General features: G+C 42.8%; 1 protein-coding gene across 1 annotated transcript; it reads left to right on the top strand.

Moving 5' to 3' along the window:
- Positions 1 to 23698: 23698 nt before the first annotated feature.
- GATA6 (GATA binding protein 6) lies at positions 23699 to 47690 on the top strand. Its single transcript, XM_065399037.1, has 6 exons — positions 23699 to 24596; positions 30091 to 30257; positions 34105 to 34230; positions 35345 to 35432; positions 35521 to 35627; positions 47523 to 47690. The coding sequence occupies exons 1-6, from the start codon at positions 23699 to 23701 to the stop codon at positions 47688 to 47690; spliced, it is 1554 nt and encodes a 517-aa protein (XP_065255109.1).
- Positions 47691 to 72089: the final 24399 nt, after the last annotated feature.

Genomic DNA, 72089 nt, shown 5'->3' with positions numbered 1-72089 from the left:
TTGCTCTAATGACTCTTAATTATTTATCCACAGTGGAACAGCTGCCACAGCAGAGACTGAGGGAGCCCCAAATCTGAATATCCTGTATCACAGTGGTTAGTGCATGCTCCTGAAAGGTAGGAGACCCCTGTTCAAATCCACCCTCTCCTTCAGCGGGGGGGGGGGGGGGAAGAGGACTGAAACTTGGTCTCCCACATGCCAGGCGAATGCGCTCACCACTGAGGTGAAAGTTATAAGGGTGACCATTTTCAATGGGACACGATCTGAGCACACCTACCAGATATGACCTTGCAGGTGAACAGGTGTTCTCTTGCCCCAGGTTGTGAATCGCTCCAGGGATCAGGAAGGAAAGAGGACACCTAAATGAAGCAGCAGTGTGCAGACCTGGAGGCAGGAACTTAGATCCCTAGGAAACTTTTATCCTGACGATGTAGGCACCAAGTGAGTTTAGGTGCCTATGGGGCTTGGTGGGAGTTTTGTGAATTGCAGTGGAGCCTAACTCTGGGTTTTCAGTGCTTAAGTTCCTTTGTGAATCCACCATGAGTTCCAAGCAAGTAATTGAGCTCTCTTTAAATGAACAGCAGCTAGGATATATTGATTCAGTTTCATAGATGATATAACTGTCTCATGAACTCCAGGCAATTGACCTCGTCTCTGTATTGTTTTTGCAGCGTATTGTTTTTATTGAATAATATGGGCACAAATCCAGTTTATATTGCAGTCAACAATAATTTATACTATTTTACAGCTTGATGAACCACAAATGAATAACTGAAATCAACAGAAGTAATTAAGCCATTGCTGTTTCTAAGTACTGTAGATATTGTGCATTTAGATGGTAAGTGTATTTTTAATTATTAACACGTTTCCAGAAACATATCTTTCACATTTTTACTACCATGTAACTATATAACTACCAACTTGCTTGACTTGTAATGTTTTCGTGAATCTGAGTCTGACACTGATGTGTTATAAAGCAAAGGCTAAGGTATTTTATCACAGCAATTCAATTACTGCAAATCTTGCAGCCCTTTCTCCAGCAAAACTCCCACTGGAATTTGATACCCAGTCGTCAGAACTTCGTGTGCCACACACGGTAGTATTTTGTTTTCCAAATAGCACAGAACTTATAATAACGTAGTCCATTGTACAGTAAGATTGTAGCATTCGGATTTTAAAATACTGGGAACCATAATTAATGTTACATGATCAAAAGAGTATATGTTGCTGTCTGCAATAATTTCCTTTTAGCAGTAAGATAATTCTACCTTAAGTACTAATGTATGAAGACCCCTTTATACTTTACCTGTGATTTAGCTAGTTGTATGTATTAACCCTTAAATCCAATTAAAGACAGTTGGTGTAGCATACATACTCTTATTTAATGTTGAGCTAAGCTTTTATAGAGCCAAAGCTGCTCACTTTGGTGAGTCATCCCACTGAAGTCAATGGGCCTATTTGTATAAGTAAAGTGAACAAGATTTCTGGCCCATTATTATTTAGCTCTGTACACTCTGATTCTTTGTCTTCTATAGATTCACACCCAATGTATTTTCTCTTACACAGCATCTAAGATTTGCTATTGTTGAATCATTGTTTCCGACATTTTTAGAAAACTTCTAGTGCAGCAATCACAGCTCATGACTAATTGCTTATTCACCATAAGCTTTTTGTTACAGTAAACACTTGCGTATGATATGTCAGTTTTTGGAAACCCAGGAGGTTCACAGGAGCAAACAAAGTATGTTTTTCCCGCTCTTTGAAAGCAATTACTCCTGCACGGTGAAAATGAATTGGTTTTGAAAACGCCTCTTAGGGTACGTCCACACTGCAATTAAACATGCGCAGCTGGCCCGTGTCAGCTGACTTGGGCTCATGGGGCTTGGGCTGTGGAGCTGCAAAACTGCCATGTAGATGTTCAGGCTTGGGTTGGACCCCAAGCTCTGGGACCCCTTGAGGGGGGAAGGGCTCCAGAGGCCAGGCTCCAGCCCAAGCCCAAACACTTACACCGCAATTTTACAATCAGTAGCCCAATCCCCATGAGCTCAAGTCAGCTGATGTGGGCCAGCTGTGGGTGTTTATGTACAGTGTAGACGTCTCCTAAAGGAAGAGTCATTCAGTAATTCTGTGAAAGGTATCAAAAGTAAAGATTTCAAATACTTTTTTCCAGTTTAAAAACTTAGCATAGGCCATAGACAAGAATTATGAGAGTGACAGTAATATATTAAGGGCAATTAGAGTGAAAATCAGAACAGAGCTGAAGTTCCCTTTTTGGACTCAGAGGATATGTCTACATTGCAGTGAAAAACCTGCAGCTGCCCGTATCAGCTGATTCAGGCTTGTGCAGCTCAGGCTAAGAGGCTGTTTAATTGCAGTGTCGACCTTCAGGCTCAGGCTGGAACCTGGGATCTAACAATCTGCAAGGTGGGAGGGTCCCACAGCTTGGGCTACAGCCCAAGCCCGAACATCTACACCACAGTTAAACAGCCCCTTAGCCCAAGCCCCCCAAACCCAAGTCTGCTGGGACAGGCCATTCACCGATGTCTTCTAATTGCAATGTAGACTTACCCACAATCACAATTAAAAGCCAATGCTTATTCCCACCTGACCCACATCAAGTATCTGGGGAATGGAATTATTTTATCATGATCTCTTACTTACTTACTTACACATATACACACACACACACTATTTTGTGTATATGTTACATACAAAAACTTCTTTAAAAGAACATTAAGACTGCAAAATTAACCACTCAAAAGTTAGGAAATGTCAGAATTAAAGTTGTCCATGAAACCTTAATTTAGCCCCCTTGTGTGTGTGCTTTATGGTACACTCTTTAATTACATGATCACAAACTATCGTTTGCACAGGACTCCTGCCTCATTCTTCAGTTCCCTAGTTTTTAAAAAAAGCAAACTGAAAAAACAGAAATTCCATCATGTAGAATCATATGGACTCCCACATAGTTCAACAGGGTTAGAAACTTTAAATCCAAAGGACAGACCTCTGTCATTTGAGCTAACTGATAGCAGAAGTAGGTTGTCATCCTCAACATGAGCGAGCCTCTTGAAGGAGATGAGGCACACACTTTGACAGTGGGTTTCACAACTATTTGATGACAGCAGAGGAATGTTGAGACTCAAAAATCCTGGGTTCTATTCCAGATTCTGGGGGGAGTTGTACATTAGTGGTTACAGATCCTCCTGCCCCTGTCTCCACCCGTCTCCCCAATCCTGACCTCTTCTGTCCTTGGCCCCTCCAGCCTGTCCTCATCCCAATCCAGTCTAAGATCCCCATCCCAGGCCCACACCCCCACACACATTGGACTAGCTCCTCAACCCTATACATTCATGTCAGGTTGTTTCCTCCTTGCTGTCTGGGCACCAGCAGGAGGAGCATTGGGAGCACAGGAGAGACCATTTCCCTGCCCTCAGTTCCTGTGTGCAGCAGCACAGTGACGTGTGGCTGCTGGGAGGAGCAATTTCAGGGAAAGTCCAGATCAGCCCCAGCATCCCCAGAATGGAAAATGCTCAGTACAGAAAGGATGTTTGGAGAATTTACCTGCGAAACGCTAATAATGCACCTTGACCACTTTACCTGCATGCTGCCCAGTAATCCACCCCTGTCCTGGCTACCAGCATTCCAAAGCTGTGAGCTGCAAACATCCATTGCTTAAAAAAAAAAAAAAAAATCTACCTGCCAGACAAATGTTTTCTCCTTTCTCACCCAAATGTGGAATTTCACTCACCTAAAACTACATTGTTCTGAGGCCCAATATTCACTCCTGAACTAGCTAAAAACTTGATATCTCAGGATTACAAATAGGAGCTTTTTACCATTAGCAAAGAACATTTCTAGTTTACATGCAACCACTGGCTAGTAGCCCTAGAAAATCCCAGGACACTTGACTTTAAAATGGCATCTTTATGAAGGGAAAATATTTTTTATATAATATTTAGAGCGTTTTAAAATGTCCTAATTATATATTTTTTCTACCCTCGAAGACAACCCTTCTGCATTCAGTTTTCCATTTAATATGGGGTAAAAATAGGATATTTGATATTATTTCAGGGTGGTAATACCTGAAAGAATTATCAAGATAAGACTGTTCGGGGAGAATAAACTAAGTGACAACTAGTTCTGGTTTCTGACTGGAAGGCCAACAAATAATGCAGTGTTTGCAGCCTAAATATTGCAGAAGAAGTATAGGGGAAAACACAAGGAACTGCATTATTGTTTGTGGATTTAGAGACGGTTTATGACAAAGTTTCTAGAGAAATAATACGGTGGTACTTACGATTGTGCAATCAGTCTGAACATGCATCTCTGGCAATCAGACATGCAGGAGGGTATCACAACAGTAGTGAGAAACTACTGCAGCTACAGTGAGTCATTCATTGTGAAGGTAGGTCTAGACCAGAGGTTCTCAACCCGCAGCCTGTGGGCTGCATGCGGCCCAATTAGCACACAGCTGGGCTGCAGCTGTGTGCTAAAAAAAAATTCAAAATGTGCCACTCTGCTCTGGCAGGGGGCAGGACTGGCTGAGGGGGAGACAGCGTCTTGCAGCCTGCACTAGCGCTCCCACCAGCAGGGGGCTGGTGAGTACCGCAGGGGGCAGGAGAGTGGGTCTGTGGATAGGTTTGTGGGGGGTGGACTCTGGATGGTGAAGGGCACTGGGAACTAGTGGTTTGCCAGGGTGCTGCAGCAGCCCCAGGTTTTAAGTGGGGCTTCACTCCTGGCCTGCCTTCTTGGGTCCTGGCTGCTAGCCCGCACCGGGCGCTCCACTTTTGGCCTGGTACCGGGGGTCTGGCTGCCCATCCATGTGCTGCAGCACTCAGGTCCTGGCTGCCCAGCCCCGCGCAGAGGAGTCTGGATCCCGCTGCTGCCCTGCCCCGCACAGCAGGGTCCAGGTCCGCCTTCTGCCTGTCCCTGCACACCGGGGTCCTGTGGTCCGGCCGCCTGCTGTCTGGCCTGTGCCCAGGGCTCCGCTCCTGGCCCCGCTCTGGATGGGGGCGCTGGGCACAGGGGACTGTGGGCGGTTTTTTGGGGGGCACTGTGGTTTTCAACCTGCAGCCCATGTAACACATTGTGCGCTGCATATGTGGCCCACAATGATAAACAGGGTGAGAACCACTGGTCTATGCCAAGGATCAGTTCAAACTTATTCCTATTTGTGATTGTAATGGGCACCTGGACACAAGCGATTAAGGGAGAGGCTCCATAGAAGCATGCTTTTCACTGCTGACATGATATTGTGCTGCACAGATAAATACAAACTGGAAAGGGATCTAGAACGTTGGAGGGCTGCATTAGAAGAAAACGGTTTACAAAACAGTCTACAAATGATGGAATACATATAGTGCTTCATAGAGGGGGATAATGAGATGCCAGTAAAACTAGACAGCATAGAGTTAAAGTCTGTGCAACAATTCAAATACCTGAGTTCAACAATGAGCTATGATGGGAATGTGGATATTAGGAGCTGCATGAAGTGCACTGGGTGCAAATGAAGGGAGTTGATGGGAATTCTCTGCTATAAGAATATGCCAAGGAAACTAAATAGAAAAGTGTATATGCCCATGATTAGGCCAGCTACGATGTACGGGTTAGAATGCTCACCTTGGAGAAAGAGCGAACAATTACTTGACACCGCCAAAATGAGAATGCTCAGGTGGACGCTGGGTGAGACGAGAGCTGTTAGGGTATGCAATAAAATTGTATGAGCCATGATGCAGATGGCTTCCATCATGGAAAACCTGAGGGAGCATTGACTGAGATGGCTGGATCATGTGAGATGATGAGATGCAGAATAGGTTGGCCAAAGAGTACAGGGAGTGGTTTGAGATGTTACAAGAGGCTATGAAGAAGGTTTGCTTCAGCTTGGAAGATGTGCTTGCCCAGAATGCTTGGATTTGAAGAACAAGGGCTGCTGACACCAATTGACAAGATAAGGCAAAGGCAAAGATGAAGAAGAGCAGAATATCTGACAGTTGGTGTATGTGTGTGTGGCAGGTGGGATACGGCATAAAGCTTTTATTGACACTTGTTGAGCAGTGGTGGATTAGGCACTGGGCCCATGGGGCCTGGGGCCCCAGTCAACTGGGGGGCCCCTGGCTTCCACTGCCCGGTGAGTGGGGGAGGGGAAGCTCTCCCAGTGACCCCCAATGCCATCCCAGGCAAAAGCTGTGGGGTGGGGGAAGCCCCCCCCCATCCCTGGCAGAAGCCGCGGGATGGCAGGGGAAGCCCCTGCACCCAGCCCTACTCTCCAGCAGAAGCACTGGGTGGGCAGGGTGGGAGAAGCCCCAGCACCCTGACCCTGGTCCCCTGCAGAAGCACTGGGAGTGGCGGGAGAAGCCCCAGCACCTGAACCCCCACTGCAGCTCTGGAACTGGAGGAGCTCTCACTCTCTGCTGCGGCCTTGGGGCCATGGTGCAGGGACAGAGCTTCCCCAGTCTTGGGGGGGGGGGGGAGCAGAAAGGAGCAAACGGGTTGGGGGGGGTGGAATGTGGGAGACCCTGCATGGAACAGGGGCGGGGCCCCAGGGAAGGGGCAGAAAGGGGAGGGGCTGTGGGCAGGACCGCAGGTGGAAGGGGCAGAATGAGGGCAGGATCACAGACGGAAGGGCTGGGGTGGGGCCCCCCACTTTCTCTGGCCCAGGGCCTCAGGAAACCTTAATTCCGCCTCTGTTGTTGAGATAACTGGCATCATTTACTGTACTTCATCCCTTGTGAGAATACAGCCATTGGAAAGGCCTGACAATAAAATCTTCATAGCACATCGCACAATCATGTATACTCTCTTTAGACACATACATAGAGAGAGAATATAACTGTTTGCAGATTTTCTTTTCTTCCCTGTTCAGTCTCATCCTTGGTGCGGCACTGTATGTCAGAAAGGAAAATGTCCAATCAGGGAAGTTGGCTGGATTCAGTGTTAAGACTCAGTGTTCTGACTGAGGATGCACCATGGATACATCTGCTGAATCATTGCTAGGATTTCAGGTTTTCTGCTCGAGAGCACCATCAGGCCAAGCTGAGTACAGCTGAATTTTCAGTTCCTAATGCACTCAGGCCCAGACCCACAAAGAGTCTTAGGTGTTGTGATGCTGAGCATTGCAACACCTAACTTTTAGCTGCCTAGAAAATCACAGGAAAAATGCTGCTATCCACGAAGCCTGAGTTAGGCACTTAGGTTCCCTATATGATGAATGGGGAAAGAGATGCCTTAGAATCCCATCCATAGAAGCCAGCACACTGGGCGGTGAGTTTCCTAAGCTAGCCAAATGGAAATGATGAGAAAGATGTTTTCTAAGTCCCAGCCCTCTCTTGGAGATGGGCACCTAAGTCCAGGTTGCTGGGCGGTGCCTCTCTCTGCTTGTGTTCTATAACTGATAGCCCCTTTCCTGGAGTCAGGCAGCTTAAGACCCTAAATTGTTTCTTGTGAGAATGAGTAGTGTGCCTGCCTCATTTCACAAACAGCAGGAGGAGTAGGAAGCAGAGCCCACCTTGTAACTTTTAGCTTAATGGTTAGAGTGCTTGCCTAGGCTGTGGGAGACCCAGGTCTAATTCCCCTCTCTGCCTGATGGAGAGAAAGGATTATGAAGAGGGGCCTCCCACACTTCTCAGGAGAGTGCTCTGACCACTGAGCTATGAGATGATGTGCAGCTCCCTCAATCTCGCTTGTGGAAGCTGTTCGATGTGTAAATAATGAAAGAGTCATTGGAGCAGGGGGACTGGACACTGGGTCGCCAATGTGGATGCCCTCACCACCACGCTACAGTCATTCCCTTTCGTGCTCTCTCCCTGTGGTCCAGTGATTCTTTGAGTACTTATCCAAAGTGGAACAGCTTCAGCAGAGAGACTGAAGGAGCCCCACAACAGATTATCCCATAGCTCCATGGTTAGAGCACTCCTCTCAAAGGTGTGTGTGACTCCTCCAGAAATCTTTTTCCTCCCCTCAAGCAGAGCAGGGAATTGAACCTGGGGCTCCCATATCTCAGCTGAGTGCTCTAACCACTGGGCTAAAAGCAATAAAGTGGGCACCCACTGCTCCTCTGCTAGCCAGGAATGGGACCTAATCTCGTAAGTGGCCTCTGAGCACACCTACCAAATCAGATCCCTCTCCCCTCCAGATAGACATTTACCCACCTGTCTTCCCCCAGATGCCTAGATTGAGGCAGCAGTGCATGTGCCCAGAGTCAGAAACTTAGGGAACATCTAACCTGAAAACTTAGGCTCTGAGAGAGTTTAGGTCACTACAGGGTTAGGTAGGAGTTTTATGGATCACAGTGGAATCTAAAACTTGGACTTAGGCACCTAAACCTCAGCCTTGTCTACACTAAAAGGAAAAGTCGATCTAAGCTATGCAATTTGACTTATGTGAGTAGTGTAACTCAAATTGACGTAGCTTAGATCTATTTACCGCGGAGTCCACACTACGTGACTCTTCTCGATCAGGTGGAGGAGTCGACAGGAGAGCGATTGGTGGTCGATTTAGCGGGTCTTCACTAGACCCGCTAAATCGACCACCGATGCATCCATTGCCACAGCGTAGATCCTCCAGTAAGTGTAGACAAGCCCTTAGGCACCTAAGTCTGGCATTTAGGAGTCTAAGGCTTTGTCTTCACTACCCGCCGATCCGGCGGGTAGCAATCGGTCTATCGGGGATCGACTTACCGCGTCTAGTGAAGACGCGATAAAATCGATCCCTGATCGCTCTGCCGTCGACTCCGGAAATCCACCACGGCAAGAGGCGGCAGCGGAGTCGGCGGCAGCGCGGCAGCGGTCGACTTTCCCCCGTCCTCACAGCCAGGTAAGCCGACCTAAAATACGCAACTTCAGCTACGGTATTCACGTAGCTGAAGTTGCGTATCTTAGGTCGGACCCCCGCTGTAGTGTAGACCTAGCCTAAGTACCTGTGTGGATCTGGACCTGAGAGATAATGACTTCTTCTCACTACTAACGTCACAACTGCTTCACTATCAAGACTTATCATTCTTATAGGTATTTTCCATTATAGTCGGAGGGCCTAATTCTTCTCACTCATATAGGTGTAAGTCAGGACTGATTCCACTGAAGTCAGTGGAGTTACATTAGCATAGATCCATTACTTCTCCTCAAGGGCTGATCTACAGAGTTGTTATACCAATCTAACTAAATATACCAGTGCAAGATTAACTTTGTTAAACCAGTATGTATGTGGCTACATGAAAGGATTAACGAAATGTAGTTTTAACCTGAGTTTAATTTAGTTAAATTAATATTTAATGTATTAAATCAGTAAGAAAAATATGTACGAGATGTCATCCTTGGATATTCATGGAGTATGGAGGCAATTTTCTGAAATTAGACTAGCATATAGTTTCTTGATCATTATTTTAAAATATCTGCACAACTCCTGGTTTCTTGTATTCACAGCATATGTACAATTGGCTGGTTTGTCACCATCATTCTTTCTGGAAATAATTGTCCTTGAACGTGTCTGCCTGAAGTCTGGCTTACCCGTCTGTTTGTTTAAAAACCTAGTGCAGAGAAAAGTGTTGCATAAATCTATTTATTCGAACAATACTAAAAATAATATATGATGAAGTTATTTCCATCTCTCTTGCTATTTATAGGTTAGATCCTGATATTTAGATGCTGGCATAATGCCTATTAAGGTTAATAGGAGTTTTGCCAGAATAAGAAGTGCTTAAAGATAAAAATTCAACATATTCTGATAAATCTGAATATAGCAGTGTCTTCTATTTCAGTCTAGTCTATATCATTTTAATTGAAATAATTATTATCCCAGATATTCAATTGCATATGACAGCTCTTAACATGTTAGTAACATGAGAATAATACGCTGTTAATTATAACCATCTTTTATCTTCAAGGCCTTCCATAGGCTCTTTTCTTCTTCTTATTCAAAATGCTGGTGTTCCTTATTAATAAAAAGGCAATTCATTATTACTAGTGATAGGGCAGCATAATAACACCTGCCAGAAGAGATCAATATAAAGGATGGAAACTATTTGTATTACAAACTGTTTGGTGCTTGCAGCTTGATTAAATTAAAAGGATAAAAATTGGCACGGATTGAATGAATTAAATGGACATTACTGTATTCATGTACGAATCTGCCTATAATACATATGTTTGCATGCACACAAACATATGTACTACTTAACTACAATACAAAGCTATGTAAATGAAACCACTAACACTGAGAGGAAGTTAACAGTTGCTTTCTGAGGCGATTCAGAAAAGAGGTGATTCGGCTGTGAGATCTTATCTGTGAATAACTGTCTGGATGTGGATGTTAATTGCTTGGATGGAAACTACCTTTTCAGACTCTCTCAGGGCTTTGAGTTTATCTCTGCTAACTCCTCCTTGCAGAGTCCATGAGGATTCAATCAGACTTGTTGCTGCTTGGGATGCAGTGAGGCTCAGACCCTGTAAATCTAGGAGAGCAGAAGCATTTGGGGTCTTGAACTTTATCAGGTTTGAATGTGTGATTGTGAAAGTAAAGAGCAGAAAAACGACAGCACTCAGTAAATCAAATCAAAAGAAAATCAGTGCTGTCAAAAGCAGGAGAAAAACAGACTCAGGCAAAAGCACAGTTTACAAAGCAAAGGCGTGAGACTTATTTTTAATCTCTCTCAGGATCCCTGTGCCTCCTAGAAAGCAGCCTCTCTGCACCCTTTTTGTTGCCACTCGGATTCCTGCAACTTGCTAAATGGCCTGTATTTCTGGAGTTGGGAAAAAATAAAAGAATATAGGCTTGGTTTGCCTTGCCACTCCACTCTATCAGGTGTATGCCAATTCAGTGGCATCATGCCAGCACAATAACTGGTGTAACAGAGCAGTGACTCAGGTCCCAAGTTTTTAACCACTTTGGTGCCCAGATCCTCAACTACTGGAAACCCACGAGACTCCACTGATTACAGTTTTCTATGTATATTTCTTTACCAGTGTCCTGCTCCCAGTTGGTCTTAACCTTTTTTCATTCAGGGATAGTAGCAATATAAGAATTTTATCAAGATCAGATAGAGAGGTCCCATTAGAAATATATCAAATTGAATAAACTAAATTGTGTTAATTTTTGTATCATCTTTAATAAAAAAATGTTTTAACTGTGTATGCATGCAAATAAATAGAGCTGGTCAAACTATTTGCTATGAATAATTATTCATTACAAATTGAGTCCCTTGTTTTGTTAGTGAATCATTAGTGAATCAATCCTGATTTTCCTCAAATGTATTCATTACTCATAAGTATTTATTGAATAGTCTGGGTGAATTGTTTTCAGTCCATAGTAGTTAGAAAACTGATACTAACTCATGTGGCTTGGTGGCTCAGCGAAGTCACACGGTATTGTTTTTGCTCTCTGAATGGATGACTGGAACAGGAGGATAGTGTACAACAAATAACACACTTCTGGTATTAATTTATGATTAAGTTAATCAGGTTCAAGATTTGCAAACATTTTGATGAATACCCAGCAGTTGTACAAATACCCATGAATAACTAATAATATTGCCCACTTGATTTTATTTTTATTTACTTGTGTGTATTACAGAAATACCCACACACCCCAATCAGAATCAAGGCCCTGCTCTGGGTGCTATACAAAAACATAGGAAGCCACAGTCTGTGCCATTAAGAGTTTGCACTATCAGAATCATAGTGATCTGAACTCAGCACTCTTATTCACAAACATTTCTATATCATTGTATTTGACTATTGCTACAAATGAGGAAGATTTTGTAAGTGTGTTGCTAAAACAAGTGAAATATGTTAACTGGACCTAGTACATCAATTAAACACAAAATCCCAATGTTTTTCTAGTATTACAGTTTAAATCAGTGATACAAATTAAATCTGGATTTCCCTGGGTTGGGCTCATAAGATAGGGTAACCAGATGGCACATTCAGTATTTCCTGGGCTAATTTCCAGGTCTTTACAGGAACACAGAAGTATTTTATTAATGATGAACTTGTATTGTAGGGAAGGAAAGAGAAGAAAGTTTCACTAGCCAATTCAAGAAGGATACAGCTGAATTTGTTTTAAAATTGAAGCCAATCCGGTGAGATGAACCACATTTTTCATAGTCTAATGTCCAGGAAGTCAAACCAGAGTATATACAATTGAAATTGCAGCCTTTGTAGGGATATCATATTTTTTTCTCAGCCCATATTCATGTCATAAAGGCTTGATTTAATCTTCTTAATATATTTAATATATAACAGTAGTTGAAGCATATGCATTGAATATATATTCAGATAAATTATAGGCATGTAATTAGAGCTTTGTTGTGAGATATTAATTAGTCTGACAATCAGATTCCCAGCCATGGTTGCCTGTGCATAATATCTGGATTTTTTTTACATATAAGAGTTACTTTTTTCATGGCAATGAGAGGTAAGAGTTATTAAGAGGGCCATACAATTTATTCTGAACTGTTAAATCTGGAGTCTCTAATCTGTGATTTGAGTATTTTGATTTTCCATGCCAGACTCAAAATGTCTTTCACTTACAGACCTGGTCAAAACTCAGAATTTCCATTGTGTAGGAAATTCCCATATTTTTAAATTTCATGTCATCCTAAATTGGAACAAAAAGTCAAAATGTCCCAATTTCCTGCGAAACAAAATTTGCAAATTTTTTTGTTTCTGTTCAATTAAAATGTTTTGTTTTAATAAAAATCTAAACATTTATTTTTGATTTTGACTTTTTAATTGTATAGTATATTTGATAATATAAAATACATTTATAATTGATAAGTTGTTTTGAAATGAAACATTGAAGTGTTTTATTCTGAAAATGTTGAAATAATGTTTCAGCTTCAAAATGCTTCCTCTCCCACAAAAGCATAATTTTGTGGAAATCGTTATGTCCCTGCTGGATCTTTAGATTTTGACTAATTGGCATTTTCCAATGGAAAAAAACATTACACTGGAAAATGTTCAACCGGCTATACTAATTTATTATTTTTTCCTAGCAGAGAAATAGGAAATAAAAGCCCCTGTAATGATTCTTTAGCAGTTTCTACACAGAAATTATTTTTTCTTAGTGAGGTGCAATAATTACAGTAAATTGTTTCCACTTGTCCTGAAAATATTCCTTTTTAGAAGTGTTTTAAAAAAAAAGGGGGGGGGGGGGAAATGATGTCTGCATGACCTTTTTGCTTGGAGAAAACTGTTAGTTTGGCAATAAGGATAATTAAGGTGTGATTGGCATTTACTGTGTATTTGGTATCTGCTTCTATTACAAGAATAATAATCAGAGGTGTAAAGAACCTGTTCTAGAGAATGATTTGTGAGAATGGGGGAAGAATATAATCTCACTTTACTGGATGTAACACACTTTATAAGCTGATCATTTTGATAAGGATTGCAATGGGCTGTAATAGCTTTAGTATTTTATGTGTCTTCGATATCACTACTGGGGCTTTTATCTAGTAATGTGATTAAGACTGAATTAAAATCTTCTCCACTAATAATTAATAAACAAGTTGTATGGGGAACTAAAAGAAATAAAATCCCTGTGGGATAAATCAGATGGTGAGGGCAAGTCATCATTTTCTGTTTTAATTGAAAATAATACTACTGTGGAACTGTCTAATTGTGAAGTCATTTATTTCATAGAAGACTTTTTCCTCTAATTTGAAGTTCATTGTAACTAGATTAGTGGTTTGTATATTGCAATGCAGTGAACCAGTTTTGGATATTCATTCTACTTCATTGCTAATGGAGTTTCATTATATTTAAGGTCACTATGGGGCTGATCCTGCAGCATTGGAGTCAATGGGAGTTTTGCCATTGACTTCCGTGGGTGTAGGATTGGGCCCTATGAGATGGTTCTTCTCTGTTTCACAAAGAGAAACACACCACTGGACTGTACCAAAGTGAACTACTGGCCAGTGTTCCAATGACTTGGAATCAATGGAAGTTTTGGATGCTCAAGGAAGAATGAAAGAAAGGATTGTCCAGTGGGTAGAGTGATAGCCTTTGGCTGGGGAGACCAACATACAATTCCCTGCTCTGTCTGTCACAGACTTCCTGTGTAAACTTGGGCAAATCACTTAGTCTCTGTGCTTCAGTTCCCCATTTTAAAAATGGGGATAATAGAGAAGTGCTATCTCCTTGGGGTGTTGTGAGAATAAATACATTAAAGATCATGAGGTACCCAGATACTAACTACCAAATGGTTGCCTTAGATAGAAGAAATTCAGAATTAGGCCTTGAAGGAGCTAAGCATATTTTTACCCCACCAAGAGCCGAGTGCCAGAATTTTCCCCTTCTACATATAAAATTTGTGGAAGGTAGCAGATAGATGCAAGTAGAAAGTCCATAAACACAAAGAAGTAAATATGAAATTTAAAAAAAACCAAAGCTCCTACCACCGAAATACAAACAAAATAGTGTGTGTTAACTATTCACAGAGACAAAACCAGAAGTAATAACAATCCACCACACATTATTAATAGAGATCACAGGACAATAGACTTTCTAGTTTCAAGGCATGCTGCTATTAGACTCAGTAAAAAAAAATAATACATAGTTTATCTTGCTTCCTGGGACTATCTTACTTTTTCACTTGAACAAGAAAATATCATGCAAAAATGAAATGAGGCTAAATTAAAATCACAGAAGAATGAAAAGTTAATTTAAGGGTCTTTCAAACATTTAGATCTGTTCTGTAATGTTCATTCCACTTCTACCACATACAGTGCTCTGTTCCTCATCTCTGACAACCTACCTTACAGAAGCTGCTTCTAGCCCTGCAGATAACCAAGGGGTGTATCAGACCATCAGTATTAATATTTATACAGAAGTCACTGAAGTCACTGATGGCACAACTGGACCATATGGGAGTGGGATGAAAATCATAAAAGGCAGGGGAGGGGGATGAGCTGTGTCTGTACAGGTCTCCAATGGTTGTGTAGCCTTAATCTCCCCCCCCCCCCCCGCAACCTTGGGAGATATTTCTTTCTGAGTTGATGATACAATAAGCCATGTCTCTGCAGAAACATAAAGAGCAGGACATTAGTCCCCTCCCTCCATTAGAGCCTGCTCTTAACTATATTTAAGTCAATGGCAAAATTCTAATTGATTTCAGTGCTAGTAGGATCAGGCATTAGCATTTTGCATTAGCACTAGCCTTAGCTAAATTGCAATAGTCCCCTTTTTTAACTGAAATTGCCACTGGAAAAAGGTTTAGCAGCGAGCAAAAGATTCCCATTTTATCTTCATCCCAATAAGGGGAGAAAAATTGTGTTCAGAAGGTTTTGGAATGAGGGATCAGGAAGCCATGGCTGAGCATGTTGCATTGAGGGAGAGGTGTACTGCTGGGACTTGATTTGAACCTTGCTAATCCCGGCTGGCTCCAAGGGGCTGAAAGATTATATTTAGGTGTATTTCACTCTGCAGAGCAGTGGGGTGCCTGTGGCAATGAGGCTGAGGCTCCTACCAGGGTCTTTGGGAAGATTTACCAACACTTCCCTGTAAATTAGATTTGTATGTTAGGGCTCATCAGGGCTCATCATTTCCTGTGCATTATGGCCCTGATTCAGGAAAGTACTTTTAGCACATCTTAAACTTTAAACAGGTGTCTCTTCACTTCAGTGGATCTATTCATCTGCACATGCTTCAGTGCTTTGCTGAATCCGGGCCTATGCGCATCCCTAAAGTGTTGCTCTGTAATGAGCAAAGATGTTTTTGTTGCTGTGTGATGTGTGTAGTATGAGCTCCCCAAGTGGAGAAGAAGTGTGCAAGGGCCACATGGTTGGGAACGTGTGCCTTAGATAGAAGAAATTCAGGATTACATCTCAAAGGAGCTAACCATATAAAAATAAAGGCTTACAAAATAAGCCTGCTGGAATATAAGAGAAATCTATGGGCAAAGGGAGGACAACGCTGAGGGAGACTCCAGGGAAAGCAGATCTGCAAGTGAGTGCTCTGTCCTGAGAGCCAAGAGAGAGCCAGTGAAGAGACCAGGCTGGGAGTGTATAGGAAGAGGCTGTGGGACAGGAAGACAGGGAAATTTAGGGTTTCTTAGGCTGGGAGCCCATAGTAGAGGGTGGGTGTGTTCCTCCTGTCCTGCCACCCCATGAGGAAGTATGGAAGGGGTAGATTAAAGTAGGGGGAAAGGCTGAAGACAAGGTGAAAAGGGCAGATCTTCAGAGGGAGGGCTGTATCTAGTGGAAGAGTCTCGGTGGAAGATTTGGTTTTAGGTTTACATTGGACTTTTTGTTGAACTCCGGAAGTGGTGGACTTTGGGACTTAGCCGGAGAACTAAGTCACTACAGAGACCTGACAGGGTTGGGAGCTGGTGAATAACTGACATTAAAGGGAAGCTTAGGCAGGGGTAGGGTCTCATGCCAGATTTGGGGGAGACCCTGTTACAGTCTTATTGAGATCAATATGACAGCCTGTGGAGTAAAGTACAAGGATGCCAGAATCAGGTCTCACATTTCATAAGGCACCTATGACTGTGGTTTCTAAGTGCTGGAGGAATGAAAGCTGCAGGCAAACTGAACATAACCCCTTTATTTGCATTGACTTCCATGGGGGAAGGACTAGTCCCTTACGTGTTCCAAAATGTGGAGAGGTTATGCTTTTGTTGCAATTTTATCCTCCAGAAAGGCAAAGCTGTACCAACATTTCATACAACTGATTTGAGAAAACAAGTCTGGATTATAGTTTCTATCTTGAAAAAAATAAACTCTGTGTCATAAAATAAAAAAAACCCACTGCTTTGGAAACTGACATAGGCAATCATTTTGACAGGAGATATTGAAATAGGGCAACGCTTACGTAGTAATGCTAACATCATAATAACTTTTAAAAAGTTGTGCCCAGAAGAGGAAAAACTGGGGAGGAAAACTACCAAACTAAGACAATGATTTTTAAAGCTGTGTGACTGTGCTGCAATCACTGTTGGATCAATCAAGGGCTGGCCTTGCATTCCTTGGGCTTGATTCAGCACTTCTAACACTCCTGATTTAGCAAAAGTCCCTTGATTTCAGTGTGATTGGTGGCTGTGTGAGAGCTGCTAGAAATAACCTCTAGATGCAACTTTCACCATTTTAATGGACTGTTTTATTTGAAGTCCCAGCTCCTGGAGCCAGGTGATAATATGCGAATCTCAACTTAAAAAAAAAAAAAGTTTCTTGCTCTCGTGGTTATGAAGAAAAGCTTGAAAAGTGACCAGCAGGCAGCGGAGAGGCTCAGAAACCAGAAGGCAAAGAAAAAGAACCCACCATTTATTACTGAAAAAAATCTTATTTAAAAAAAAAAAAAAAAAAAAAGCTCCAGAATTCTCTTTCCCATAGAAACACCTCCAGCCTTTAAAAGACAAGTGAGCCCGGAGTTTCCATGAAGAGAAAAAACTCTCTGGCCTAACACAGCCGGTTTGGTTTCTGTAAGCCGATGGATTGTTTGTGTAGCTCGGGCTGAAAAGTCTCCGTGGAAATCACCCAAAAGCACAGCCCTGGCGAGTCAGGCCCCCGGCTGCTGTGGGGAACCACCGCCTGCCCACGGTGACTCGCCGACGAGCACAATGGGAACCCGTTGAGCAGCTCGCTTAAGGGCAGCGTTTGATCTGGATTTCATGGCTGGAGCCAAAACGTCCAACAACAACCCCAGGCACCGAAAGAACGGAGCCCAGCTTGCAACCAAACCCGCTCTCCTTTCAACCCTCCCCCTGAAGCGTGGCTAGTCATCCCAGGGGCTTTTCCCCCGACCTGATACCATGTTCTCCTTGCTCAAGGTGGTGGTGACACACCCGCGGGTTCCTCACCCTCTGCAGTAAATATCCAAAAGCCCTCGCGTCCGATCCTGAGCTCTGCCGCCCCGCCTCCGCACCTCTGCAACAACCCGCTGCACATTTTGAAAACATGTCGGAAAATAAAAGCGGGGGGAGGTCAACCCCTGGGATATAGACTGAGAAACGTTTGTCTTTCCAGGTACTCATGAGGGGAGGTAGAAATCATAAGAACAGAAGGCGACCAGGGTCAAATCCTACTTAGCACCTGCTCCTCTGAAGTCCAGCCGAGCAAAACTTGGTTCCTAGCTTATTCCGTCTAACTGACTGTAACCGAGTTAAATGTTGCACTGTAGGAAGAACAACAGCGATAGTTGTTGTTTTTAAAAGGATTTTTACCTTCTTGCGGTATGTTGTGTGTGTGTCTGCCTAGCTTAGAGTTTAAACTATATTAGGTTTTAACTTTACGTATTAAATAGAAGGATTTTTAAAGGGAAGGAGAACTCGAAGTAGCCTACCAAATAGGCTGAAAATCCACTGCGTTTTCGTGTCGCCCCCAATCAATCGGTCTGGTGTAATGTCACAGTTGTTTGAGAGTGGAAATACTTCCTATCATTGGCTGGCCTTGATAACATTATATTTTAAAGGAGCTTGGATAAGAGACATGGGGGGGAATTGCACAGCAGGTAGCCTTTAATAATTCCTCTGCTTATCAGCCTGGCCTAAATTTACCAGCAAGTTTTAAAGTACATTAAGTTACATAAACATGGCACGGGAAAGAATGCATTTCATCCTTTGATAGCGACCAAAGTGACCTTTACTGTATCTCACCTAGAGCCCGATTTAATTAATGCACATTCCGACACTCAACAACATTGGGAGAACCTGTGCTTGCTCGCTTTAAACGTGGGCTTTGTGTTAATGGGCAGTACAGTAAATTGGCTATGTCTGCTTATTTCATAAAACAAATGGTAACGGAATCCCTCTGCTTAGCCATAAAAGTTACATGGGAGGACGTTCAGAACGCATTTCCGGTGATTGGGGATATTTAGTATCAAGGCAAATTTCCAAAGGGTTACAGATGATCTGTGCTGAACAGAAGCGCCAACATTTATAACACTAAATCCAGTGTTTGCGAGAAACAAGTCGAAAGTTGGCAATAAAGGTTCACAATTGGCTATGAAAACAAGCTTGTGAAGCTCTGCAAAGAATAGCTGCATAAGTTAAAGGGAGCTGTAGTCAAGGAAGAGGGCATACATTTCTCACACACTAATATATTTGTTATATTCTTCAGAGCTGTATTTTTAGTACTCTCGCTCTTTTTTTTTTAATTTTATTTTTAAAGCCACTTGTGTAACCCACAGCTTTGTCAAATGAGACTACAGGGGGTTTGAACTTGTGTATTATTGTTCACTAATGCTCTTTTCCGGGGCTTTCACAACCTGCAAACTGAAGCGAATTATAACCTAAGAAAACAATCTCTCCCCCTCTCCCTAAATTAACAGTAGTTAATGAGTGAATTAAAATTGAGATGGATGTAATCCAGCCAAAATAAAGCACGCGCTTCCACAGAGAGCGCCGCAGAAGAGAGAAGCCAGCCTCCGCCTGCAGTGTTGTGTTAAAGAAACCCACACAACGAGAGACTCTTTCCTTCATCGGCCACAGAGCCTTTCTTGAGCATTATGATTTGATTGATCGAAATAAGCCGGAACAATCTAATGGCCGGTATATTGGAATGGCTAAACAGTGATGGCTATTCTATATGTCTATTTCAGCAACTATTCCCCTTCTCAACCATCCCAAGATTATTAGCAGGGGCTGCTCCCCGCCCAGCCTCATTTCAATCCAGTTATTCATTCCGTCAGATGGAGGTAAAACATGCAGAAGAGGACCAGAGCTGAACACAGCTAGGAACGGTTTAAAGCCCCGGAGAAAACTTGCTATTTTCGCTGCTGGGTGAAAGTCCGTCAGAAGTGGGGTGCGGGGGAGGGGAGTGGCAATTAGAAATGAGCAATTTAAACCAACCTGCGGTTAGTGGTTTTGGAACAAAACTGAAACGAAAAGGGGAGGGGGTGGGATAATTTCCACGTTGCCTCTGACACAGTGCACAGGAGTTTCTTATCGGAGTCTAATGGAGAAAATAAAATGAAATTTGTAGCCTGGCTGTAAAGTAAACAGACAGCTAATCAGTGATGAAAAAGTTTTGAAGTCTGGAGGGTAAATTGCAGGTCACCTTTGAGCCACTAGAGCCAGATCTCTGCCAGGCTAAAGTGTCTCTGCCCATACCTCCCCTCTTCTCTCCAGCCGGAGTAGGAGAGAGATCATGGAGAAACACGCAATATTACAACTCCTTAGTGACTCTTGCGTGCTGAGGAAGGCATTTTCTTGCCTTCGAATATTTCTTGCCTCACGAGTGGCGTGAGGATATAAAGTAGCACTATTTAGCCGGCACAACACCCATTTAAGCAAGAAACTTGTTATAAAATTGGTGAGGGATAGATCCGTGACGCATTCATCGAAATTTCACCTCAGTGAAAATCCAGTATCATCACATTATATCAATTTAGATGCCTCTCCATAAACCGATGTAATACTTTCTGGTTTACTTTATCAAGGATCTGCTGGAGAATGTGAACGAAAAGTAATGTTTAAAGCCGATTGCTTCCACCCACTTTAGCAGAAACATTTACTGCTAATAACCACCATGGAACGAAATTACCTTTGTTACATATCATTAAACCTTATGATAGTCTGCTTGGGTCTCTCACTTTAGCAAATCTAAACATTACTAATCTAAAGTCACTCTTTATGCATCCGAAGAAGTGGGTTGTAGCCCACGAAAGCTTATGCTCTAATAAATTTGTTAGTCTCTAAGGTGCCACAAGTACTCCTGTTATTTAAACATTACTGAGACGTATTCTGGGTTACTGAAGTAAAGTCAATTGGAAGATCTGCAGTTGCATTCAAGAAAATGGACCGGTTTCCAGACCTCTCTGCCTACTAAATTGTTTAACTTGCATCTCAAATTAGGGGGGAAACTCCTAATCATTTAAATCTGACACTTGGACATGATGAGGCAAACATGAGCTGAAAGGAATCTCCCGCAATTCGGCAGAGAAATTGTTTCTCCGAAAACAGGCTCTTTTTCTCCACAAGAAATCCTCCTTCCATATACACAACAAAATAAAGCAACGCAGTGAAACTCAAAGCACTGAACGCGCGCTCCCAGCAAACTATTACACCCAATATTTTATCTCCAATCATGCAAACTGTTCGCTTCCCACTCACCTTGCCCGGGAAAAAAACCCTCTACCCAAGATAAACACTCTCTATCAGCAGGTTTTTTAATTGTGTCTGTCGGAACGAATAGTTTCTGATGGCTACAGGGAGGGAGACATGCTTCATCTAGCCCCCTGCTACAGATGACTCTCTTTCTGTACAAACTGATGATGACAGATATCCAGCTGATAACCTCTGGGGAACGAAGTTATTTTAATTTCCAGTCACTTTCCTGCTAAGTACCGTATCAGTTTGTACACAGCTGAGATAAGAGAAAGAATAAGAAAGAAAGAGACTAAAAACGTAGCCATAATGGCTGGAGTGGACGGAGCGGGTTCTCATAGCCTGCCTTTGACTTTACCTGAGTCCTACAACAAATCGAGGATCGCTTTGATTTTACCAGAAAAACCCTGGGGACCTTTAGATGGCGATTCACCTGATTTCTGAATGTGAATGTGAGGCAAACAACGTGTGGCTCATACAAAAAGATACACGGGCCGATTCGGTATGACCTAGGTGAAGTTCAGCCTATAGAAAGAAATAACATCATGGCCCTTGACTCTTTAAAAGTAATTTTCCGCAACCTGCGGGAAAAAAATGACGGGAAGGGAAACTCATCGGTGAAATGAGCTTTTAGTGAAAACAAAGCCTGACCTCCCCACTTGGTAAGGCAACTCCCATCTTTTCTGTATATTTATACCTCCCTACTGTATGTTCCACTCTATGCATCAGATGAAGTGGGTTTTAGCCCACAAAAGCTTATGCCCAAATAAATTTGTTAGTCTCTAAGGTGCCACAAGGACTCCTCTTGTTTTTGCTGGTACAGACTAACAGGGATACCTCTCCGAAACCTTCTCTCTTTCTGTTCAGAGAGAAGAGAGCGATGGATGGATACTTAGCTAGACAGAATAATCTTGGGGGGAAATATAATTGGGCAAAGAGGTTCGATGGTGCCCCAGCTTGCATTCTAGCAGCATGCAATTTTTGGATTAGTCACTGATCCCCTTTTGTAAGCATTTGCCTAACACTGATATCTTTGAAAAGTGGTTTCTGATCTCTATCTCCCCCCGCATTCAGCGCGCATCACATTGTGCCTGGTCTGCCTCTCACGACAGCGCTGGGAGCAGCGGTGCGTCTGTCCTGTGACTAGCGCCGGGACTGGCACCCCTCCGGAGCGCAGTGTTTGTTTAGGGCTCACTGAATCCAATCAGGACTTGCTGGCTGCAGTTTTCCGGCAGGGCTGTGAGAGGCGCCTCCTCTCTCCTTTTTATAACATGAGCCGCTCGCAGTAGCCGCTGGACTCGAGTTTGCCGCTCTCCTCTCCCCTCGCTCACTGGATTAAAGCCTGCTGAGACCAAAGCAAGGAAGCCAATGCGAAGCAATCACGAGAGGTTTGCTTACTGATTTTGTTTCTTCTTGCTCTTGATTTAAAACACGATCCGGGCTCGCTGAGGGTTCTGCTGGTGCCCGAGGAGTTGCTCTGGACAGACTTCTGCTCGCTTTGCCTGGAAGCCTTATCTACCCGCCCCTTATCTCCTAGTTATCTTGCAAAGGGAGAGACGTATTTTGTGCCTGTCTGCAAGGGGGGTTTGTGTGTTGGGATTGCTATTCATGTGGTTATCTTAAGAGCCCCGAGGTGGTTTGGGAAGCTCAGAGAAGGAAACTTGCGCGTCCACTTTTGTTGCTTGAGCGGCTGACACTTCCCCCTTCTCCAAACTCTCTCTTTCGCTTTCTACCCCTCTCCTCCGAGGACTTGGGGCTGGGCTGGGGGTGTGTGTGGCCTGTTTAATACTGGCTGCTCCCGCTCGCGGTGTGATCTCCGCCGGGGGCCCCAGGTTGTCTGACGTGCCGCAGTTTGCGTTTGTTGATTGTGGATTGGTGCCATTTCCAAGGTGTGCTATTGTGGGGTTGGACTTGCAACTGCAGAGGCCCCGAGTAAGTGGCGCAGGCTGGCACCAGCTTCCTCCGAAAGGTACATGCCCCTCGCCCTTAGTAGATCGCCTCTCCTGGGTGGGCTTTGCACACACCCCCCTCCCCCCCCGTCCCTTTTGCGACCTTTTGTCTGAAACAAACAAAACTGAGGGAAAGACACGGATTGATGCAACGCCGCGTGTCTGTTTCCCAAGAGCTAGAGAGAACCTGACCCGTGCCATTGCTAATTGCTTTCCTCGTGGGAGGAATTCAGATGACTCATGCATCGGAAAATAAGGAAGGGGCGCGTGGGTAGCCCACAATAAACAGCGCTCTCCCCATCCCCTTTCCCTCTCGTTTTCGATCTGCAACCCAAGATAAGGTGGGAAAGCTCAGCCTGGTGCCCTGCTCCCTGCCTACTCTACCTATTGCTGGGGGCAGCTGAGCTCGGGCCGCTAGCGCGCCCTGCTAGGAGGCTGCGAGGATGGGGTGGGACTTGGGGTTGGGGGCTGCGGGGTGTTAATGACCTTTGCTGGCTGATCTTTATTCTGCCCGGGAGCCAGACAACGGGGCAAGGCGACAGGAGCGATTAGAGGGTCCCCTCGGCTCCCAGCTAGCGGGTCTCACAAAGAGGGAGACGCTGAGGTCTGTTTGCTAACTGGATTTTTTCTTCTCTTTTGTGCCCCCCCCCCCCCCACGCGCCTTCCCCTCCCTATTCCCCCCTCCCTTCCCCAGAGGCTAGACGGGGACCTGGATGGCCCTGACTGACGGCGGCTGGTGTGTGGTGAAGCGGTGCGGCGCGGACGCTGGCGACTCCTCCTGCCCCTTCCCCGCCAGGGAGCCGGGCCCCTCTCCTCCTTCGCCGGCGTCTTCCTCCTGCTGCTCCCCGGGCGAGCGCGGCTCTTCCAAGACTCCGCAGCACGAGCCCGAAGGGACCCGGCCTCCTCCTCCCGCCGCCGCCGAGGGCAGGTCCCTGCTCGCCCCCTACGTGCACTTCGGAGCCCCCCACGCGCCCAGCCTGCCCAGCTGGGAGGACATCCTGCTCTTCACGGATTTAGACCAGACCAACAAGCTGCTCTGGTCCAGCCGCGGCTCCAAGCTGAGCCCCTTCGGCGCCGAACAGCCCGAGGAGATGTACCAGACCCTGGCGATCTCGGCCAGCCAAGGGCCGCCGGCCCCTTACGATGGATCTGCCGGCAGCTTCATGCACTCCACGGCCAGCTCCCCGGTCTACGTGCCCACCACCCGCGTGGGCTCCATGCTGCCCAGCCTCCCCTACCTCCAGGGCAGCGGGGCCGCCCAGCCCAGCCACCCGGGCAGCAGCCACTCGGTGTGGCCCCAGCCGGCCTCGGAGAGCCCCTCGTACAGCAACGGCAGCGGCTCGCATCCCTCGGGCCGCTTCCCTTACTCCCCCAGCCCGCCCATGGCCAACGGGGCCTCCCGAGAGCCAGGGGGCTACAGTAACAGCCTCAATGCCAGGGACCAGTACAGCCCGCTGGGCAGGCCTCTGAACGGATCTTACCCCGGCCACTACCCCTCCTATGTGGGACCCCAGCTCACCCCCGCCTGGCCCACGGGACCTTTTGAGAACTCCATGCTGCACTGTCTGCAAAGCCGGGCCACCCCGCTCCCGGTGCGGGCTCCCAGCGCAGGTAAGAGCTCCCAGTCCCCGCCATGGGCTTGGATCTGTGTGAAGGGCCGGACAGGCTCTGGAGGGATACAGCAGGAACGCAATGACCCTGGGGGGAGGGGGGGAATTCCCTGCAAGGGAAGGGGAGCTGGGGCGGCATTTTGTGTGTGTGGCCAGCCTGTGTTTTCTGCTGCAAGGCTGGAACTGTGGTTGTGGAGAGGGGAGGAAGTGACAGGGAAGCAGATGGCACTGAAGTAGAATTATTAGTCCCTATTTGTGTATCCTTTGAGGAGGAGGATTGGAAGAGGTCGGTGTCTTTGGAGAACATTTTAAGATCCTGGGGTGTGGGGTTTGTTGTTGTTGTTGTTGTTTTTAAGGGGAGGATAAAGTTGCTAGTAGAAGCCGTTTCATTAGCATAAACACATTCTTTGAATGAATATGCATAAAGTTTGGTCAATAGGAATCCTGAAAGGCCGCTAAACTTCAGCTGTCTTTTGGAATAAGTTTTCTCTCCTGAGTTGTGTGCAGGGACAGTGGTTTGGAAGGGATCAGTGGAAGTATTTTGAGACCCCTATTCTTTTGGTGTTTTTGAATGGTGTTTCAGAGTAGCAGCCGTGTTAGTCTGTATCCGCAAAAAGAACAGGAGTACTTGTGGCACCTTAGAGACTAACATTTATCATATCTATATACAACTACATAAAAACACACCCACTCAGTTAATCGGCGTTTTAAGCCTGGTCTTTTTTTTTTAAAGAAAAGAAAAGAGTTGGTTAATGTAAGTCGCTTCCAGATGTCTCTTTATTGTATATTCGTGCTTCCCCGCATTAACATAATTCGATTAAGAAATAGTGAAAAATGCAGTGTAAATTACACCTTCTATTCGAAATAAACGATTCAGGCTCATTACAGAGACTTGCTCAATGGATGTTTGTGATTTCCAAAGGCAAATCCAAAACCAGTTAGTGTTAGCCATTTTAAAATTAAAATCAATAGGAATTTCTGTTTTAAAACCGCTGGCACAGTCAGGTTCCCAGTGGCGGAATTTACTGATGTCAGCGTCTTTTTAGCAAAAGAAATTATGTGTGTCATTACATTAACTGTAGGGTTGAAGATTGAGTTACTTTGCGATGATTTTTGGTTATTGCAATCTCTTTATAGATTTTGCGCTTGCTTTTGCCTATCACACTACTAGTAAATCTTGTATGCACATGGATTCAGTATCATTTTCCTTCTAAACAACAGACGGTACCACCTAAAAATCTTTTCATCGTTCGATAAACAACCCTTCTCCAGTCCTCCAGTGCAACATATTTGATTTAGGCATTTTAAGTCCCACTCTCGTGTTTACTAACGTGACACAGAGAATGAAGATGATTAATTTTTTAGAGATAGCAGCGAAAGAGCAAAGCAAAGCAGAAAACCCTCTTCTCGTGCAACACGAACGTTGAGTGTCAGGTCTTTAAAAGTTAAAGTGGAAAACACGGAGATAACCGGCCTGGATCAAATCTGCAAGGAAGCAACCATATCATCTGCCTAAGGAGAGGGCTATGGGAATGGAAATTCTCATAGACGAATGAAGGCGGAGGGAAAAAGGCTCATGGATAGGTTTGAAGAGGAAGGAAGGAATGGGTAATCCTAAACAGAAAGAGATTAAAGAAGAAGGGTTAGATCATTCTGCAAGGAAGGGCGAGCGGACACATTTCTGTCTCTGGATCACTGATTCTCCTTCGCAAATACCCGATGTAGTTTCTTTATGTATTCTGCAAGACACTGATTTGATTTTTGGTTCGTTTAAACACAGTGTTAAAACGATTAAGTCGGTGGTATATCCCACCCTGGTCCCTACAACCCTGTCTTTGGAAAAGCGGTGATAATATTATATGAAGTGTAATATGTTTAATCCCTGCCTTAAAACGGCCGGGAAAGTAGTTCCGCTAATTTCACTGGGTATAATTTAATGTTTCTAACTGTTCCCCCATAAACTTCCCCGAAGATGAGTTTGTGACCTTGCGACCGAAAAGGTGTGGGAACGTGCAAGGTTGTGGGAGGCATTGGGTGCTGGAGATACAGAGCCTTCAAAACAAGGTTAAGGTCTTATTGTAAAGGAAATAAGAGACTCTAGGCAAGATCCAGACTAGGAACAACCAAAGTGTGTGTGTGTGTATATCCGAACCACAAAATGCAGGTGTCCTGGCAGTCACCAAACCTCAAAATCTCTTTTCTTTTCCCCTTCTTCCCAATCAGGTTTAGACTACATTCAGAGTAGCATGTGAATGCAATCTGTTTATAATGTTTGTGAGTGAGGTGATACCTTTTATTGGACCACTTCTGTTGGCGAGAGAGACAAGCTTTCCCGCTTACACAGAGTTGTCCTTCAGGTCTGGGTAAGGATGAACTCTGTGTAAGCTCCAAAGCGTGTCTCTCTCACCAACAGACTTGGCCCAATAAAAGCTATCACCTCACACACCTTGTCTCTAATATCCTGGGACCAATACGGCTACAACTACACTGCATATATTTGCGTGAGAAATATTATCGCAGCACAAATGCCTTCTGTATGGTTTCCCCTTCAATTAGTTTATTTAAGAAGATGTCAAGGTCTAGTATATGCTTTATATAACATATTAAAATAGAAGCGAATAAACGGATCAGAGTCCCCCACAAATTGAGGTTCTTTTATGCTATCCCTTTAGTACAAATGTTCATTTATTAAGAGTTCTCTGTAAAGCATTCTTAGAGTTCCCTCCCGCAGCTTTAACTCAGGAAACATCCCCATTGACTTGGGCCTGTAATAATTATGACATTTAATGTTCTGGGTGCTTGCTGTAATACAATCACTATATACGGATATCACAAATACAGTTTACAATATCTGCTATAGATTTGTGTAGGTCTCCTAATATTTCCATGAAGGCTCTTTTATTCCCGGGTAGGAACTCAAAGGAAAGAAATCCGTCTGTTGTAGAGGAAAATAATGGGGGAGATTTGCACAAAGTTAAAAAGTAAAACTTAAACCCCACATCCGATTCCATCACATCACTTCTGACTAATGATAAAAATAGTTTTCTGTTTCTGCAAGTTAGACTCCCGCATTTAAAAAGGATCCAACTATAAACGTTTTATCAAATAAAAAGATCAGCACTCAGAACACATGCAGTGTGTGCAATCAAGCTCTTTTTTAAAATGTTAGGCAAGAGTATTGTGGAATTTTCATAACTTAATGGAATCAGAATTCTCATAAATAATGCAATGACAGAATTCTCATAACTTGTAAGAGTTTCTAAGCTTTTACTGAACAATTAAAGCTATATTCTTTTATTATAGTTATAAATATATCTAACATGGATTAAGGAAAAACTATTCTAAAGGCTAGAGAAATATTATCTCCATAGAATTTCTTTCCATAGGTATGAAGGTAACTTTTTAAAGTAAACAATTGGAAAAAATAACTGTTTAACTCCCGTGTCCTTGAAGCCTGAAGCATTTTACTGATTACAGTATTCAATGGCGGCTTTTAGTGCAAAGATTAATAAATCTTAGTGATGTGTTAAGAGTTACAAGCTGACAGTGTAATTTGAACTGTGGTCTCTGGACTCTGCCATGTTCTGATTTCATTTTAACTTGTAATTTTTGTAAATGAAGGGAGGAGAAAAATTTGGGAGGGGGGGACCAGGGAGGGGGAAATACAATTTCTTTCTACGCGAAGTACATTTAGTATAATCAAACAGTTATATCAAACGCTTATTTGACATTTACAAGATCTTTCACTTTAGGGAACACAAAGCTAATATGTGAAACATAAAAGAGTAACCTCATGACGAACAAAGTCAGGTAGAACAGGGCATTAAAAGGGGTGAGAATCAATTATGAAGCTACATTTCTGCAACAATGGCTTCCCCCTCTCTTAAACTAAGAAAGTGATACAGAGGTAAAACATTTTAAATGATCTCTGTACAATATATATATATATATATCAAAATATAAAGATTGATCTTTATCTTTAAAATATGGAGAGATTAATCAGATAAAGAAAGGGTTCCAGACAAGGAAATGTTTGGTTGTTATAGTTGGGATTTATTTATTCTTTGCCTAACATGTATATCTTTTTTAACTGTTTAATAGTGCCCTGTGATAAAATGTTAGGTATTTTTCCACTTAGTATATTTCTTAATAATTAGATTTAGTTTCTCACCCCCCCCCCACCACACACACTAAGGTCAAATTTTTGTCTCAACTATAGATTTAGTAAAATCCAATTAGCAAAGACTTTTTTGTATTGAAGTTTTAATAAGTCGTAAAGCATTTTTCCCAGTAAGACTCTAAAACGATCAAACACTTTTGCTCAGTCGTGACTGAGAATTATTTGACAAAAATAACTCCACTTCTGATTTACTATGATTACAGTTAGACTCCCAAGTGGACTTTGAAAGGTGGATATTTTGGCAACGAACATAATAGTTTTGCACACCCGCTCCATATTTATTCTGAGTAAAGATATCTCTGCCCGGTGTAAATGTCTTTTAATTTATTGCTTCTTTCTATACTATAAATAAATAATTTAAATAAACACCGCGAGCAATTATGATTGAAAATAGATTCTGATCAATATAGGCATACAAAAAGTTAGTTAGTAAAATTCTGAAATCCAAATAAGTCCGCCAGACTAAACGAAAATTGGTAAATATCGCACTGTGTGATTTTCAGTTTCAAATGTACACGATTGGATCTTTAACTGACCCAGCAGTCCTGTCCTGCGGTTTTCACCACGGCAAAATTTTCGTTGTGATCAACGTGAGAAGGATCGGGCCGTAGGGGGGAAATATCCCACCTTGTGGGTTAATACTATTTTTTTAAATCAGGAATTAAAATGTTCTTCGGTCTCTCTCTGTGTAGAGTTTTTGTCTCGCTCTCTCACGAGAGGAACATTTGTATCAAGGCCCTGTTGATTAAAACATCATCAGGCGATGTTTTAAACAACTGCAGCGGACAGCGCTGACCGAAATGTTGAGAGATTCAGAGTAGTGGCTCTGCGCTGTGTTGTGACCGGAGGAGCTAAGGGCTGGAAACTGGGGGGTGGGGGTGGGGGGGTTCAGCCTGGCCTGGGGCTTTAAGATCGCGAGAAAGCCCCCGGGGACAGATGGCAAATGGGTCACTTTAGTTCGTCTGCCAAAGGCGCATTTTGCTGCGACAGGAGAGCCGTGACCTGAGCCCTGTGCTAGGCTCCGAAGAGCAAATGACGAAGCAGGTTGGGGTGGGGTATCTCGGTTCAGCCCGGCTTTACATGACTTCACTTTAAAATGGCTCTGATGAGGATGAGTCAAAGGGAGGAAGCGGAGGGCAAAGCCCGCTGGGGCTGGGCAAGTTTCCGTCTTGTTGCGCAATGCCCCGAGCCCTCCCCGCAGAGCGAGCAATCTCTGCCCGCTGATTTCTGCGGCTCCTAAGCCCGCTCCCCCCGTCTGACAGCAGGGGATGGTTGTATTGTTAACTCGCCTTCCTTTGACTGTGTCCCCTCCTAGACCTGCTGGAAGATCTGTCCGAGAGCCGGGAATGTGTGAACTGCGGCTCCATTCAGACCCCTCTGTGGAGAAGGGACGGCACCGGCAACTATCTGTGCAACGCCTGCGGGCTGTACACCAAAATGAACGGCCTAAGCAGGCCCCTCATCAAACCCCAGAAGAGAGTGGTGAGTGAGTGAGCGCCAGGCACAGACGGCTGGGAGCCAGCCTCGTTCCACATTCCAGCCCCCCACCCCCGAAACCGGAGTCACACCTTTTGAGTGTGAACCGCTGCTGACATCACAGGCCTTCAAATACCGACCCCTGTTCCTAGGGCTTGAGCCTGCAGTCCTAACTCCCACAATTTGCCCTTTAGCTCCCCTGCCCACTCACACAGTCCCTGATCCTGCCAGGAACCTAGGGCTCAGTCCTGTTCCCACTGAAGTCCGTAGCAAAACTCCCATTGACCTAACTATGCAGCGACAGGCCTTCAGTGCCCACAGCTTTCACTGGAGCCAGTGGGAGCCCACTGTGCTCAGCACCTTGTAGGCTCAGACTCAGGGTGACCCTGTCCTGACGGGCAGAAAATTAGTTCAACACAGTGGAAAAGCCCCTTTAATGCAGGTGAAGTTGCAGGCTAACCTGTGAGAAGATGTGTTAGCCTTAGCCGGTTGTGCTGTAACCTAGGTTCCCCCTATGCAGCCTTCTTGCTGTCCTTCTGGTGCGTTGCTGCCTGGATCATCTTTAGGTCATAATTATGTTGGCGCATAAACTGGGGAAATAAGAGTTCACCCTTTGGGTGTTTTTTTTTAAATTGACAAACCCCCCTCAAAGAAGCAACACAGATTTTAAAAAATACACACTGAAAATACCAGAAGTTTCAGTTTTTTGCAATGTTGAAAATTGTTTGTCCAGGGAGCCAGAAATTCCTAAAGACGTACCTTGTTTGTGAAAAGCTCATTTCTCTGGATCTGGGGGATTTTTGTTTATATAATTAAAGGAAAACTAATTGCTTAAACAAGATAAAAGCCTTTGTTTTTTTGTTTTACTGCTAAAAATGAACCATAATTTGTAAAAAATGCACTACAAACAAACACTACAGACCAGAACCCCAGTTTATAATTCAGCACTGGCACTGAAGAGGGAAGGAGAAAATGGAACAAGGGGGCACTGCAGACTGTTTTTAATAAATCTGGGTTGAGGACAGTAAAGAAAGAGAATTCTCCTTTTGATAATTGCCATTAGTGGGATAGTTATAATAAGTGATGTTTGACCTAATCCAAACCGGTGCTTGGACCCCGGTGTCTGAAGACTGTGTGACAAACTGATCAAGCTTCAAGACCCCTTCAATCACCCCAGCTGTTGCAGTTCCTTCATATTTCTACTGTATAAAAAGAAATGCCATTCTTTGTTAAACAAAAATTATATCACCATCCTCTACAATATTTTCTGTAACTGGAAAAAAACCACACTTGATGAGCTTTTAAAAGCCACATTTTCTTCATCATGTCAACATTCATCTGGTGAAGTGCCTTGAGCCAAAGAATTCATTAAAACCAAAAGTTAATTACTGTTGGATGCTCAATTTCTTAACTGGTTATTTAGCAAATTTCATTAAGTAAGGCTAATTAGCAGGAACAAATGCAGCACATGAGGTCAGATCCTCAGCTGGTGTAAACGATCATAGCTTTCCTAATTTTAAGGCCATGGAACCAGATATACCCGAGTTGAGGATCTGGTCCATGGTGTTCCTGGTTTTCACTTTTGTGTGTGTGTGTGCACAGAACACAGTAAATTGCAGCGATTTCAATCTGACACCTCAATGAAACAAACGTTTTACAGTGTTCTATGAAAAATATAGTCATAATCTATTCCAAATAAGTACAACCAAAATAATATATGTATGATTGTATATTCATACATCTGGAAGTATATAACAAAAAATGGTTTGAAGATGATAAGTGTGTTTTGGCCCTTGTCCTACTGTTACTGAAGTCAGTGGTAAAACTCCTGCAGCAGGAAAGCCAAGATTTTATTCGTTTTAGTGCCAAAACTTTTTGAAAGTTAAATAGTTTTTTAGATAAATTAGATTTTACTACAACAGTGATGCAGAAAATGATAGAAAACAGAGAATATAAAATATATTGAGACTTATGCCAATTTTAATGCAAACAAAAATAAAAGAAAACAAAAAAAAATTGTAATAAGATCCAACTACGTAAATTTTACAAAATGCAGCATATACATTGGGGCCAAATCCTGTTCACACAAAACTCTGTTGATTTCAACAGTAATTTTGCTTTAGGAAGGTAAGCAGAATTTGGAAGCAGTGTGTATCTTTCATTTTCTTTTATTAATTACCGTAATATGACAAATTCTGTTTCAGTACTAATTATTTGCTACAGTACTATCAGTATTGCCTTAAACTGGTACAGACTGAAACCACAGCTTGGTGATTATCTTCAGTATGCAACCAGTAATGACTTTTAGATTCAAAGTTCACAGTCAAAGTAATTATATTTAATTTATAATTCTCTTTACAACCGTGATGTAAAGTTACAGCTCACTACTTAGTGACACAAATGGATAGAATTCAAGAGACCTGACTATAGCTCTGAAAAATACTTATCATTCTGAAAACATTATTTTTTGTTTTCGGTGTGGCAGGTGTGGTATCAAAGGTCTCCAGATATTTCGAGCAAACCAACAGTAAATGGTACAAATGGAAAGGGCGTATGCCCAATAAATTAGTTCTTGTTGTGGACTCTTTCTTTATGGTCATGATGGGCTGAATGCAGTGCAATGAAACTGACTGCTTTATGCAAATCTTTTCAGCCTGCAAACATAGCTAGTCCCTGATTTTTTTTGACATTGCAGTACTTTGTAAAATAACAGATTTATGATGTAGCTTGAATTCCTTGCTTGTGATGAATGTGAAAGAGAGCGCTTGTTACAGGAACTTTTATAACCCATTCACCTTCATTTCACATGTTTATGAGGACTGGCTTCACTTATGATATATAGTCTGCAGTCATAAAGCTCTTTGTTATATGGTTATTTCTGATATAAGGTTGCTTCATCTTGGCTCCAAACTCCACTGAAGAGTGTCATAAATGGCTTGTTTATAATATGGACCTTGCTGTCACACACCAATTTACTGACTTCCTAGAACATTCACCACAGAGAGTGAGCACTGTTCTGTAAAGCATGTTCCTGAAGTATGTTGTTTTTCACTTGGTGATAAATATGTTTTTACAAAAATGACACTGTTTGTTGTACATATTAAGTCCCTTTGATATCTGTTCCATATTCCTTTTCCATGTCAAAACAAAAGTTTGCAGCTGTCAGCCCTTCAGGTGAAGTTCAGCTTGTGAAAATTGAGCTGTCTTTTTGCTTTAAACAGAATCCCTGCCATATTGGAATGTTCATTTTTCACTGCTGATGTAGGAAGGTCATTAAAAGAAGCTGATTTTTCTCAAACCAATTTAAGGCAATGCTTAAAAAGTAGGCAATTTAAGGCAGCACAAAAAAGTGCCGCGTCAAAACCATTACTTTACAGTAGCACATTATGAAAAGGGAGAGTGCTCTGAAAGCTCCATGGAAGAGACTTATGTGCACTGCCCAGTTTTCATTTTGATGGAAATCTGTTGAAAAACTTTGCAGCTGTCTTTCATATCCAACCTATCAGAGGAAGTGATGAGATCCCATGGTCTGAACACACAATTGGTGATCAGAAACTCCTGAGTTTTAATTTTGCCTCTCCAGAATTGGGAAAATCACATTACCTCTTTGCATAAGTTTCCTTGTTTGTAAAATGAGGATAATAATACCCACATTTTGGGGTGGGTGGAGGGCTTAATTAGATTAGGTTGTGAAGCAGCTTACAGAAGCTAAATGTTGTTATATTGACTTTGTATTACACATAGCTTTGATAAACCAGTTACCAGTCTATTCCTCTCTCCAGCTGTTAAGTGGCAAAGTACATTTGTTTGTATTTGTTTATTTATTTTTTTGTTTACCTGTGCTTGCCCCTAGCCTTCATCGAGACGGCTTGGTTTGTCTTGTGCCAACTGTCACACCACAACCACAACCCTGTGGCGTAGGAATGCAGAGGGCGAGCCAGTATGCAATGCCTGTGGCCTTTATATGAAACTTCACGGGGTAGGCAGCTATTTCAGTCCACGTTTGATTCCTGTTTAGTAAGGGCCCAATCCTCGTATGGAACATCCATTGACTTCAGTGTGCTGAGCGCTAACAGGAGCAGGCTCCACGGACTTGAGTCTATGCTCGTTGAAGTCAATAGAAAAACTCCCTTCGACTTTAATGTTGCAGGATCAGAGCCTAAATGAGGCTATCTTAAAAATTCTGTAAATGTTTGTTAAATTGAAGAATAAGACAAAAATGATTCAGGATGTCATTTGTTAGTAAATTGTTGGTTATACTTTTTTCAGCAAATGTAGAAAAATAATGTAAGAAAATAACTGTGCTGTGAATATAATGGAATCCATTTAGCGCTAGACTCTGGGAAATCTTGTGAGTAAAGTTATACATGTGTATAAGTGTTTGAAGGATTGGGTTTTAGAATGTATCAATACTTTGTCCAGCATTTTAAAAAAAAGAAATTAAGTGATGGTTATAAAACATTATAATCATATCACTTACATGAATTGATTATATTTTCCAAAGCTTTTTTTAATTAGGTAAGTGATATTAATTTTGAATACATATTTTTTGTTTAAAAGGTATGTTAATTGTGCCTTTAATGACCCAGACTCCAAAGCAGCTATTTACGCATTTTCTTGATATAAAGATAAGCTTGAATACGATGCATTAGTTCACATGGATAAATACTTAAAAAGACTATATATTACGGTTTAAAGACCCATCCTGCAAGCACTTAGGTCAAGGCCTTTTCATGCACAGTTGGAGTCAATAGGAACAGGATTGGGCTCTTCATGTTTATCTGTTTTCCAGGATCAGCCTCTAAATCCCTAGGATCCAGTCCTGTTGTCCTTACTTAGGAAAATCTCCGGCTGAAGTAAAAGAGAGTTTTGCCTAAGTAAAAACTTCAGGCTTTTTGGAATCACTGCTAGAACACTGGAAAAAATAGTTATTTTTTGGAGAGTAGAGTCTATATAATCATAAAAATGCTTTAAAATAGTTGATTTCAATTGATTTAGTTGTAGCACCATTTGATCTTATGGTAAAATTTGGTTTCTGCTGAGTGCCGTACATGCAAGTCTTTATATGATCCATGTTGATTTTTTCCCCCCAGGTTCCTCGGCCTCTTGCCATGAAAAAAGAAGGAATTCAAACTAGAAAGCGAAAACCAAAGAACATAAATAAGTCAAAGACGTGTTCTGGTAAATATTGTAAGATAGGATATTTGGATGTAAGCATTTTGTCATACTGGAAAATATTTGTTTCTAATCACAGTTACTTCTGTTGCAGGTAACAATAATAACGCAGTTCCTATGACTCCGACATCCACGTCTTCTACTAACTCAGATGATTGTAGTAAAAATGCTTCCCCTAGCACACAAACTACAGCCTCGGGGGTAAGTGATAAAATAGTATCTTTATTTGTAAGCAAGCTGATCACTGTATAATATGTTATCTCAGCTTTTATCTTATCTAGCAGTACAATAATCTAAACAAACTTTTCAGTTTTGTTAGCTGATACAGGAGCAAGAATTTCTGAGGAAATTACATATAAATGTAAACAAAACGACAAGCTGAAGTACTTTACAGACCTCTTAATTAAGATCTATATACATTTTATGATTAAATCAACCGAAGCTTGAACAAAAACATTTTGTTTTGAAGAGTTTAAATTGTTTTATCTTAAAACCGTTTTTTTTTAGACATAATAGCAATGCACAGCATAGTGACAACATCAATAACATTAGTGCACATAATACAAATTCCTTGAATGCTGGCCAGCGTGCATGTATAATTCAAGGCACCACCCATCTCATCTTTTTCAAAAGTTATTTAAAAACGTGTGCATGCATTACGCACACAGAACTCCCTCCCCCGAGCATAATTTTAAACTCCCACTAAAAGCAACAAAACTCAGTCTTGTGGTCTGTATGCAGGCAGGGTGAATTGAGACGTGTGCTTAGGGCCTGATCCAAAGCCCATGGAAATCAATGGAAAGATTCCCACTGGGAGTGGAGGCTGTTCAGCACTTCACAGGACTGAGCCCAGGAGGTCCACTGAACAATATCTTGTTTATTTCAAACTCTTATTTTCATCTACACACCACACCTTATCACCCCTCAGATCAGCATTTGGGATAATACATACTATAGTTAAAGCTGCAAAGTAGTTTAATTTATAACCTCTTTTATTTATCTACACCTCCCCCCCACACACACACCCCTGCAGTCTTCTGTATTCTTCATTTACTATGTCATTTACTTTAAAAGATACCCTTAGCATGGCTTTCACTGTTCCTTTATTAGTAAAAAGAAACTTGTTTATCATAATTATTTTTTGGTATGTTTCCCGATCCAAATTCCTTTCCGTGGTTTCTTTCCTGAAATATGCAGTTTCACTGTAAACAAAACAAAACAAAACAAAAAACAAGTTTTGTTGTTTGTGGACTTATTTACAACGATACTGCTCAGAGATGCTGGACTTTTGTATTTGATGCCATCAAGCAATATTATTAAAAGGCTGTATTTGACATGAAAGAATTCAGAGAGTTCAAACAATACATAAAATACATTAAAGGAAGGGAAATTTGAAACTAAAACATTGGTCTAAAATGGAAAATGATTGGATTTCATGCTCCCTCTCTGCCCTCCCCTCTCCCAAACATTTGATAAGAAAAAAACACTTAGTTCTAAATTCACCACTAACTTCAGTGGGCATTGGATGAGACCTAAACCAGTAATCTCCCACTTGTCTATTTTGAACCATGAATGCACATTATAAGAATTGAATCTGTGAAGTAGTTGGAATAATGGCCTGTACAATATATACCCATGTCCACTCATTTGATCTTATAATCTTGTTTGCTATAGGCAGTCAATAATTAACCTGTGAAAGGAACAGGAGAGGCAAGAAGGTGCAAGCAGAAGGTCATGGTCTTTAAGGCTTGATCCTGCTGTCATTGAAATCATGGGGAGCTTCACCATTGACTTTAATGGAAGTAAGCTCAGTCTCTGGGTCTGAATCAGGGGAGTTGCTGAGCATGCTCAGGACCTGTGGAAGGCAATGGGAATTAAGGGCATTCAGCATCTCAGAGCAATGGAACCTAAATCTGGTCAAATGTAAAAACATTTTATATTAACGCCAAACCTCTTTCTTCCCCTCCACCCATTCTGATATTTTTTTATGAGAATTTAGAGCTGATGGATTGATGGCCATTCTCTATTATCAGAACAGGTACAGCCCAGACATTAGCAGTGCAAGCTTCCCCCTGCTGATCTACGGGCATCAGCTGGAAGAACTGCTCATAGGGATGCCTATTTAGTCCTTGGCTTGTCTAGCAAAAATATTGTCATTTAGGGCCAACTGTGCTTTTGGTGTTTTTGTAATGTGGACACTTGTTCACTGGGAATTATAATGAACTATATATTCTAACAAACTCATTCCATGTAGCTCACTGTACTGACACTTTTTTGACTGCCCTAATTCTTCTTCTTTGAGGAGTAGAAAAATGTTAAATTGACAAAAAAGAACCAAAATACATTAGGGGAAAATATATGAAGTTTTAGAAACTATTGCCTGAAATTCATAGAAATGTTATTGCTAAATGAATCATTTAGAGAAAATGAATTCCGTTGCTGGTACAAAAGTAATTTGTTATGCTTTTGCGAGGCTGCCAAAAGAGTTCCTAGCAATGTGGAAATCTAGTGGAAATGAAATTCAGCAGAATTTGTGTCAGCAACATTCATTTTCAGCCCTACCTTTTCCATTTCCTTTAAAAGTAAAATAATGGGGCTGGGGCGGGGGGGCGGGGGAGAACGTACTTATTCTCTGAAAGGCAGTTACTCAACTGAGCAGCTTTGAAACTGCACATTTCATACAGGGAATTTTACTGGCTGCCAGCCTTGAGGAAAGATAATGGCTTAAATGTTGTTTTTATGCCCCTAGTTGAAGAAGTTAAAAAAATTAAAAGCTATGATTGATTAATAGTAATGGGCATGAATTATAATATTTGGATCCAGCTCCAGACTTAGAACATCCCAAAGTTTGGAAGTGTTTGCATCTGAGCTTTTGGGATGACCCGTTATAAAGATGGGGGCTCTTTGCAAAATTCACATCTGGATGTAGGGGTTTTAGTTTGGGCCCATTTCTGTCTTTCTGAGGCGTATAAATACTGAGTTTTCTCCATTGTTAATATGGAACAGAACCATTTACAGGCTATATGAAGTTGCTTTATATCCTCATAAAAGAATATTTGAAACTTTCAAAGCATACTGCCTCTATATCTTGAGACACGTCATCCCACTGATGCTCCCCCTTAAGTGCACAGAGGAGAAAACTGCACACAACAATATGCTGAAATACACTAATATAAAAGGCATAGCGCCCCAGTCCACACCCTTCTGTAGATGTGCAGAGGCTGCAGTGGGCATGGTTGCCAGCAGTACTCCATTACCCCATTAGGACAAAACACAATGTAAGGACTGTTACAAAGTCTGCTCTTTATGGCAATAGATGGAGTCTCCATGAGCCAGAGCTGATGTCCGTGAGGACACAGCAACAATGAAGGAATTCTCCCTTCAGAAAAGCATTGGGCCCATATAAGAGCTGAAAGAGGCCCTGAACTCTGTGGCAAGAGGCGCCACTACAGCACTGCTGCCCAACCCCTTATTTTCACCTGGCATTGGGATTGCTATGGCCATTGTATCTTGGGCATAAAATATGGCACATTCCTACAGCAAGTTGTCTGGATGATGTAAATTCACATCAGAGCACAGCAGGCAGGGCCCCACTTCTCCCTCTGCCACCTGTGCAATGAACAGGAATCTTGATGTCCCAGTGGGAACCAATGTGCACCACAAATGGTACCTTGTAAAGCAGCCTGGATCGTGTCTAGAAGTGCTGTCCTTTACATCTGTTTTTTTACTTTGGGCCAGTAGAGACCACGCAGGGTAGCCTCTTCTGCCTACTTATACTCCCTTGTGGAATAGATATGATCACCTTTCTGCAGCATGCCAGTACTTTGTGCATCCAGTGTCCATGAGGAGCAACTGGGCTTGCTTTCACAGGGACCATGACGGTGCTCTACATTTTGTTGCAGCTTATGCTCCTGGACAGCACTTCCACTCTTTTGAAGTTCAGTCCGCATCATGGGTGGACAGAGACTGACTGGGTCCTTTGTCTATTGTTGTCCTGGTTATGATAATTTTTAAGCATAGCAGGCCAGTTGTTGCTCTCACTTACATCCATACAGCCCAAGCAATATACTGGAACTGAAGAAATCATTCCTGTTTATCTGGTAACTGAGTGGGTGTGTTTTTATGTAGTTGTATATAGATATGATTAGTCTCTACGGTGCCACAAGTACTCCTGTTCTTTTTGCGGATACAGACTAACACGGCTGCTACTCTGAAAACAGTGCAATTTTATGACTCTGTGCAGCAAAAACGGTACTCAACGCTGTGTAATTTAAAATCTTAGGGACATTTTTGTTTGATTGGTTTTGTTTATTAATGAGTGGAAATGAACACAAAGTTTTCTCAGAAGGGCCATAAAAATAAATATTGTGATAGTCTAATGTAGGGCCTTGTGCTGCAGTCCTTGTGAAGGAAAAACTCCCATTGATTTCACTTGGAATTTTGCTTTTAGAAGGACTTCAGGATTGGGTCCTTAGAGTGACAATAGCATGGACAGCAGTCTTGCCAGGCTGAAATATTGGCTCTCTTTTGGAAATTAATAACATATTAACCATAGATTTATGATGGTATAATATAAAGGAGAGATTAGAGTAAATGTAAACTTACACATTTGTAGTATAAGCAAAAGGATTAATTACACCAGCATTAAAAATATAATTTTACATAGTGGTAAGTTCACTGAATCAACAGAATTCCGTTGTTGTTATATTCATACTTATTTTTAAGTCAATCATTATTAAGACAAGATTACAGCAGGAAAGGAAACAACAGTATTCAGAAGAAGAATATTCAGAGGAAGTGCTGTGGATAGGCGGGCTCACAGGAGGGACACTGAGATTAGAAAATTAAGGGAACCCCCAATCTTTACCAAATCAGGTTTTGTGTAACAAAGAACTTTTGTAAGCGTGCTTTGAATAAATAAAGGTTATCACTGACGCGGAGCAAAGCCCCGGTAACACAACAGGATGCACATCATTTATTGGTACCGACTGGCTTACTATAGCTCCAGCCATAAAACAGTAACACCTAGAATTGATATAGCACTTTAGATCTTTAAAGCACTGTAAAAGTATTAACTAAGGGGCTGCTCATGGCTCTTAGTTAATCCCTGCTCCCCCTCCCCAAATCTCCTCCATAGCCTCTTTGCATCTCCACTGCCATCATGGGGGGAGCTAATAGGCTGCATGTCTAGTATTCTCTCCATCACCACAATGCAGATTGGTAGGAAGTGGATTGAAAGAGGCAGGGAGTGGGTGGAAGCTTGACTCTGTCCCCTGATATTTTGGCCCTCACAGCTGAGTCTGTGCATGTGGTTAGTAATCTGTTACTGGTTTCAGGGCCAGTATTAATAGTTGGTTACTTCCCTCTGGAACAAGTGGGAGCAGGGAAGGAATTCTGCCTCTCTTAGTAGGCAAGGCTGCCTCTCACAAGATAAAATTGGCAGCAGATTTGTAGGCTTTAGTGTAAAAAATATATGTAGTGGTGTCTGTTTGTATCTTATATTGTGCGGGAGAACTATAAGCACAATACCAATTAGGCAGAGGATTCACTACAACTTTGGGATCCCACCCTGCCACTTCAAATTTCTTGATCTTCCTTCTCCAACTCTTCCAGCCTGACTCTCTTCAGTTTCTGCCTCTTGGACAGAGTCTCACTCTCTCTCTATGCCAGGACTGCTCTGAATTTGTCCCCAAAGACAGTCACATGGTGTGGAATTCACATGGGTAACTTAGACTGAGCGTTGCAATGCCCCACGTTTAGGTGTCATGCTGCCAAGTGGAATTCTCTACCCTGAATTAGGTAGAGAATCAGGCTTCCTATACAAGACATGGGGAGAGTTAGGTGCCTAAAAAAGGGATTAATAAAAGCCAGCTCGCTGGGCAGAGAGCTGTCTAAGCTAGCCAGTAGGAAATGCAAAGGAGAGGGAGTCACCTAAGCACCACTCCTCCGAGCGAGTGAGGTGCCTCCCTCCACTTAGGAGTCACACTTTGGATCCTCTCCTGGAGTCAAACACCTAAGCCAGGTCAACTCTGTCTCCAGTGGTTAGAGCACATGGTCAGGATGTAGAAGACCCGGTTTCAGATCCCTGCCCGATGTGAAGCAGGGATTTGACCCCAGGCCTCTTACCTCCTTGGTCTATGGTACCCCAAGAGCTACTTAGCCTAGGGGTAGCTTCTCAGCCCTATAGGGTGTGGGGGAAACCAGAGCCACTGGGTATGAGGGGATTCTAGTGCCTGGCCCTTCAGTGGGCAGCAGATCCAACCTCAGGCACCAGCCCTGCCTAGCCCCAGCCCTGCCTAGCCCCATTCTCCATGGCAGCAGCAGAACTCCCTGGTCTCCCATCTCCACCCGGCAGTGCTACCACCTCCGTACCCAGGCCCTGCTCCCCCAGAGCAGCTCCCCCCTGGCTGGCCTGTCACCCCCCAGTAGAGACCCCATATCCTCATGCCCTGACCCCTCCTTTCCCAGCAGAGCCCTCCCCTTGCCAGTTCCCCTCCCTCACACTCACAGCTGTGCTGTGCACAGTGTCAGACCTGGGGCTGCCCAGGATGCCCTGGAGGATGGGGGAGCAGGCGCTGCCCGCAGCCCAATCCACAGGAAGATGCTGGAATCCGGGGACCAGCCTTCTACCCACCCCCCAACCCCAGGGCACTCTCATCCTCCTGATAAACTCATCATGCTCTCCCGCCCCCCAGGGGGGCACACCCCACAGTTTGAAAACATATGGTTTATGGAGTCAATCTCTCTCCTGCTAGCCCAAAGAGTACTTAGTTATTTTATACACAGGGAAACAGCTTCAACGGAATACCTCATAGCCCAGTGGTTAGGGCACTCATATAGGAGATGGGAGACCTGGTTTCAAATCCCTGGTCTACATCAGGCAGTGGGGGGCATTTGAACCCAGTTCTCCCACATTCTGGGTGAGTCCTCTGACACCGGACCCTTTGGTATAAGTGTGGTGGCACCTCCATGGGTGTTGTCTGTGGGGCCCAATCTGGTAGATGAGCTCTAAGATGGCCTCTGAGCATGTCTACCAGATCGAGCCCTGCAGTGAGATAAGTAGAAGGCTGCTGGAGCGTGGGTATGAGCTGCTCGGTGTGGTCAGGAATGAGGTGGCTGTGTGCATGCCCACCTGCAGAAATTTAGACCCTAGGGAACTTTACCAGTGGAAATGTAGGCAGCTGGGGAATTTAGGCACCGACAGGGTTAGGTAGCGGCTGACATGGGTTTTGAGAATCTAAATCTTGGATTTAGCTAGGTGCCTAAGTCCCCCTTGTAAATCCTACCTGTGGCTTCTCTCTGATTATGGAATCCTCAGAAACTCAGGCCCGGATCCAAAGAACCTGTTTTGGAGCCTGATCCTGGTTCCTTTGAAGTCAATGGCAAACTCCCATCAATGTGAATGGGAAAAGGATTGGGCTGTTCAAACATCCCTGGAGATTCCAATCTGGTTGTCATTTTCTATTTGTAAGGCAGGACTATGCTTCTGAAAGCGGCAGTTCTTCTTAACAAACCTCATTCAATTTTCTTCAAGAAGCTGCAGTTCAGTTGATTATCAATATTATCATCAGACTACAGCAATACAAGTTCAAGCTGTTAACATTTTATTAATAGGGGCCAGCTCCTCAGTTGGTGTGAATTGGAATAGCACCATTGATTTCAATTGCACTGCCATGCCCATTTATACCAGCAAAGAAATGGGTTCAAATAATTCACAATAATACATTTCCTTTGTCTGTAGAAGTTAGGGGACTAATAGCAGCGATGTTTAATCATGAGCAGACCTGCGTAACCTAATGATTCAGCCATGGCCATTTCACCAGCTAAAGATTATTTTCCATGTCTCACTTTGGGAACTCCCCAAATTGAATTTGTCATTCCATTAACTAGGAGTGGTTTTTAAACTAAACTGCCCTGCCCATCCCCCTCCTCACATGTCTTTTCTCCTCCCCCACTTCGTGCTGGCTCATTTTAGGAGCTGGACCCAGTCTGGGTCAGGCACTGATATGCAGCCTTCAAGCCGGAAGTGCCTCCGCATTCTCGGTATCTGAGGGAGCGTTAACAGATAAGCCACAAATGGGAACACAAAACAGATCTCTCTGCTCCACCCTTGTAGAATTGAATCAGGGAAAGAGTGAATTACTTTTTCCAGACAAGGAAAAAGCAGGTGAGCTGTTTACCCGAAGGAATAATAGCAGCAGGGATAGGTGAATGGGAACCTTTCACACTAATTTCTAGTGTACACAGTCTTTGCAAAACTTGTTCAAATTTGAAAATATTGTTTTTCTGTAGTTTAAACTCTTTCCTCCCAGGGAGGGTCAATGTATTTTTTAAAATGTCTTTCTGGTTAAAGAGGAACCTATGTTATATATTATAGATATAAAAGCCTCTTCCCAAAAGGTAGGCTGCTCTAAGACCATTAGAGCAGGACAAATAAATGGAAAGTCCTGGGGAAGGAGAGGAGACGCCCATGGATGTGACAGCGCACCACCAAAGGAAAACTTTATCTTTCTTTTAAATTTTATATATTGAACTTATTTGTCTTTTATTTATCAGGGCAGTGGGATTCCACCCTGTGCTAGCTAAGTCTCCAGGCCATTTAACATTCTGTTGAGATTACCAGTAAAGAGGCCAATTAGACTGGTTGCTTTTTGTGATGTTCACTTCAAATTGGAATGAGAGCATCAAACTCTTTTCAGATGGGCCACTGACCAGGCATCAGTTAGTAAACTTTGATCACTAATGACAGAACTGGATTTGAATCACCAACCTACAGGTGAAAGGCTCTGTGATCCAAATTTTGCCAGACTTACTCAGTTTTTTACTTAAGCAAAACTCCTAAAGATTACAATGCGCATTTTGACTGGGTTCAGTCAAATTGGTTATATCCCATAACCAATAACATAAGCTATCTGCTACCACAAGAGACTTGAAGTAAGAATGACCAGGTGGATGAGGTAATATCTTTTATTGGACCAACTTCTGTTGGTGAGAGAGACAAGCTTACATAGAGCTTCAGGTAAGTGGTGTGTAAGCTCAAGAGCTAGTCTCTTTCACCAACAGATGTTGATCCAATAAAAGGTTATTCCCTCAGCCACCTTGTCTCTCTAATATCCTGGGAGCAACATGGCTACCCCAACACTGCAACAACAATTGAAGTAAGGATAGCAGCAGCCATGGTTGCTATCATTCATTCCTTGCACACCCAAAAGTCCTATTGAAATCAGTGGGATTTGCAATGTGGTATTATTATTATGTGAAAAGGCAGTGCAGCATTCAAACAAATTATTAGAGCTGATGGAAAATTTTCATACAAAACATTTTTTCCATCAGAAAATGGTGTATCTTTGAGGTTGAAACTTTTCGTGGGAATGTGTCAATTTCAATGACATTTTGGTTAGAAAAAGAATTGTGAGGAAGCATGTTGATAATGTCCAAACATTTAATTTTGACTTCTGAAATGGAAGCTTTATTGGTTTGAAATGATGTTTTGCTTCAAAAATTATCGTATATTACAATTTTTTTAAGAAAATGAAACATTTTGATTTAATCAAAATGAAATATTTTGATTGACCTGAAATGACTTTAAAAAAAAATTTCGGTTCACAGAACATTTCAAAATTTGGAGTTTTTTGTTTTGATTTTGAAATGTTCGAATTTTCCACTGAACAGAATTTCGGGTTTCTGATCAGTTCTGCAAATTATCCGTAAAATGTCTTTTCAGAGAGGCATGGGATTCTGTTGTAAATAAAACATTGTGAAACGTTTGAATGGTGCCAGGGTAAATGGACCTTTTAAGAATGAACTCAATTTCAGGAGTAGCAATAAATCTGCATCATAAAGTGCACTGTTTTTGATCAGATAACATTTATATCACACTATAAATATTTATAACAGTAATATAATTTTGTTTTACTGAATAGCAGTATAATATATAATAAATAAAACATAAAGATGGCAGGAGAAATAAGCATACTTTCTTGTGTTACCTATATAACTGGTTGGTGGTCAAAGTCAGATATTCTGAATTATTTTTTATTAACGGATACTTTCTGAAGTACTTCCAGAGACAATTCTTCTTCAGGTTATACCGATGGACCCTCACTAACTTTCATGAGCTCAGCTGAGGGGGAAACTGGATCCCAGTTTACCACAGGCAGAAAATATCAGCTGACCACAAATACCTCTTTCAATGGAAAAATAAATTTAACCTGGGACAAATTTGTCTCTACCAGGGGTGGCTCCAGGCACCAGCGCACCACGCGTGTGCCTGGGGCGGCAAGCTGCGGGGGGGGCGGCCTGCCGGTTGCCGTGAGGGCGGCAGTCAGGCTGCCTTTGGCAGCATGCCTGCGGGAGGTCCGCCGGTCCCGCGGTTTCGGCGGCAATTCGGCGGCGGGTACGCCAAAGGCGCGGGACCGGCGGACCTCCCGCAGGCATGCTGCTGAATCCGCGTTACCAGCGGACCTCCCACAGGCGCGCCGCCAAAAGCAGCCTGAGTGCTGTGCTTGGGGTGGCAAAATACATAGAGCCGTCCCTGGTCTCTACTGGTGGATCTTGCCACCTATCACCATGAAGACTCACAAATCATTGTGGGAAGCTGCACTTGAACAAAAGTGCAAATTTCCATAAACATTTAGGCAAGTCTCTGCTTTCTATATATGAGAACTGCTGGTTTGGCGCTGCTCCAGGTGAAGATTGGAGAGATGGGCCTGAGGGAGGTTTTCCTTTTGTGTGAAATGATTGGATTAAATATGTGTACTTTCCACTTAAATAATGGGCAGGCTATTTCCGCAGTCACACTGTCAGATATTCCCTTTTATAGGAATTTGGTCCAACAAGTATCCATTTACAAGTAAATTAAGATTTTAAAGTCAATTTATCCAAGAGTTAATTTCTCATGAAGTCAGCTCTTAAACATTTCCTTTATTAGGTGAAATGTTGCCTCTTTCTCTGTCTGGCACTGAAGTTTTCCTTTTCAGCAGATCTCCTAGGCCGCATGGAAAAAGTGGATTGTTTTTATCTTTGCAACTCTCCGTTTCTCTGTTAAAATAAATGGACTGACTATTATTAGATTTCAGAGTCACATCCACCAAACCTTCCCTGTGGTTTGTCTCACTGATTTAGATCTTTGTAGGTTGCAGTAGATGGGAGGGTTGTAACAAATCCATGCCCACTGAGAACTTCATGATTCAAGCTCACCATAACCAATCCAAACTTTATGGTAACAGCAAGGATGGAGCTAAGACCCTCTTGGTTCGAAAGCATAGGCCTCTGCCACTTGAGATAAAAGTGAATCTGTGTTAGCTGTCAGCAGTATGGGGATGATGTCATACATTTGAGTGGTTCTGGCCAAGACTGTGAGAAGTGACTAATTATTTTGGCTACATCTATTTTTGGGTGCCCACTTTCTGAGGCATCTAAAATGAGTCTGATTTTCAGAAAGTTCTGAAAACCCACTTTGTGAAAGTCAGGCCACTTAAGTTGTCTCAAGCTAGGTACCCAAAAATGTAGGCACCCAAAATCACTAGGCACTTATGAAAATCTTGACAGGTGATTCCATCCAGTAGGGGGCACTGGTACACACACATCCACGCACTAGCACATTACAATCTAATCATACTAATTTCCATTTCTTTCGGTTTGTCCAGCTCTCCCTTTTTCTGGTAGATTTCCATATTTTGAAAGCTAATCATGTAATATTTCCCAAATACTGATAGCTTTCGAGGTGGGATGATGCCAACAGAATGGTCCATTATATACTGGGGAGAATGTGCTGGCTGTCCAGATGGTTTTTTTTTTCAATCAGAGGTTTTGAGGTACAAGAGTGGCAGAATGGGGTCAAATCCTGATCCTTCATACAGAGCCCACGCAAATTGGCTCTGCTTGGATTCTGGTGCACCCAGTGGACAATAACATTTCTGCAGAATTCTTGACTTTGGAAGCATTGCACATAGAACACTTACTTCTAGTAGCTTTCATGGAGCTTTGGCTCCATTTTTCACAAAGGCAAATTCTTTTCAGCTCTCCAGACTCCCGATTTGTTTAATTGATAGGTCTGAGTTAAAGCACACTTATGGTTTTTTTCCTGTTCTCCAGGCGGGTTCTTCAGTGATGTCTGGCCAAGGAGAGAGCACCAGCCCTGAAGGCAGCACACTCAAGTATTCAGGTCAAGAAGGGCTGTATACAGGAGTCAGCCTGACCTCCACAGCTGAAGTTACAGCATCGGTGAGACAGGATTCCTGGTGTGCCCTAGCTTTAGCATGATTCAGAGAAGATGAAGCTGGATACCTGCACTGGGCTGCAGCCTTTAGACGTCCACACTTGTTTTTGTTTTGTTCTATTTTATCAGGCAGTCTGAGCAGCAGGGAGAGTGCTGGCTAGAACATTCCTCTGATGTTGTTTTTGTGCCTTAATGATAGAGGTGTTTTTTCCAAAGAGGTTCTGCCTTAGCATCCAGCTCCTCATCTATGCAAGAAAAACAAGAGAAAGTGAACCTCTCCCAGGGTAAAATGAATACAGCCAAAAAGAGCACCCTAGAGCTTTTGTTAGGTTCCAGAAATACATCTTCAAGAAATTCAGCAATGCTGCCTTTTTGATTGTATGTTTGTTTTCACTCTCTCACCTCTCCAAAGAATTTGATTGGTGTAGTCATCTTTTGGGAGGGAGATAAGGGAAGCATTTGATAAGGGACAGTGAGATAAATTTAAGAAAGTGCTAATGTGAGTATTGCTTGTGCCAATGCACACATCTTGAACTAAACCTTTGATGCCCTCTCACAGGTCAGTTCTCTTGTTAGCACTGTCTGTATCCAGTATGCCTGCATTACTCTGTCATTTTCCTGCATCAGAGTTCAAGTACACCCATGGAGGAAATCACAATGTTTGGTACAAGTCTCTCAAGGTCGAGTCAGTTAATGAGATCTTTTGTTTTAAAATATTTACTCACTTTGCAAGACTGCATTATAACTTTTAATGTACACTGTGACTGAGGTTTATGAAAGTTCATATTTTGTGACTGAACTCTATATAGTCAGTCAGAATTTGTAAACAGGGTAGCAATCAGATATTTTTCTTCCATATATAAAATAATTTTTAAAAAAAAAAGAAGTGCAATTTGCGTTGCAGCAATCAGTGTTAAATCATTTGCATAAGATTTAACAACAGTTTTTATATGAATGAATGAATGTAAACATTTTAACTTAATGGTACGTAAATAATTTAAAAGAAAAAAGTTAACTAGGCATCCTTATGCTTTTTTTTTTATTGCAGCAAAAACATCCCACTTTCGGTATTTCCAGTTGTTAAAACACAGTTTTCAAGAACAAACCTTCTCTCAGGAAAAACACCCTTATCCATTTGCTCATAAGTTTTGTGCAGAAAAGCAAACGCATCCCCAGTGTTTTGCCATTGAATAAGTATGTGCTGGAAAGATACAAATTGCAATGAAACGTTACTACCTAACTGATACATATGTAAATACTCCATAAGATATTGAGGCATCTTTAAGATTTAGGATGCAATCTGTATAGTGACTGACCCATAGTTAGATTGGTTTACATTGTTTTTTAAATGGGATGTCATTTGGAAAGTTGTTCTTTCATCAGAGCTTTACAAATAAAAGGGTATTGTTTTTTTCTGTACAATGAGCCTTCTCCTTTGTTTCACTCTGGTATATTACAAAATATTTAGCAGTATTTAAAGCTATAGAAATGTGTATGACGCAGCTGCAGTGTTTGAAGAACACAATGATGTCTTCATATTTAGCTGTTTAATCTAGCTGTCTAATCATTCTGTCTATGTATCTTATGTATATACTATATGAATTTTCTATAGCTCCTATCACCGTATTACCTAGTAGCATATAAAAACAGGGAGATATCCTGATAAGATTGAACACCTGCCCCCCTCCTCAAGTTTTTAATATTACTCTCTTGCTTAATATTTCAATATCCCATCAAGATAGTGATGACATTCTTTCCATAAGTGGCCCAAGTCTCCCTTGCACACCTAAAAATCCTAGTGACATCACCTGGAGTTTCAGGGGTATGAAGACTACAGGATTGGGCCCAAAAATTGCTGATGAAAGAAAGAGCTAATATTTCATATGACTTCCAGTAATATTAGCAGTAGTGTGGGACAGGGAAGCAGGAGCTCCTGAATGGTAGTCGTAGCTCCGCTATCAATAAGCTGTACGATCTTGGATAAGTCTCAGCTGCTGGCCCAGACTTTCATTTGGCGTGAATTGACATAACTCCACTGTAGCAGCCGTGTTAGTCTGTATCCGTAAAAAGAACAGGAGTACTTGTGGCACCTTAGAGACTAACACATTTATTTGAGCATAAGCTTTCGTGGGCTACAGCCCACTTCTTCGGATGCATAGAATGGAACATATATTGAGGAGATATATATATATACACATACAGAGGGCATGAAAAGGTGGGAGTTGTCTTACTAACTCTGAGAGGCTAATTAAGTAAGAGAAAAAACTTTTGATGTGATAATCAAGATAGCCCAGTACAGACAGTTTGATAAGAAGTTGGTAAGTATAAAGTGCTTTGGAATCAGTGAAGGTTAAAGGTACAATATAAATGTAAATTATCATAGTATGGCTGATTGACCTTCCTTAAAGACCAGGGCCGGCTCTAGGATTTTTGCCGCCCCAAGCAAAAACAATTTTGACCGCCCCCCCCCCGTTTTTTTCTTACCCCACCCCTGGCCCCACCTCAACTCCGCCCCTTCCCCAAATCCCCAGCCCTGCCTCCTCCCCCCAGGCTCTCAAGCCTAGGAAGGAGGGAGGGAAGGGGAGAAGCGGCGCGCGCGCCACGGCCACTCGGAGTCTCCCCCTCCCTCCCAGGTTTGAGAGCCTGGGAGGGAGGGGGAGATCCCGAGTGGCCACGGCGCGCGAAACAGCTGATTTGCGCGCCGCTGCTCCCCCTCCCTCCCAGGCTCTCAAACCTGGGAGGGAGGGAGAGATCCCGAGCGGCCGCGGCGCGCGAAACAGCTGATTCGTGCGCCGCTGCTCCCCCTCCCTCCCAGGTTTGAGAGCCTGGGAGGGAGGGCGAGTAGCGGCGTGCGAATCAGCTGGCGCGCGAGCGGCAGCAGCAGCGGAGGTGAGCTAGGGCGGCCGGGGCACATTTTTAGGGGAGGCAGGGGCGGCATTCTGGCACCGGCCATGCCACCCCTAAAAATGTGCCGCCCCAAGCACCAGCTTGTTTTGCTGGTGCCTAGAGCCGGCCCTGTTAAAGACACATCGTGACAACTGAAAAGCTCTAAGTGTGTGGTAATATGGAGTTGGGGACTGTATCCTGGAAAGCAGCAACTCTGAAAAGGGTCTAGGAATCATAGTGGACAAGCAACTGAGCATGAACTGCAAGTACGATGCTGTGGCAAAAAGGGCTAATGCAATCCTTGGCTGTATAAACACAGTAAGAAGGTGGGTTTACCTCTATATACAACATTGGTGAGACAGATACTGGAATCCAGTTCTGGTGTTCATATTTGAAAAAGGCAGCTGAAAAATTGGGGAGGGAATAGAACTACAAAAATGATTTAAGGGAAAATGCCGTATAGTGAGAGAGAGCTCAATCTCTTTAGCTTAGCAAAAAGAAAACTGAGCAGTGACTTGATTATAGTGTGTAAGCACCTTCACAGGGAGAAAATACTGGGTATTAAAGGGCTGCTTAATCTAGCAGAGAAAGGATTAATAAGAACAAATGGCTGGAAGCTGAAGCCAGACAAATTGAAATTAGAAATAAGGCACAAATTAATGAGGGCAATTAATCATTGGAACAAACTACAAAGGGGAGTCATGGATTCTCCCTCTTTTGAAGTGTTCAGATCAAAACTGGACGCCTTTCTGGAAGATCTGCTTTAGCCAAACAAAATCATGCTTCAGTCAAACACCAGTTATTAGGCTCAATCCATGGGTAACTAGGTGAAATTTAATGGCTGTGATATACCAGAGGTCAGACTAGAGCTAATGGTCCCTTGTGGCCTTTAAACTCTATGAATCTCTCAAATGGGACCTAAAACTGAGGTCCTGAATTCTGGTGATTATTAAAAATACTGGTTGGCCTAGTGTCCTGGCCGAACTTCAGGGTTTGCCTATCTAAAATGTCCTGCTTCCTCTCAAAAATGGGTGTGAACTGTTGCTATGTACTGTTAAACAGTTCCTGTGTTGCATGTATTTCCGTGGTGTGTGAACAAATACATCTGCATCCCTCACTTGTCCAGGGCAGTGCTGTGAGGCTTAATTAATGCCTGTTAGGCATGTGGATGTTACTGGATGAAAGGTGCCTATAAGAGCAAGCTGGGAAAATGACCAGAGGAATATGGAGCAACTGGGAGCTCTGGTGATTCTGAAAACAGAAATCTTCAGAATGGGTAGGCTGTGCTAGGGTGTCAAAATCCAGAGGCAGGGCCACATCCTGCTTGCTTTGTTCATAGGAGTAATCTTGTTATAGTCAATGGTATGCCCCACAAAAGCAAGCACAATTTGACCCCTGCTTTCCTGTTTACTTAGGGCCCAGTCCTGCAGCATTGACATCAATGGGAGAGGGTGCCCTATGCTCTGGTCCATAAGCAGTACAAAATGGCCTTACCCCAGCCAGAGAGAACCAGCAGAGAATTCCCACTGTGTAGGGGACCTCTCTATTGGCACAAACCTGGCAGAGGAGGCTCTGCCACTTCTTGCACCAGTGCCCTGCACTAGCCCTGTCATTAGGGTTGGGAAGGGGTGTGCTGGGAGTGTTCCGGAGACAAGGTGGGGGCAGGGAAGGAAGGGGCTTGGCAGCAAAAAGCTCTGCTACACCTCATCCTTGCCTGACAATATGCCAGTGGTGTAAATTAAAAGCTGCTCCAGTGCAGCTTCCTCTTGAACTGGGGCTGGACGGCTGAGGGTCAGGGAGCTGAAAGTGGCTCTCTGTGTCCGCTGGCCCCATGTGATCAGGATGGAGAATCTATCCCAGAGAGAGAGAGAGAATTTTTATTAGACTTTTCTGCTTTCCCTCTTCTCTGCTCCTTTTTCAGTGTCTGTATTTGTTCCATTTTACTTAAAGAGGAGCATGATTAATTCCTTAAATAAAGGTTTCTGAATCTAATTCTTTTCTACTCCACCAACCTTGTTTAGGGTTCAAACAAGGCTCCACCATCTCTGTCTGCCCTCGGCCACTTTTTGCATGTCCTCTGTGTTAAGTCCCTCTCTGAGTAGTGTTTGATGGAGGGAATTTTTGGTCAGCCTCTTTTGCGTGTTCCTCCAGCTGCCCAATGGCATGCCTGCTCTGGCTTCATTCTTAACACACATCCCAGATGTTTCCAGCTTCTTTTCTGTAAAAGGTTAGAGATAAGAAGTTGTTGAACTCTCTGGCGAATCTTGGCATTTATTATACATTCATTCAATTTAATACCTAGTGTTCTGAGGTATTTGGTTTCAAAGGCATTTAGGCATACGTCTGTACCATTGGTAGATTTCCATTCTCACACAAATATGTTAAGATGGAGATAACATTTGAGTTGAAGCTTTGTAGTCTGGTCTTTAAGTTGTAGATTTTCAATGACCAAATCTTTGTTAAGCCGGTAAATGCAGCTGCCACCTTGCCAATTTGTGACTTTATATAAAATAAGGGTTTATGTACATTAAATAGTAGAATTACAAAGCAAGGGTTTATTTCTGTAACCCTTTACATGTGAGTAATACTATTGAAATAAATGAGCCTTGATTAAGGATTATTCATGTCAAGAAGGGTTGTAGGAATATATACCAAGACCAGAAGGTGGCTAGAACTGACCTTAGCGTCTTCCATAGACTGTGGACGAAAACAGTTATGCTCTGTTTTTCTTACTGAATAAGTGAAATATTTTACAATTAATTTTTGTTTTTAACAGGTAGAATAAGGAAATATTTCATGTAGCCTGATATGTGGCCCCCTAGAGAGCCATTTTTACATCTTATAAATGAAATGCCATTCTATAATTTCCATATGCTTTGATTTGCTAAAGTTGTGTTTTTTCAGGTCAAGTTGAGGACTTCGACCATGGAGTTCCGGAAATAAAGTTTACTCTTTTGTCTCCTTGAAGCTTTAAAGTATCACTTACTGCAGGTTGATTATTCATTGATTCCTTCAAGTTTTCAGATCGCACTCCACCTACAGACAGAACGGTTTGCACAAATTGTACTTTTGATAACTTATTAAAAACTTTAAAATGTGGCTTCTTTCAAAGGAATGTTAAGCATAACCAAGTGTTAGATGGAATCAGGCCAGTGGTGTCTTTAAAATTATAGCTTCAGCCCTATTACTCAACCCTGTGCTCTCCTCAGAATGGTGATAAGCACTAATGGTTTCAAATTAATCATCACAAGAAATTCACAGGACTAAATGAAAGCTTTGTATAAGCATGAAATTCAGGAAAAACATCTTGTCTTTCTAAGCCCTTAGTGATCAGTTTTCGCCAAAAGGGAAGAAACTTAGAGGGCAGCTCCCACCCAGCTCCCACTGTAAACAAGACATCGCTATATTATTATTTCTGTATAGCTGATTAAGGCAACGAGGAAGTCCATGGATGCTCACATCTTCTGTACTGTAGCTGATATGACCACTGTGGTAATATAAATCAGTCCTGATCCATCAGTCCCTACTCCTGCGAGTAGTTCTTTCTCATGCAGGTAGTTGCATTGACTTCAGTGGAAACACACACGAGAGAAGATTGCTAGTGTAAGGCTGCATGACAGGGTCAAACACATCATATTAAGAACCCACACATTATATAAACAAAGGATTAGCATTTCTGGGACAAACCAATGTAAACATTTTAAAAATGAAGCTGAAAGATATTCGTATTTTGCCCCATTGTGTGCAAAACAATGCAGTAGAACATTTATTTAGGAAATGCTTTTCCTATTCAAAGCAACTAAAATGATGGACCGAGCATTGTGCACTTATCATTTATTACTTGTTATTGGCAGGCAAAGCTATGCTGACACAAGGTTAAGTCTGGTGATTTTACTCACACAAAGTTCAGGAAATTCAGAGAAATTTTTACATTGCCTTTTCCATTTATGCAATTTTACAATAGGGTCTTTCGTTATCCAAATGATATTGGGACCGCTGCTGCTCCCACTGTAGCCAAGAGCAAAACTCCCGGTGAGTTAGCAGAAGAGGTGAACTCTGATTTATATAGAGACTTTTAAGGAGATGAACCCTAGCCCTAAATGATGGTAGGCTAGGGTAGTGCTCAATAACTCACCAGAAGAAATAAGATGGGTCAATTTAAAGACTGCACTAGCTACAAGAGCAAGAAGTTATATGTTTGACACCTTTGGAATTGATGAGATCACCTCAAGTAGCTGCCTAGACCAAACCATACTCACTGGGATAAGCCTCATGAAATGCACAGAGGAAGTTTGGACATTCTTCAGCAAAAACGGCCAACTTAAAGGAGAACCAACGTAGTTCTACTGGAAAAGGAAATGTAGCGTATATACTCAGCACCTCCTGAGGATGCTAATCCTGCTTCTTCCTAGTGTGAAGGAAGAACAGGGGAGGATGGTGTTCAAACAACAGAATACATTAGTGGACTAACAGAATGGAAAAAATGGGTATATCTGTATTGTGATGACCTAAAGCAGCTCAATGAAGCAGCAGGAAAGGAAAGTAGAGCTGGTCAGAAAATGTATTATTGTCAGACAAGTAAGTGTCAGCCATGAAAAAATGACAAAATAAATAAGCAGTGGAAATTTCCTAGTTTTCAATTTGTGTTTTTTGCTGAAAACACCCCCAGACATTTTGGAAAAAAACAGAAATGTTCATTTCCAGAAAAGAGTCATGTATTTCATCAAATACATATTGACTGAAAAAAATTCAACCAGCTCTAAAGAAAAGAGAGTTTTGCCACCATGGAAAATATAGTTTCCTGGTCACTTTATTGTTGTGGCACTTATAGAGCATTCTGTCTACATCCTGGTACATTTTACGCCCCTGTGAGAATTATGGCTCCATGTTGCCCCCAACACAGATTGTGCCTAAAAGACAAAATTGAGCCCTTAATTGTGAAATGCTTTGAGACCCACAGATGAAAGAGGATACAGAAGTGCAAAGAATTATTATTTATTTAAAATGTAGCTCTTCAGCAAATTGGTTGTATACAGCTGGGGGATTTTCATTTTGTGGGAAGAAGATAAGGTAAAGGAATATGTGGAATGTAGCAATACCACTTTGGCCTATGAGTTCATCAGATCTCATGAGTTAAGCATCTTTTAGCCTTGTCAGCAGTTGGATGGGAAAAAAAGGAAACCCTATGTACTTAAGGAAATAGTTATGGTGATTCAGTAGGTGGCACTCTTTTATCTGAGTTAGCACTGAACCTTTGGGAAGAGGTAGAAATGATACCTTTTGGATTATAGATAAAACTGATGTCCTTGTGTATATATAAACCCACTGTACTATGTACCTCTATCAGACGCCAATTCCGCAAAGTACTTAAGCATGTGCCTAACTTTAAAGACATGCATAAGTACGGTTCTTTGCTATCATCTGGTTGTCTTCTATGTGTTTTAAAATAGCAACTCTCTCTCTCTCTCTCTCTCTCTCTCTCTCTCTCTCTCGTGTTGGCTGAACACCTTACAGAATTTGTAAAAGTAAGGTAAAAACTAGGCAAGAGCAAAGTGAAAAGACATTTGGGGCCAGATCTGAGGGTTTGGCTGAGCTACACTTTATGTCCCCTCCCCTGACACTGCTCTAAGTTGTGCCCTGCTTTTTCTGGCAGCCATGGCTCCCTGGAGTGCAGAGGCATTCTGGCCACACCCTCTTTGCCCATAACCCCTATACTGAGGTTCTGATTGGGGGTGGTGGAGGACTGGTTATGCCAACTCTACACTACTCTGGGATTTCCCTGTGTGTGGGGAAATCCCTAGGTAATCAGTTATGCTGTCTTTACAGCCTCCTTTGGGCCTTGATCTTTTGTTCTTTCCCTCCTTTCTAAATGGAGCTGGTAAGAGGCCCTCCTTCATCTAGTTTCCCTCCAACATTATCTATGGTTGAAAAGGTTTGTTTTAAAAAAAGTCTTCCCCATGCCTCTTCTCCTCTCTCCCCTTATTGTTCTCCCTCCATCCTAGTCTATCCCAAGAGGGTGCTTGTTGCCTGGGATAAATTGGCCCACTCAGATAGGCATGTGAAGAACAACTTCTGAGCAGCTGAGCATAGCTACATCCTAAGATGGGGCTGGGAAGAAGACCTTTTGGCCATGGCAGAAAGGAGGCTTTCATTAGAACAAAACCCCAGCATTTATTATTTTAAAAAATGTTTTAAATTGATCTCGTGACTTGGGATGGAGGGTTTGACTCATGATATTTGAATGCGTGGGATTGGCAATACTACCCGCTGAGAGCCCTGTCCCAAGTGCTGGGCTGTGTCTAACAGGCACAGTCTAGCTCAGGATGAACAATGAACTACAGAATTCAGGAAGCGCAATCATGTACTTTTTAAAAAATCCAAGAAAGATGTAATGGGCCTAATTCTGATCTGATTGCCCCAGGTCTGTTTAGGTGTAACTCCAACGACCTCAGTGGAGATGCCTGTGGTGTAACTGATAGCAGCATCAGTCCAAAAGTATGTAATCATTGCAGCCACTGTGGCCCAGCTTCTCAGCTATAGCTGAGAATAAAGCAAAGCCCTTTAAAGACACCTTTGTGCTTTCCCAATCCTGAGCTGATGCTGTGCGACATCAGTCCCCAGCATAAGTTAGGGCAGCCTGAGGTCTGCTTTAACTTGTGCTGCCTTTCAAAGCCCCAAAAGGCTAATATGAAGCCATGGATTGCCAGAGTGCACAAAATCCCTAGCCATGCCACCTTTCCTCTAGTCTCACACTCTCTCAGTGAGAAGGTGTGTAGGAGCAGCTCTCCTCTTCAGTGCCGGAGGATCCTCCTACATTCTGATGAAAAGTACTACATAAGAGCTAGTTATTATTATGTATGTATGTATTTATTACATTGGGGTGATCCTTCTGTGGCCAACTATACCAAATGTAAGTCCAGTATCAGCAGGCAGCTTGGCACCAGGTAGCTACAGCATTGGGGAGAATCTGGGCTGGCGTCTCTCAAGGTCTTTTTTCTTCCTCGGTGCCGCCCTCCTTCTCCTGAATAGCAACTGTTATATGAACATCTAAATTGCTTCTTGATGGTCTTGGAGTTTCTCAAGAAAGAAGTGGAGAAGTCCTCCTCAATCCTCCTTATGAAACAAAAGTGGGGAGGGATTCATTGGCTGAGTAGTGATATGTTTGGATTTATATTTCTGTACATGTATAGTCTGCTTCTCTTAATACAACAACTGAGGGAAAGGACATGTTTCTATTAATAAATAGTTAACAGATGATTAAAAGAATGCAGGTGGAAGAATATGTATTGTTCCAAAAATTCACCAGAAGAACTGAGACAGCACACAGTATTTTTTTTTTATGTAAGGTGAACTGTAAGAGAAAAAGCTGCTTAAGTTCTCTGATAGCACATTTATTGGCTAATTAATGAAGTCATTATTTGCTTTGATGTGTGCACTATTTTGTTGTACTAAAGTGCACACACTGATACTGGTAGGGGTAACTAAAGGGCATGTCATAAACATAACTGACGTCATGGAATATTATTTTTTAACAGTCTTTCCTGTTAACTCTTCCATGTGGAAAGCTAGATATTTTGGTGTTTAGATCTATTGACTTCAGGGTAGCTTTGCCAATCTATAGCAGCTGAGGATCTGGTCCATAATATTTATTGTTTCCCATGTTCATGGGTCATATGCAGTGTGAGTGTCATTCATGCAGTTCTAAAGTGAAGTAGAGGACTAATATCAAATTTACTGAAAGCAAAGTCACTAAGTGTGGACATTTCAATCAGACTCGTTACACAGAGGACACTCTATGGAAAACCTGCACCAAAATAGTCTAACTGAAAATCTGGCCCTGGTTGTGGGTTTTTTAAAAATCTGGCTGTGAATGTCTGGTCACCAACCTGCGTCCCTCTCACCTCCCAGTATATCCTTTAATGTTATCTATAATCCCTGGTCATATGGTATATAGCCTTTTGTTTTGAAGTCAGAGGATTCTAATAATTAGATTTACGGAATCTCTGAATTTATGTATGTGGTGAGGGCCAGCCACCATGGATAACTGGTAGCTAATTTATTTTTAATAATGGATTGAAAGCACATATACACACTAATCCTGCAAAGTGTTGAGGTCCCTCAACTACTAAAGTCAGAGGGAATTGAGGGTGCTGAGCACCTCACAAGGTAGAGCCTTCAAAATGCTGAACTGACCTGTGCATGCTTCTGAGCAAATGGAAGAGCATTTGTTGTAGAATTTAAATCTCTTCTTTCTTTCTTTCAGATCCTAATGTGTTTTGTTTTGTTTTTCTCCCAAGTATCCCATGTGGGATACTTTCTTTCATGAATTTCTTGAAGGTTAAAGGGTCATGTAAATCTGTAAATCCACAGCACTGAGGAAAGCCATTTCCTGATATTCTGCCCTTCCATCTGTCAGGTTCCTCAATAGAAGGAAATGGCAGCTTCTTTTTATTGGAGTCCAGGTAGTGGTATCATTTAAGATAAGAATAATAAATCAAACATAAAAATAGAATGGCTGGTCATCACTTCATTAATAAAAACTGCAAGGGAAGAGAGAAAGATTTGTGCAAATAGGAACAAAGCGTCAGATAGGAACTTCAGAACAGGATCAGGCACAAATTGTATAGATGTTCCTGTATTTTTTAAATGTGGCCATTTCCAATATAGGTTACTTGCTTTTATCTTCATAATTTAAAGCATTATACATTGTCTATTATTCTATTTTGGATCCAAGCCTAGTTCACCTTATTTATGCGAGTAGACCAATGAAATCAAATTTTCACTTTCTTTGTACTAAAAATTCAATTTAAATGGATTAAAGCCAGTGTGTTTGTCTATGGTACTTATACGAACCCCGTCATTGTAGTATCTAAGCACCTCACTATCTTTAAGGTGTGGTAATGAAGGGAAATTGTCTTGTTTTACAGATGGGGGTCTGCAATGCAGATACGTTAAGTGACTTGCCCAAGATCACATAGAAAGTCTGTGGTAGAGCAGAGAACTGAATGCTGGCTTCCCAAGTCCTAGTCTAGGGCCCTAGCCCCTAGACTGTAAGGAACTCATGCAACCTGTGTAGGGCTTATAATTGACCTCGTTTGTAAGGAACTCATGCAGGCTGTGCAGGGCTTATAACTGAATGAGTATAGTTTACCCCCTATTGGTCACTGCCCACCAGAGACTACCCATGCTAGCTATATAAGAACTCAGTGAGCCCTAGTTAGGGTCTGTCCAGTGCTATGGATGTCTGCCTCTTCACCTGCTAGGTGCTGTGCTCTTGGACTAACACCTGATGTTGCTTCGGCTGACCTGGAGTCTGTTGTGAGCAGGGGCGGCTCTATGTATTTTGCCGCCCCAAGCACAGCAGTGAGGCAGCCTTCGGCGGTGTGCCTGCGGGAGGTCCGGTGGTAACGCGGAGTCGACGGCATGCCTGTGGGAGGTCCGCCGGTCCCACGCCTTCGGCGTACCCACCGCCAAATTGCCGTCAAAACCGCGGGACCGGCAGACCTCCCGCAGACATGCCGCCCACTCCGTTTTACCAGCGGACCTCCCGCAGGCATGCTGCCGAAGGCAGCCTGACTGCTGCCCTCACGGCGACCGGCAGACCGTCCCCCGTGGCTTGCTGCCCCAGGCACACGCTTGGTGCGCTGGTGCCTGGAGCCGCCCCGGTTGTAAGTGTTATCTTGTTCCATGAACCACCGGGGGGGAGGGGGAGACTATGACATGTTTTCCATGTAGTCAGTAAAGAAATGAAAGGGAAACCTATATAAAATTTGGATGAATAAGACAGGCCTGATATTAAAATCTGGGCGTTTTGCATGAATGCACATTATACTCTGCCTGTGCTAGTGTCAGCACAAATGAGATATGCCTGAGCTGTGACTCCTTAGTACATGTGTTTGAAGGGAAATATGTGATTTCTGAACAGAATTATTGTGCAAGCAAACCATATTTGCTAAAGATCACAGCAGCAAACTTGCTCTGAATGTTGAGCCTGGGGAATAAAAAAATGCCTCACTGCTTTTCATAGTACAGTGAGATTAGAAAACTTGGGTTTGTGCTGCTAAGTGTCACTATTCCTGGTCCCCCTCCAGGTGTGGCCTGAATAGCTGGGATTTAGGGTGACCAGACAGCAAGTGTGAAAAATCAGGACGGGGTGGGGGGTAATAGGATCCTATATAAGAAAAAGACCCAAAAATCAGGACTCTCCCTATAAAATCGGGACATCTGGTCACCCTACTGGGACTTTGCATGAGGAAATCAAGTAGATGTTGGGATGACAGAATCCTCCCTCTTAACTTGAAGATACAATTCAAGTCCCCAGACTCTATCTGTAGAAGCCTTAACCACAGCCCTGTGTAGTGGATCTGTGCTGGATGTGGATACGCTGGCCCAATCCCCACCTTTTCCTGACCTGCCTGCCGTGCTTCTCTGCGCTCTCGAATAGTGAGTCCTCATGGAGCAGCTCTCGCTGGCACATCAGCGTTTGTGAAATCCTTCTAGAGACTCTCCTCAGCCTCCTTTATTCTCCCACTCCATACAGTGGAGATTCAGGATTTCCTGTTGCTTTGGGTCTTGCATGCACACAGAAGAACCAGGATTTGTCCTTATATCTTTAGTGGTTATTGCTGGCTATGGCCAATGCTTTGTGTTTTTCATGAAGTTTATCTTTCATCCCAAATGTAATGAATGTTAAAATTTGAGATGGAAATAAGTAGAAAAGGGAAAGTTAATTTCAGGTGTTATTGTTTTGCATTTCTATGATTCGATATATAATTAAATAAAGCATTACAATGAGGGTTCTACCACGTGGACCACTTTTGGTTTCTGAAACAAGTCTCATTTGCAGAAAAATAGAGATTGTATATAAGCTTGTTAAGTAACAAAAATAATTCTGTGGTGCTGATTAATGCAGTTAGTTCTGCTGCCCTCTTGCATTGTCAGAAATTCTTCCAAATGTTCCTATTTCCCTACCCTGCATGGGAAGGGAGACCTAGCAGGCTGAGAGGTAATCTTGAAGTTGTCCTTGTACTCGGAGTTTGACTTGGTCTCTCAGCTCACGCTTACACTTGCTGCCATGGCAATTTTTGCCAGTCTTCATGACGCCAGCAAATGGCAATACACTGCCCTATATGTATTGAAGAGTGTGTGTTTGTTTTGCAGATGGGTGTGTAGGAGGAGTCCTTTCCTGCACGGAATAGACACTGACCTTGTACTAATTCCGCTGACAGTTGCTACATTAGTATAGGGCAACCCTGTCTGAAGCAGCATCACCTCAATGCTGCTTCTTATTGTGGAGTTTTGACCAACGGTGTCAAAGACCAATACGATTGTGCATATAACGAGTTAGGCCAGAGACAGCCCCCTGGCAATACCTGCCATCTGAGCTCCCCCAAACGTTGACGTTCAAATCCACAGCCAGCCCTCTGCAACGCCGTGCCAGTACCTTGGGTCTGCGCATCTGCAGGCTATAAAAGTAAGCCTGGCTTTGGAGCTAAACTTCACGGCCTGGGCCCATGTCAAGTTAATAGCAGATCAAGGAGAAGTATCTTGAAATATGAATATGCTACATAGCTGAAAACTTGTTCATGCTCTTGCTCTGTGAGCAGGAGGGAGCTGCAACTTTGGTGGGGGGTAGTAGCTAAAGAAAATAAATGGAAGGGGTTGTTTAGAGCAGATTAAAGGGGGTTAGATTGATTCAGGTGCGAGCATCTGAATATTTTGCCTCCTCATGTCTTCTGCCCTTGAGAATCCTAGCCACTGCATTATCTTTTAACAAACGTCTGTTTTTGATTGGCGCAAACTCATGTATTTCAGTAAAACAAATATACCTGATTTTCCTTTGAAAAGCAGCCCACTGTTTCCACTACACAGGCTTCTACCACTGCCTTTAAATCAGTTTGGCAGCTTTTGTCCAGATTAGCCTTCTGGCTAAAATCAGGGGCTAAATCCTGCACTCTTCACATAGGCAAAACTCCCACTGACTTCAGCAAGAGTCTTGCCTCTGAAAGAGCTATTGGATATAGCCCTAAATGTGGCATCAATTTGATATCTGCTATGTCCTGTGTCAGGGGACTGTATCCTCTGCTTCAGTGTTTCCCAAACTTGGGATGCCGCTTGTGTAGGGAAAGCCCCTGGCGGGCTGGGCCGGTTTGTTTACCTGCCCCGTCCGCAGGTTCGGCCGATCGCGGCTCCCACTGGCCGCGGTTCACTGCTCCAGGCCAATGGGAGCTGCTGGAAGCGGCGCGGGCCGAGGGACGTACTCGTTTCTCAGCACAGTTTCAGCACATTCCGGGGGCTCTAGACAATGGCCTGACCATCCCCATGGTTAGCCTGCCCCACTGTAAAGCTATACATTTTGCTTTTTGTTAACAAAAATAATTTTCTGTGATCATTCTAGTGTCCAGTGTGCTTGTCTGTCTTGCTTTATAGTGCTGTTGAGATTCCTTACCTTCACCTTTGGCTAGTTCCAATCTCCATAATAAGGTGTTATGAAATAACGCAGCTGACCTTGAGGGATTTATTGCTGGAAATTGAATGCAACACAAATATGAAGGGAGTAAAAGGCTCAGATTTCATCCTTTTTTTTTTTCATTTTAAGAGGATCATGATGATATCCTGCCCTTGTGGGGGAACAGACTCAGTGATCTGGTTGGTCTGTTCCATCATTAGCTTCTGTGATCCTAATGCCTTATAAACTAGGTACCCTACAACTATGCTTCAGATCATTCCACATCATATCAGCATACAAGTTGCACAGATACTTTTCCTTTTGGTATCTCAGCACTGCCCAACAGATGCCATATTGGTTTATTTAACACTGTTATTAAAGTCCTGTGGCATTCAAACAGTGAAGGTGAAAGGTTCAGTCTGAAAATGGTATGGCTCAGCAAGCGTTTAAGACGGGCATTGCTCCAAGGTACATAAGCATATGTTCAGTTTCCTCATTTTATTATCAGGTTCCAATTTATGGACCTGATCCTGCAAGGCTGTATTCACATGGAGCTTTCCTTGATCACACAAGCAATCCCAGTGAAGCTAATACAGCAGTAGGGACAGACTGGCCAGTGGTAATTTGGAGGGGGAGAAGACTGCACTGAGAGGATGATGAGGGAAATCTGCACTGGGAATGAATAATCTCTATTGTGCCCGATGCTTGTAGCACTGGGTTTTGGCCTGTGATCCAGCCAACTGAAGTCCATTTCTTGTTTTGCTGTTCTGAGGTACTTAAGGAAATGGACACCAGGAGTATGTATAAAGATAGACTAGGTGTTTGTCTGCATGGGCTCTTGTTTTGATCAGCCAGACACCTAGCCCTTCTCCCCAGAGAAACACTGCTTGTGCACGGCTGACTCTAAGAAAAGCAGAAGAAAATTACATGCATGTATTTCAAAAGTGATGCTTGCTGTGTTGTAGCCACAGTTGGTCCCAGGATATTAGGTGGGTGAGGTAATCTTTTATTGGACCAACTTCTGTTGGTGCAAGAGATGCTTTTGAGCTACACAGAGCTCCTCTTCAGGTCTCTGAAGTGTTTTATTTAGGCAGGAGTGATGATAGAGGGGGAGTGGGATATCCCCCCCCGCGTTCAGGCTATCCTTTGTGGACATACAAAGCAGGTGGGCTGACCTGTACAGCTTAAAGAAAGAGGAACAAAAATAATGTATTGGTTTTTAACCTTCTTTAGGATCAGGATGAATTTTGGGGTGGGAAATGGCAGCATTCACATTATTTAATTCTTTAAAATAAAACATGTATTGTTTGCAGCCACTGTGCTTTGTGGGTCTCAAAATCCAAGTACCTGGCCCTTGCAGTGCGAGGTGTGAGGATACCCTTTCTCCCTCCATCACCTTCAATTGATTTTTATTTAGCAGCTCTTCTGACAATAATTCATAGAACTATTTTATTGATGTGACTTCAAGATTATGTTTGAGCAGTGTAATCTAAAGACTAAACGGCTCTTACCTTTCCCCTGCCCCCCAAATGCAAACGAATCATAAATGCTTCAGTAAAACAGCAGAGCAAAGGTGTGTTTGCTGCACAAGGTTGTTCCAATAAAACTGTACTTTGCCCAAGATTGAACAATATTGTAAGAAAGACCGCCTAAAATTAAAGACATTCCTTTTTTATACGGACAAATTATTTATAACCCTAATATGATACTTTCTTGTGTTTTTTATTATGAGACCTGTTTTTATTCTGCTGCACAGCAGCTAGCCCTAGCATTTTTGCAGGGGAGAAGTGGGGGTGCTATACAAAAGTATTTTTAACCTTTATTTCATCATTATTATGAAACCACCTCTTGAAACCTTTGTGGTAACTCTGCTCATAATTACAGCCACATCATCACTCCATCACTTTTGGTGTATGTCTGTCACAAACCAATATTAAAATATGATGTGTAGATTAAAAACATCATACACAGTCACATAACCTTCACATTTATTATAGCTTCAGGTTGGAAGAAGTGTTTGTAAAATGAAACTTCCCTTCCTTATGTTTTTATTTCCCATTTGTAGCACTTTGTATCGTAAAGCAGCATTGTTTATAGTCTCTCTGAATGATATGGTGCAAAGGAAGTTAATCAGCTCACACAGATTACACCTGTGAAACAATCCACTGGAGCACAAGTGAGTTTGCCTCGGAAAGAGGTGTTATTGAATTGTCCATCTTTTTATAAACACATACAATCACGTGTGTACAGTATTATTCATTGACAGGCTTCTCTCTGATGTCTTGATAAGGCTCAGAAAAGACAAATGTCACTCCCATCGCATCCCACATCAACAGAAGCTTTAAGGTTCTATTTGCCCGATTAGTGAAATAATTTTGAAAAACAATTTTTAAACTCAAAATACATGTTATGTTATAAAAATGATCAATAGCTGACTATTAGTCATCAGGAAATAAACTGAAGGCAATTCTTCTCTAGATTCTGTATCATTAATAAATGAGATTATGAAGACATGAATTGGTTTATATAATAATCATCCCTACCATCATAAAATGTTGCTGTCATGAGTTATATTACATCTTGACAAGCCCCATGATTGGAGGAAGATCAGTGTCTTGGAAAGATGTTGCTCCATATTGTTAGTTTGTTGATTTATCAATGAGAGGATATGACTCCATGTTATTAATTTAAATTTCTTTGCTGAGCAGCCAAGCATGCAGGCTGTCAAACAACCCTAATCCTTCTCCATAAGGCAAACCACAACAAATGTAAGCTCTCCCATTTTTTATGCAGACTTATTTTCAGATGTATGTAAAGATTTGAACATTGTGGAGGGGAGGAATCAGGAAGCAACATAAGAACAGCCATACTGGGTCAGAGCAGAGGTCCATCTAGCCCAGTATTCTGTCTTCCAACAGTGGCCAATGCCAGGTGCCTCATCGGGAATGAACAGAACAGGTAATCCTCAAGTGATCATCTCCTCTCTCCCATTCCCAGCTTCTGGCAAACAGAGGCTAGGGACACTATCCCTGCCCATCCTGGCTAATAGCCATTGATGGACCTATCCTCCATGAACTTATCTAGTTCTTTTTTGAACCCTGTTATAGTCCTGACCTTCACTACATCCTCTGGTAAAGAGTTCCACAGAGTGACTGTGTGTTGTGTGGAAAAAATACTTCCTTTTGTTTGTTTGTTAAACCTGCTGCCTATTAATTGCATTTGGTGACCCCTAGTTCTTGTGTTATGAGAAGGAGTAAATAAGGAAGTGTTATTTAATATCTCTACACCAGTCATGATTTTATAGACCTCTATCATAACCCTCCTTAGTTGTCTCTTTTCTAAGCTAATAAGACTCAGACTTTTCAACCTCTCCTCATATGGAAGCTGTTCCATACCCCTAATCATTTTTGTTGCCCTTTTCTGAACCTTTTCCAATTCCAATATCTTTTTTGAGATGGGGCAACGACATCTGCATGCAGTATTCAAGACATGGGTGTACCACGGATTTATATAGAAGCAATATGATATTTTCTGTCTTCTTATCTATCCCTTTTTTAATGATTCACAACATTCTGGTCACTTTTTTGACTGCCGCTGCACATTGAGTGGATGTTTTCAGAAAACTATCCACAATGACTCCAAGATCTATCTTGAGTGGTAACTGCCAATTTAGACCCCATCATTTTATATGTAAAGTTGGGATTGTTTTCCAAAGTGCATTACTTGCATTTATCAACATTCAATTTAATCTGCCATTTTGTTGCCCAGTCACCCAGTTTTGAGATCCTTTTGTAGCTTTTCTCAGTCTGCCTGGGACTTAACTATCTTGAGTAGTTTTGTATCATCTGCAAATTTTGCCACCTTTTTCCAGATAATTTATGAATATGTTGAATAGGACTGGTCCCAGTACAGACCCCTGGGGGACACCACTAGTTACCTCTCTCCATTTTGAAAACTGACCATTTATTCCTACCCTTTGTTTCCTATCTTTTAACCAGTTACCAATCCATGAGACCTTCCCTCTTATCCCATGACAGCTTACTTTGCTTAAGAGCCTTTGGTGAGGGACCTTGTCAAAGGCTTTCTGAAAATCTAAGTACACTATATCCACTGGATCCCCCTTGTCAACATGCTTGTTGACCCCCTAGGCCATTAGGGGAACCCCAATGCTAGGGGAATCCCCAGCTGCCCCTTTAGGACAGCTTTAAGACATATTTGTTCCACTGGGGTATCAGCCTGGGGTCTATATTACATGCACAGAGAAAAAGTATGATGAGTATGTGAGATTTACTTATAAAAGTGGACAGTGATGCAGACAGAAAATAGGGAATAAGGAGTCTTGGTACAATATCTTGGTACAATAGTGCAATTATTCACAACCTGCATAACTCAAGAGTTCAGTCATCGTTCTAATAAGAGTTGAGATGAATCTAAGCTGCAAAGAAAGAGTGGCCAGCTTTGAAGTTTGGCTCTGGATCCCCAATGTATCTTTAAGAGTAAATTCAGAATATCTTATTTCAGGCCCTGATCAAAACTTATTGACTTTGGTGTGGATTGGACTGAGTCATAAACCAACTTCCCTCAGATGAAAACATGTCTGTCTCCAAAAGGCTGCAGGAGGAATTCCTGAACAAGAGGTGTATGTGTCTAACAGGTGGTCTCCCAAATGACCAAGATGTCCATTTTACATCTCACTAATCTACATTCTGGAAACTGGGTGAAATCCTGGCTACTGGAAGTCATGATAAAAGTCAAAGGAGACAGATTTTCACCCTGTGTTTTGGTGAAAGGGTTCTTAATTGTTTCTGCATTTGTATAACCCACTTCTTCCTAATTCTCAGTAGTGAGTTGTTGGTTCAAGTTCTGTCAATTGTACAATGTCTGAAAATAATCCAGTAGCTTTAGGTTGTGACCTGTGACTTGGAACCATGCCTCCTTTGGTTTGTAAAATGTAGATAGAACATTGGGACTTCTAGGAAGACTGATGCTTTCCTTCAGAAAAACAGGGTCAGCATCTCTTAAATTAATGACTGTTAGGTTTGTGCTATGCAAACCATATTTGATATGGGCAAGCTCACCAATTATCTTTATTTTTATGGTAAATTTTTTAGGAAAGTTTTGTGGCAGTTCTGGCCGAGTCCTGATTTCTCGGACAGTTCTCATTCTGGTTTTAGACCTGGGTAGGCCAAGGAGTGTGGGTATGGTATGGCTGATTGTAATGGTCTATGGTCTCATTTTAGTGATGGATAAAGGTGATGTATCCACACTAATCCTCTTAGATCTGTCAATCCTCTTTACTTCTGTCAACCGTGAGGTATTGTTGATCTGTTAATGTTAACAAAGTAAAACTCTATACTTGGTTATCTTTTCCTTGAAAAAGATCTGGAAGGTAGCACTGGGTGACAGGTCTCATGACAGAAAATCTGTGTTCTGGAAGAATCTATTCTGCCACCTGCCCTGTCTAATATGTATATGAAGTCATAAAGGGAAACAGGACAGTTTTTGTTGCAGTGCCATAATCACACTGATGCTTGGCTTCACATTTGTTTCTCCAACTCAGGTACTAAGTTCAGGTTTTCCAGTTTACCTGAAATTACAGTTTAGATGACAGCCATCTGCTTACAACTAATTTCTGATAAGACTGAAGAAATTCTGACTGATGTTAGAAGCAGCCAGAGGAAATTGTGAATTTGATATCTACCTCTTCAATTGAGGGTACACGGCTGCTTTTGGATAGTAATGTTTGCAATCTAGGAGCCCTCTTGGATCCTTGCTATCTGAATATCTAGAAGAAGTCAGCAATGGCCAAGACTGCTTTTTTCATCTTCTCTGAGTAACTTTTCCTATCAGGTGCAGGCCTTAGGTTGCCTCCATTACCTACTTATGGTGATCTCCATATTGGATTGTGGCAATGTGATCTTCTTGATGCTACTCTTAGGGCTTGTCTACACTGGCAAGTTTTGTCACCAAAAACTGCCTTAACGAAAACAGCAATAAAGTACATACTGCAATGTGACTCCTCCTCCCCCCCCCCAAAAAAAGCCTAGTTTTGATGACAAACTTCCACCCCTGCAAGAGACTTTTTCTTTTCCCCTCCCTTTATTGCCGACAAACAGCCAGTGTAGACACTGTGACGTTATTGATATAATCTGGGACCATATAGAACATGGTTGCAACCAAAGTCCTGTAGTGGCACCAAATCTTGTAAAAAGGGGGTCAAATGAGGTGTATAAGACAAGGTTATGGTTTGCTGGATATGATTATGCTGTCTATATGTGTGTATCAATTTTGTAGTTGAAGTTGTGAATATTGGCTCTATACTGTCTGTATTTCAAACTTATGCTATGCTTCTGGGAGACATCCCAGACAAGTTGGTGTTAGCTCTGCCTAGCCTGCTTGATGGCCCATTAAGGACCATCAGCTATACAATTGACCCATGGAGAGAAGGCAGATACGCCTTGTAACTCAGCAAAGTATGCAGGAACTTGCCCATGTGACTCCAGACTCCATTTTGCTGTAATTTTCCACAGTAAGAACAAAGAGGTGTTCTTACACCTGGAAAAGACTATAAAAGGCTGATGCCTCGTCTCCATCTTGTCTTCAGTCCTGCTTCTTACCTCTGGAGGGACTTTGCTACAAACTGAAGCTCTGAACAAAGGATTGAGGACCCATCCCAGCTGGGGATGTACTCCAGAGACTTGATTTGAACCTGCAGTTTATTTCACCACTGCTACAAGCCTAAACCAATAACTTTGCCATTACTGTATGTAATTGATTCCATCTAACCAATTATAGCTCTCATCTCTATCTTTTTCCTTTTATGAATAAACCTTTAGATTTTAAATTCTTAAGGACTGGCAACAGCGTGATTTGTGGGTAAGATCTAATTTGTATATTGACCTGGGTCTGGGGCTTGGTCCTGTGGGATCAGGAGAACCTTTTTTCTTTTACTGGGGTATTGGTTTTCATAACCATTTGTTCCCATGATGAGTGGCACTGGTGGTGATACTGGGAAACTGGAGTATCTAAGGAAATTGCTTGTGTGACTTGTGGTTAGCCAGTGAGGTGAGACCAAAGTCCTCTTTGTCTGGCTGGTTTGGTTTGCCTTAGAGATGGAAAAACCCCAGCCTTGGGCTGTAACTGCCCTGTTGGAGCAATTTGTCCTAAATTGGCACTCTCAGTTGGGTCCCGCCAGAACTGCATCGTTACAGACACCACAGGTTTTTGTGTGTTTTTTTTTATTATTATTTTTATTGGCCTCCAGAAAGTGTCCCACAATTCCTATGCTGCTGCTCTGGTCAGTAGTTTGAACTCTGCTGCCCTGCAGCCAATCCACCCCTCCCCCTTGCAAGCCCTGGGAATTTTAAATCTCATTTCCTGCTTGCTGGCTTCCCAGAGGAGCTTCCCAGGTGGCTTCCCAGGTAAGCATAACTGGTTATCGCACCAAACGCCCTCCCGCTTGGACCACTACTGAGTTGTCCGCTGAGTTGTTGGATCTAATCAGTATATGGGGAGAAGTCTGTTCAGTCGCAGCTGCGAGTTACCCATAGGAATCAGGACACATATGGGCAAATTTCTCAAGGCTTGTGCAAAAAGGGCTATGATTAGGACATGCAGCAGTACAGAGCGAAGATAAAGGAGCTGAGGCAGGTGTACCATAAGGCGCGGGAGGCGAACCATCGCTTCGGTGGTGCACCTAAGACCTCCCACTTCTATAAGGAGCTAAATGCTATCCTTGGTGGTGACCCCACCTCCATCGCTGATAGCCCCATGGATACTTCGCAGGCAGCAGAAAGAGGGGGTAACCCGGAGGATGAAATTCTGGATGAAGAAGTTGAGCTAGAAGAGGAGGTGGCGCTCCCAGTGGGGCAGGCAGCCAGGAACTTTTCTCCACTCCAGAAGTGCTCAACGGGGAGCAGGAAGCAGATGAGACACCAGGTAAGTTGCTGTGGCTTGTGTAAGGAATCAAAGTGGGAGGCAGGTAATTGCCCTGTGTAGTTAATCTGCATGGCCAAGCAGGGTGTCGATGGACATCGAGACCTGCAGGGAATCCTCCAGAGGCTCTGGAAAGTTTCCAAGAGGTACTTGTTAATCCTCTGCTGCAGATTCCAAGGGATTGCAGCCTTCTTAGTTCCCCCATTGTAGGAAACTGTACCATGCCATTTAGTAATCACTGGAGCTGGGACCAAAGCAGCACATAGCTGAGCAGGGTGAAAGCCGCAAGCATGCAGCAGTTGTGCCCTGGTTTCTCTGGTCACCCGCAGCAGTGAGATGTCAGCCAGCAGGTTGATTGCTTGTGAAAAAGTGTGTGATCATTTTAGAATGAGTTCCCTGCGAAGCTGCCCTGTAAGCCATGACCTTTGTCCAGACGCACAACTGCCTCCCCCCTCCCCCCACTCCCAACACTCACCATGATTGGGGTGCTCGCGGAGCTGTGTGCCTGCCTAGAGTCTCAGAGAGAAAGTATCAGAGGGGTAGCCGTGTTAGTCTGGCTCTTGTAAAAAGAAACAAAGAGTCCTGTGGCACCTTAAAGACTAACCAATGTATTGGAGCATAAGCTTCCGTGGGTGAATGCCCACTTCGTCAGGCGCATGCAGAGAAAGTGATTGCTACTAGCAAAAGGCCCTTGTTACTAAAATGTTTCAATTATTTGCTGGAATGCAACAATCCCGCTTCTGTTCAGCACAGACCTTCACGAACACCCCATGCACCCCTGCAGACCGGCTTCGGCAGATAAGGGAGAGGCCTCGGCGCAGCAAAGAAGACCTGTTCCAGGAGGTGCTGCAGCACGATGAGAGACAGACCAGGGAACGCAAAGAGTGCTGGGAAGCCAATGCTGCATTTGCTAGGCAAGTGACAGAGCGGCTGATAAGTTATGGAGTATCAGACAGAGATGCTCAAGTCTTTTGATACAGCTGCAGACGGAGCAGATCCCTGGTCGACCTCCACTGCAACACATGCAGATGCACAATTCTTTGCCAACCCCACCCCCCTCTATGCCCACACATTCCTTTTCACTTCACAGCACTCCTGAGTTTCCCCGTCACACCACCCCCTCCCACAGCTTGCACAATGATAGCTGGAGCTCCACACAGTTGTGAGGTTTTAC

Source organism: Emys orbicularis, chromosome 2, assembly GCF_028017835.1.
Source record: "Emys orbicularis isolate rEmyOrb1 chromosome 2, rEmyOrb1.hap1, whole genome shotgun sequence".
Lineage (NCBI taxonomy): Eukaryota > Metazoa > Chordata > Testudines > Emydidae > Emys > Emys orbicularis.
The sequence above is the reverse complement of the archived record's forward strand: the minus strand, read 5'-3'. Positions and strand labels throughout refer to the sequence as shown.

Excerpts from the sequence above, each read along its gene's own strand:
- GATA6 (XM_065399037.1), top strand. The coding sequence starts at position 23,699 with ATGGCCCTGACTGACGGCGGCTGGTGTGTGGTGAAGCGGTGCGGCGCG. Across the intron at positions 24,597-30,090 it reads GGTGCGGGCTCCCAGCGCAG|ACCTGCTGGAAGATCTGTCC; the intron begins GTAAGAGCTCCC and ends GTCCCCTCCTAG. Across the intron at positions 30,258-34,104 it reads TCAAACCCCAGAAGAGAGTG|CCTTCATCGAGACGGCTTGG; the intron begins GTGAGTGAGTGA and ends GCTTGCCCCTAG.